Here is a 72,089-nt window from a genome sequence, read left to right as displayed (position 1 = left end):
GGCAAACAGGGTGTGGCAACTGACATCACCAGAGGTAGGCACGAGTATGCCCTGGTTTTGAGCTACAATATATATGGATGGGGTTGGAAATAGGAATATTGGTGGTGGATCATTTAATTCAGATGTACATTTTAGAATTTAGGTTAAGTAGCTGGTTACAATAAAGATAAAGAGTAAGTTAATGCATTCAAAGTGCAGTGATAACTAATTGCAGTTTTATGTCAAGAAAGCTCTTTCATAAACTATAAACTACTGATATTAGAGCTGCTGAAGTGGAGTATTTTCGAAAAGGTGCTTACTTTTTCCTCTGATGAAATGTAACGCAGTCTCCGCACATTGGATTGTGAGCCAACGGCTCTTGATTCTTTTGGAGGGTGGGGAATGTGGAAGACCTACAAAGAGAATACAGTACATTACTGGTTTACGCACTATGAATCACAGCATAAACAACCGCCTTACGGTTACAATTTTGTATTAGTTTCCATTGACGTTTTGCTATAATGATCTTTTGAACATGGCAAGCCAATTCCGAACGCAATCATAATGTGAAGGACCTTGGAGATGGCATTAAGGAGGTTCTTCAAACATTGATTAAGGTAATGAGTAATTAACAGTCAATTTTTGGAACAGTCCACAGGAGTATTTCGGTGTCCCCTTTCTTTTGGCTTTCTGGGTTTAGCTTTCTGCCGCCTTAGATTGCAAGAGGGATTATTTTTTTAGGAAAGGAAAACTATAAAAACAAGTTTTCACTTGGTACAATCAGCGCATTACTAAAAACATAACTTTTGAAAGCACCGTAAACTTTTTTAAACAAAATATGTTTGCAAATGTTGCAACAGCCGGGGCCGTAAGCTATCTTATAATGTGTACAATCATATTTTAAACTCACAACTAACAGCTCACTGTGCTTTCTGTCACAGACTTCGACCTCTTGGCTCTATTAATACATGTCAATACTTCCACCACGATTCAAATCAATGACCGCCAGGATAGGCCCACATACATCTGAAGTGATCGCATTAATTAACCAACCGAACTGTCCTAAAATGCATGAAAAATGCATTTCACACAGATAATATTTGAGTTGATTTAATTTTTAATTTAAGGCGAGTGATTTATTTTAAGTAATAACTTTAGGTCTCTGAGCTCGCCGCCATACTCGGTGGCCACACCCACACAGTATTCTGGATCACAGTTTTCATACTTTTACACGCCTCGATCTCTGCAAGCAGCCACTGAATTATATTTAAAATAGATACCGATCCTATTCTGTATTTTCCGAGAATCTACGCATTACTCAAACTTACTCCTGCGGTCCGTCCGTCCATCCCGAGGTCCATCCGACTCCTCTCCTCGCGAGCAACCTGGCTTGCGACCAAGCGTGCCAAGAGCTGAGAGGCTTGTGCCTGAAAGACAGTCAAGTCACCGCGGATAACCACCAGCGCAGGGGCGCGTCTCCCCGAGACGTCACTGAGGCCTACGTTGTGACGTACCGAAGACGGAAAGCAGCAGTCATCTTTTGTGTCGCATGGACTTGGTCAGGGTGCGTGGTTCATTGAAACCCTTCGGGCTCCTCGTGTACCGTGTTTAAACTTTGTTTTAATGTGCTGGAAGAGTATAAGAAACACTCGTGGCCCAAAAACTTTACTCCGAGGCCCATTTTTACGTTTCATTATTTAATAATTGTTTAGAACGTTTTCATAAGTATCTATACTTTTTAAGCGGTGTATTGAGCAGGTGCAGAAAGTATATTTTGGAAGTGACTTTATTTTTTGTCTTATCAGTTTGTGTCTTGCTGTGACCCTTTCAGTGTCAGTTGAGCCCGAACGACACTATCTTTAGCTGTTGCGTTTATTACGTTTTCGTAGTTGCGAATCCTCCTGAAATGCAGGAACTACTTTAAATGGACAGGTAGCACTGTCCGGTACTTCGTCTCTGGTCTTCTTTAACCTAACTGGCAGAGTACCTACATTTATCAGCAGGGGCTCCGAAACTTTTATTGGAAGAGTACCGGCATTCCTAGTGGTAAATACAGGCCGGTACAAGGACAGTCCTAGAACTACTGGGGCCCCGGGCGAAGGGGGGCTTGGGGGAGGGAGCTTACCGAAGGGAGGTCCCCTCCCCCGGGCAGTTTGGGAGGGCTGCGAGGGGTTACGCAGCAAGCTAGAACCTTCTGGAATTGGGCTGGCCTAGTAGGTTTTGCCAGCCCAATTATAAATTCCGGTGTCCCCGCCTCCTAGCCACCATTTTAGGTTTGGTGACCTGGTGGCTAGGAGGACAGTTAGCGTTTTTTGTGTCTGCTGATTAATTAGAGAGTTTTTGTGTAGTTTCATTAGTGTTTATTGCTGCCGTTTAAATTGCTGTAATGGAGGACTATCTGTTAGAGCGCGCAGTCCACCCGGGTCACCGAGGTTACCAATTTCTTACACGCACTGGGCCCTGGCGTGCAAATTCAATACAATAATGACATTTGGGTGAACCGGGTGATGATTACTTTTTCTTCTCTTCCTGCACGCTTCTATGAGCAATTAAGGTTTGGTTTCTCACCTCTGCTTACCATGTACCCGACTTACCACAGGCACATTATTTATGACAGATCTGGAGCTATCAGGGAAATAGTAGACAGGGGCCTAGAAAAAATACTCTTTATAAATCAGTACATACTTATCCACAATTTTCTGTAAAATGACCACAGACACCTGATGATGTTAAAAGTTTTATATAGAAGTTCAAAGAAAATATGCCAAGGCAATAAGTGATATGCAGAGTAATACGTCAATCATTAAGATCAAAACCACTAGGTAACTATGAATTAAAACTAGGACCATTTGAGTATATGGGAAGACTAAAAGGAAGGAATTTAGAACAGAGCTAGTCACTGCAACTTTATACTAGGACATAGGATATGGATGGGACCTAAAACATGTACTTAACCTACGTTCTTTTAGACTATTCTTGCAAAGTTCACCGCAATCATACTAAAGGAAAGGGAAAAATTGGAACAAACTAATAAATTCGACGGTTCAGCAAAGTTCTAAAGGAAGGGAGAGATGTGGAACAAATCTAATAAGCAAAACATATATAGTTTGGCATTTCAGAAATCAATATCAAAGTCAAGATTATTCCCTTAAGAAAGAGAAAAAGATATGAGTCTAAGTGAGAGAAGACTATGGAAAAACGCAAACCCACAGTTCATATTTACCTAATTAGGAGTGAGAACTAACCCTGGCCACGGGTCAGTTTGGAAAAGACGGGGACAAGGACCCTCAAGGATTTGGAATCCCAGAATGCGAGTAGACACAGCCCAAGGACAGTCAGGACAGGATACCCCTCAGGTTTTGGGTCAAGACTGGGCCTCCCAGGGTACGACAACACCTACAGCTTCGGACAGCAACGCCTGCGTTACCCCTCTCCTGCAAGTAATCCGCCAGCAACCCCGATTGGGTTTTCGAATTTCCCAGCAAAGTGCTTCGCCAGCACTTAGGATTATTTCCACCCCTTAGGAGTTTGTGGAAAGTATGGACAGAGTGCTCCGCAGCACTCTAGATTGAGCACCTATAGAGTTCGTAGGGTCAGTGACAGGTCTGCTACTCGGACAAGTCGGACAATTTTCCTGAGCTAAACTAGGGTAGTTATACTGTTTTGGGGTCTCTCAGACCACCCACTAATGTTGCAAGTGACAATTTCCCACATTATGATTGGTCAGGAGAGGTGGTGCGGTCATTACCACCTCCTAGAATTCGACTTTCCCATCCTAAATATTAAAATTTTCCTACCCGCCCCTTGGGTTCACGTTCCCATGCATAAGCATACAGCAGTACAGTAAAGTTCATAATAGGTAGCAACAGTATTGCTTCTTCCAAGGTGAGATTTGTTCTTCCCAGAGAGTTTCTCAGGCGCATTGTGCTTCAGGAGCCAGCTGGCTTGTTTCAGCTTCTGCGCAGTGGAGTTTTTCCCTGGTCACATGTCGGAGCCCAGCAGAGCCTCAAGTATGGCTCCACTCCCGAATTTCCCAGCCCCAGAGACGCGGTACATGAAAAGTAAGCGAGAACAAATTAAAATCACATATAAAATGATCACACTGTATACCATGATGAAATTCTAAACATCCCTTACTTTATAATAACTATAGCATTACTGTTTAGTGCGAAAAGACAGATAGGCTGAAGCAGCTGTAGCAAGCACAGAGCGTGGTGAAAGACAAGCGGCCATGTTTGCAGCAGTGCGCATGTGCAATAGATTCCCTCCAGAATGCGAGTGCGTCACATCACATGGGTATGACCGACGCATGCGCAGACCGAATTTCAGCGAAGCAGCCGTTTCTTTAGTGCAAGCTTCGTTAGTATGGGAAAGACATACAAGCAAGCATCCTGGGGACACCCCCGTGTTTGGAAAAACGCTTAATAAATGACGAACAACTGGATTAATATGATTATACATTTAGGCGAGGTTCTTGTATGTGAGCAAGGCGCTTTACGTGCGAATCCTTGCTCCATCAATCGAGTTTTGGAGGCGATGAGGCTTCTGTCCGAAGCAGGTCGCATGGATTTGTTGGTGGGAGGGGGGCCGGCGCGCCCTCAGCGCCAGGCCTCCGCTGGCGTGTCGGCCGCGGTTATGGCGTGCTCCTCTCCGAAGAAGAGATGCTCTGGGCAGGTGAGAGGGGCCGGTCCAGTACGAGGAAACCGGCCCCTCCTGTGCATGCGCGAGTGGCGGTTGGGGAGGGGGGAGCTCCGGCGGTGTCTGGCGCTCCCTTGGTGTGCGCGGCTGAGGCGCGACCGGCCCTTGCTGTGCGAGCACGAGCGACGGTTGGGGCGGGGGGAGCTCCGGCGGTAGCTGGCATTACTGCAGGGCGGGCGGGTGAAGCGGGAGGCTCGCTGCTTGTCTCTTCGGCGGTTCGGGCGGGCAGTGGTGCTCATGTGGAAGCGTTAGCTTCAGATGTTCCATCAGCGGGTAGGCGGGGGAGGGGGGGCGGAGAGGGAGCAAGAAGCGATCCGCGTCGGACCCACTGCTTGAGCGTCGGTTGGAGCCTGAGGAGGTGGTGCCTGCGCGAGGAGCGCGCAGGGGGTCTGTGCAATTTGGCGATGCACAGGAGGCATAACAGGAGCACGTTGGGCCCAGTTTGGTTACTTCAGAGCTGGTTGTGGCTGAGACTCAGCTTACATTGGATGCAGGCACTCGGGTATTATTAACCCCTTCAAGACATGTAGTGCCTGGACAACGTGTTGTAGGCATGATGGTTTTAGACAGGTCTGTATCAGGTGGGGTGGAGGGCTCTGGGGGTTTGGAGCCTCATGTTGGCCAGGTATTGTCTTCTCATGTTGTTGGTGCTGGTCAGGTGGAGGTGGAGGGTAATGTGGGCAGCCCGTTATTGTTTTCTACTCCTGGTTCTTCTGTGGATGCTGCATTGTCTGTGGGGGGGGGGGGGGGTTCCAGGGGAGAGGGAGAGTGGGCTCAAATGGGGGAGGGGGGTTCGGTTTCGGGTATTGTTTGGGGGCAGGAGGCTTCTCGGCCAGGGGGTTCTGGGTCTTTTGGGTTCATGGAGGTGGATGACCGTTTTCAGAGGGATGGTAGGGGTGGGCCACAGGTGGGTCATAGTGTTTTTTCTTGTGATGTCAATGTTGCAGGTCATGTACATGGTGCGGGGAGTTCGGGGCTTGGAGGGGCAGTTGTGGGTACTTCTGCAGGGGTTTGGCGACCTGTTGTAAGGAGTGCAGGGAGTGTTGGTTTCACTGGCACAACGTCGGAGCATGACAGGGGTTTCAGGCAAGTAAGTGGTGGGCCTGTACAAGGGCCTAGGGATGCTGTTCCATATTGGTCGGAGGGTGCAGGAGGCCCCTCTTTCATGTTTGGTTCTCCAGGGTGGGTGCATTTTGGTGCGGCAGGTTTGGCGGAGCGTGGTTTGCAGAAGGATGGTGAGGGTCACGATTGGCGTACAGGGGTTCCTCTTCGGGCTTCTTCTTCAGCGGTGGCGGTTGATAATCTGGATTGTAGTGAGGATGAAGAGGTGATAGGCGACTCTCCGGTCAGGGGGGTGCCTTTGAGGGGTAGTACTAGAGGGCGTTCTTTGGATAGGTTTCAGGAGAAGGTTGTTGGTTTCGATTTGCAGGGGACAGGGTCTGCGTCAGGTTTTGTATTTAGGGATCCTAGCACACCAGTCCAAACTTTTTCTTTTCAGGACAGGGATAGGTGCGGCGGTCCAGACTTGGCAGGGCGTGGTCCAGTCCAATTTCGCCGAGGTGAAGTGAGGAGAATGCCTAGCGCGGCCCTCTCTGTTCCACCGAGGGAACCCGCCGCGGTCAGCACATGAGGGTGCGGCGTGACCCCGCTGGCCCCAACGAGTAGCAGGTCTAGGTGTCCCACCTTACCGGCGGCTATGGAGCCACAGAGTCAGCGCAAGGGGAGTTACAGGCGGGTACAGTCTGCTCCACCTCCTGGAGGTTCTTCACAACAATTAAAATGTAATATTGTTGATGCCGGGTTAGGTAAGACCCGTAGTGTGGTGTTTCCTATTGAACTTGATTCGGTGGTCCTGGATTATGATGAAGATAGTCCCGAGGAAGGAGAGTTGCGAGAGGTGGAGGGGGGAACACTCTCATGTGTCTGGTAGTGTTTTTCAGGCTCAAGCGGTGCAAAGACAAGTAAAGGAGAGAAGAGAGCACGGCCCGTCGGTCAGGGTGCCTCGAAGAAAGGATACATTGGTTTCAGCTCCACGGGCAGAGCCTGCGAGAATGGTCTCTTTGTTACTAGGTGAGCAGTTAGCTGCACAGGCCAAACCTACTATGGTGTCTGTGGGCACAGGAGGGGAAGGGACTGTTGGGGTCGGTGAAGGGAGGTTGCTGAAAGGACGTTACGTTAAAGACACTGCTGTGGGCACTGACAATGTTTTAGAAGTCACAGGTAAAGTGGAGAGTGGTACTAGCACTGAAGCTCCAAGTGGGTTAAAAGAGCCATTGGCCAGCAAGGAATTGAAAATCAAAAAGTTGCCTTATATGGGGGTCACAAAGCCTTTGGGTGCCCATTTGATGTTGGCTACAAAAGAACGTATTTGGAAGGAAGAGTATGTTGAAATTCTTAAGCTGCTACACCGGGAAGTCCGGTCCAAAGAAGGGTCGAAAGAAGAAGAGTTTGAGTTGGCAAAACGTCCTAGAGTTCCGTTAACGATTGAAAATTGGACGGCTGCATTCCTTATTTATGCGAGTGTGTATTGTGAAAAGTTGCCAGAGCGCAGCATGTCTCTTTGTAAGTACATGGATGTTATACGCAAGGCACAGCTTACTGGGGGGGGGGGGGGGGGGTATGCTTGGTCCCAGTATGATGAGGAGTTCAGGGCCAGGATGGCTTGGGATTCGGAAGCCAAGTGGGGGGAACTGGACACTGATTTATGGCAGCCTACTATGGGATCTGCATCGGGGGGTAAGACGATTTTTACAGCCAGTGGTCTCCCCTTAATTTACTGGCCCTTTCAGGGCAAGCCCACCCGGGGAGGGGTGGGGAATAGCTCAAATACACAGTCTGGAATGGGCACATGCTGGGAATTCAACAAAGGGTCCTGTAGTAGAGAGTATTGTAAGTTCAGACACGAATGCTCTGGTTGTGGCAGGCGACACCCATTATCTAGATGCTGGGATAACAAGCCAGCAGGAGGTCAACAGGGGAAACAGTCAGGTGCAAGTGGTTCGGGGACGTCCCAACAGTTTTCAGGGGGTAGGGGATCCAGAGGTACTCAGGGTGTTGGGCCCAAGGGCTCATACGCCGGTTAAGTTGGAAAAGTTGCGCCTTGCACTTCAGGATTATGATGATGAAGGTGTGAAACAAAAATTGCTGGACGGTTTTGAATTTGGATTCCAGTTGGGTTACCTGGGCTCCAGACAAAGGAGATGGTCTGCTAATCTGAAATCAGCGTCTGAGTATGGCGCAGTAGTGCAAGACAAATTAAATAAAGGAGTGCATGAAGGAAGGATGGCTGGCCCTTTTCCTGATTGGCCGATCCTTAATTTGATAATATCACCTATTGGAGTGGTCCCTAAGAAAGATCCGGGACAATTTAGGCTTATTCAACACTTGTCATGGCCGGAAGGGTCGTCTGTAAATGATTTTATTGATCCAGATGCTATTTCAGTCTCTTATTCCTAAGTTGACGTGGCCATCTCACTTGTTGTCACCGCGGGCGCAGCTGCTGAGATGGCCAAGTGTGATATAAAGTCTGCTTTTCGGCTGCTGCCTGTCCATCCTGATGACTGGTGTCTATTAGGTATACAATTTTCAGGAAAATGGTATGTGGACAAGGCTTTGCCGATGGGTTGCTCAATTTCATGCGCTCTTTTTGAGTGTTTCAGTACTTTTTTACAATGGTACTTTACTCATCAGTCTGGTCACTCACTGGTAACGCACTACCTAGATGACTTTTTCTTTGTCGGGTCCCCGGGCTCCACGGAGTGCCAGTCTGCTCTGGACACTTTCCAAGGGCTCATGGAGGATCTTGGAGTTCCTTTGGCTCCCGAGAAAACTATGGGTCCTGCCACTGTTTTGTCCTTTTTGGGAATTGAAATTGATTCTGTGGCAATGCGGGCTCGCTTGCCTGAGGATAAAAAAGTGAAGATGCTGGAGTTGCTGGAAATCATGTTGTCAAAACGGAAAGTGTTGGTGAGAGATATTCAGGTGTTGTTAGGTCATCTCAATTTTGCATGTAGGGTCGTGAGAGCAGGAAGGACTTTTTGTCGCAGATTGGGCAGGGCTCTTGCAGGTCAACATTTGCCTCACCATCGTGTTCGCTTGTCTGCTGGTGTCAAGGAAGATTTGAGAATGTGGACATTTTTTCTCTCTTCTTTTAATGGTGTTCCTTTGGTTCGGGATGTTGACTTCCAGTGGGATGTGCAAATGTTTTCGGATGCAGCTCACAGTGATGGATTTGGTCTGTATTGGAATGGAAGATGGTGTGCAGAACGTTGGCCGGATGAGTGGTTGAATGGTGGTCGCAGCATTACCTTTTTGGAGCTTTTCCCTTTGCTGGTGGCTTTGACCCTGTGGGGGGAGGTCTTGGCACACAAGAAAGTGCTTTTTCGTGTGGACAACATGGCTGTGGTGGAGATTGTTAATCAAAAGTCTGCCAGGGATGAACAGGTATTGAAGCTCATGAGAGTTTTCGTGCTGGGCTGTTTGAAACACGACATTCACTTTCGTGCTTTGCACATTCCTGGTGTGGACAATGACATTGTGGATGCTCTGTCTCGTTCACAGTGGGGGAGATTGCGTGGACTGGCGAGGGAGGCAGACGGATCACCAACCCCGATGCCGATTCATCTGTGGCACGTAGGCAACGTCGGGTCTTACAACTGGTGGTAGGTTCTTTGTCTGTGTCTACGCTTTCTGCTTATTCTCTGGCTTGGAGGGAGTTTCTGGAGTCCGGCGCTTGCAGGCGTGAGGAGGTTTAGCGTCGTTCTGAGGATGTGGTGAATTTCATTTTAGATCTTATGGATAAAGTTCTGACCAGGGTAACCATTGCAGGTAAATTGGCAGGGATAGCTTTCATGGGTAAGTTGGTATGGGGTTATTCTCCTTCAGCGGGGGAGATTGCCAGGAGAATGCTTGAGGGCTGGGCTAGAGAACAAGGGCACACCAGTAGATTTAGGGCTCCTTTATCTTGGCAGATTCTGGCTCGGCTGATAACTATTCTGCCTTCGGTTTGTACAGATGACTTTGAGTCATGCTTATTCTCCATGTTAATGGCATTTATGGTTTTTGGAGCTTTTAGGGTTTCGGAGTTGTTGGGCTCAAAATGTAAGTGTGGCCTTTTTTGGCGTGATGTGTTTTGTTCTGATGGGGGGGTGCATATTTGGTTAGCTAGCTCCAAAACTGATCAGAAGAAGAAGGGGAAAGGAGTGTGGTTACAAGCGCGCTCTCCGAGGATTACTTGCCCTTTACTGTTGGCTCGGCGCTGGCGTTCTTTATCCGGGGGTGGTGATGATGCTCTTGTTTTCCAGCATATTGATAGCACTCCTGTTACAGCATACCAATTTCGCATGGTTTTGCGCAAGGCGTTACACCACTTGGGCCTGGATGGGAACTTATATGGTACACATTCTTTCCGGATTGGTGCTGCAACTGAAGCTTTTAATAGAGGTTGGACACAAAGGGATATCATGAGGTTGGGGCGTTGGTCTTCAAACTGCTTTCAGGGCTACGTGAGAAGCAAAGCGGAGGAGGCGCATGCGTCATCTTCTTTTCCATGAGCTTTAACTCTTTTTTCTTTTATAGGATCTGTAGCTGGGCCCCGTTCTCCAGTGGTGACAGTCTGGATAGTTGGGCATTCCTTCGTGAAATGGGCCCGGGTCCAGGCGGCGCAGAGTTACTTCGGAGAGCTTCTGGGTTTTAATGCTCGCATGTTCAACTTGGTTTGGAAGGGGAAAGGTGGTATGCTCTGGAGAGAGTTAATTCCATGTCTCAACAACAGTATGGTGGGCGGGCTATGTCCTGACATTCTGGTGATTCATTTGGGGGAGAACGATCTCTGCACCACTAAGGGTGTTGTATTGTTGTGAGCTATCAAGAAAGATTTGAGTCTTATCAAGGAGTTTTGGGCTGGTTGCCATGTTTTCTGGACTGAGCTAGTTCCGCGTAGGGTTTGGAGAGGAGCGGTAAATCCCAGAGCTGTTGACAGAGCCAGGAAAAAAGTAAATTCTGAGGTTTCTAGATGTTGCCGTTGTCTTGGTTTCAGCAGGATTTCTCATAGAGAGATTCGATTTGAGACAGTGGAATTTTTCAGGGACGATGGTGTTCACCTTTCCAGAGTGGGGATGGACCTCTATTTGTTAGAGTTGCGCGAAGTTTTGACACGTTCACTGGCAATGCAGCGTTGAACTTTGTTCGATTATGCTTCTATTTTCCTGGCTGGGGGGCAGAAAGGGGGGTGGTGTAGTTTCCTCCCCCCCTACCTTTCTGGGTGGCGGGTTTTTGTTGTTTCGGTGCGGTTTATTGTAAAGTTTTGGTGAGTATTGGTCTGATTCATTGATTGATAGGTAAAGGGGAAGTTGGTCATTGCTTGACCGTTCAGGTTTTGGGGGGTATTGACAGGGGTGAAGGGTCAGGCAGGGTTTTTGGTTATCGAGGGCCTGGCTTTCATTATGTGATTGGGGTGTTGATGACGTAATGGGTTAAGCGATGACGTAATGATTTAAATGATGACGTAATGCTTATAATGTTATTGTAATATTTTAATGCTGTATTGTTGGGTGGGGGAGAGGTCATAGAATTTTAGGGGAGGGGGTGGGGGCGGGGTTTGTAGTTATTTATTTATTTAGTGAGGTATAGTTTTGTAAGGCGTTGCCAGGGTTTTATATATTGTAATGTGCACCTGTTTCCTAATAAAGCGGCCTTTTTCACACTCATACATTTCTAGTCTACTTTTCTCCCACCCCTCGCCCTCCCTCCCAAGGGGGGCTTGGGGGAGGGAGCTGACCGAAGGGAGGTCTCCTCTCCCGGGCAGTTTGGGAAGGCTGCGAGAGGTTACGCAGCAAGCTAGAGCCTTCTGGAATTGGGCTAGCCTAGTAGGTTTTGCCAGCCCAATTATAAATTCAGGTGTCCCCGCCTCCTAGCCACCATTTTAGGTTTGGTGACCTCCATTGGCTACCCATCCAGGGAAGGATTATATTTAAAACCCTGTGCTTGGCGCATAAGTCCATCCATAATGCTGGCCCGTCCATTCTTGATCCCCTGTTTCGTCGCCATCTATCAGTGAGATCTCTGAGATCTAACCAGCGGAACTTGCTGGTAGCCCCCAGGGTGAAGTTGGCTCGGATGGGTGGCCGGCGGCTCTCTGTTCACGCAGCCAAAGAATGGAACAAACTCCCAGATGACATCAGGCACGAGCCTAACCATCTTGCTTTCAGGAAGCGATTAAAGACACTCTTGTTCTAATAGTGTCTTTCTATGTCCTCTGGTCTCACAGCGCTGGGATGCTCGAGAGTAGCCATGCGCTATACAAGAGGGTATTCATTCATTCATTCATTCATGGTGGCTAGGAGGACAGTTAGCGTTTTTTGTCCCTCCCTCCCTCCCCTTAATCTTCTTTTTTACTTGGGGTTTTTTCCACCCTTCTCATTTTTATGTAGGGATTTTATATTTCTTTATTTTTTATATAGTCCTTCCTTTGGTGATCCAAAGGCTGTTTTCTTGTTAATAGGTGTACAAGGGGTTTTATGATTTGTATTGTCGCTAGGAACAGGTGCTGTGCGGGGTTTTTGTTGTTTCGGTGCGGTTTATTGTAAAGTTTTGGTGAGTATTGGTCTGATTCATTGATTGACAGGTAAAGGGGAAGTTGGTCATTGCTTGACCGTTCAGGTTTGGGGGGAATTGACAGGGGTGAATGGTCAGGCAGGGTTTTTGGTTATCGAGGGACTGGCTTTCATTATGTGATTGGGGTGTTGATGACGTAATGATTTAAATGATGACGTAATGCTTTATTGATGATGTTATGTTTATAATGTTATTGTAATGTTTTAATGCTGTATTGTTGGGTGGGGGAGGGGTCATAGAATTTTAGGGGAGGGGGTGGGGGCGGGGTTTGTAGTTATTTATTTATTTAGTGAGGTATAGTTTTGTAAGGCGTTGCCAGGGTTTTATATATTGTAATGTGCACCTGTTTCCTAATAAAGCGGCCTTTTTCACACTCAAACATTTTTGGTCTACTTTTCTCCCACCCCTCGCCCTCCCTCCCAAAGGGAAGATGTGAGACCTTTCTAATTTGTATGAAACATCATAAAAAGTGACATCATAGAAATTCACATAGAAGGACTATTGATCTTATTTGGTATCACTGAAGAGACCTAACATTGATATCAGTAACATGGATGTTAAGTCATGGAATCCAATTTTTTTTTAATAAAGTATTTATTCAGGATAAAGGAACATCGATACAGCAAGTCTCCTTCGTGCTTCTCTCCTCTGGCTAACTGCAGCTCTCAATGCCAGGTTGGCAGGGAGAGTAACCGAAGGATAGAACATACACGTGAATAAAAACATTATGTACAAAACATTCCTCCCGGTTCTGCACGAGGTAAACCAAACTTAAAGAAACACAACACTTCTTCCTCCTAAACACTAATACATACAATAACATAAATACCTAAACAAATTAATGTACTAAAGACCTAAACAGAAAATAGATTCAGTTTGACTGTTCATCACAAACAAAATCTTTTAACCACTTGGGTTTAATGCGAGTGCGCACAGAACAATCATTTCCTATTGTGACCGCAGATGAACTATGTACATCTTTGTGAGTTTTGTTAGTTTCTACCGGATTTTCTACATCAACCACTCATCTAGTAGTCCCAACTTCAACACTCAAATTAGCCATGCTGCTCTTCGCAAAGGAAGATTCAACAGCAGGACATTCATTAGTGTCAGAAGTAGAAGACTCTGTAGTAGGACAATCAGCATTCGCGGTGATATCATTAACAATTAACTCAGACATCTTAGAGTCATCGGTGCGGATAAGATCATCATCTATAATGAAATACTGAGAAGCTTTTCTTGATAATCCCTGACCTTCAGCTTTCTTTTACAAATGAATATCGCTTTTAAGAATGGCAATGCGTTTCAAATTCCATACTTTTCTATCTCTCAGATGTACAGCATTGCGAAAATTCAAAGTTAAGAAAATTGACTTTCCCCTTTTTTTACTTTCCACAGTTTTTTTACTTTAACCCAGGATCTCACTTTAATTTCACAAAATGTTACATTGTGTTTGAGGTCATAAGTTTCTTTGTTTTTAAGATGCTTATTCTCAATTCTAGATCTCAAAACATCAATGGGAATACCTGGTTTCTGAATATTAAACAACCATTCAGGATTGCAATTGGTGCGAACAGGTCTACCTCTCATAGCTTCAAAAGGTGATACACCTAAAACATCATGTGGAGAAGTTCTATACAAACAAACAGTTTTGAATAATTGTGACTCCCAATCACAATTATTGGAAATGGCAAATTGAATAGCATTTTTTAACACACTGTTGAAGCGTTCAATCATGCCGCTTCCACTTTGATTGTACAGGGATGTGGTACAGTGCCTTATTCCCACCTTATCAAAATAGTCTTTTGTAATTTTTTAGGTAAACTGAACACCATTATCACTAACTAATAGGGCAGGAAGTCCCTCACCAATAAAGATGCAATCAAGAAATGTAATGATAATTTCTGAACTCACTTTTTCTACAATTTTCAAAACAGGCCACCTTGAGAACAGATCGATGATGGCTAACACATACTTATTTTGAGAACCAATGGGTCCCATAATATCAATCGCTACAGTATGCCATGGGGATCTTGGAATTATAGGATCTGCCATAGGAGGTTTGATAGTTATGAGAGTCTTGTCTGAGTTGGCACACCAGACACAATTTCTGATAAACCTCTCAATGAATAAATCCATTCCTGGCCACCAATGCCATTGTTTTATTCTCTGCTTGGTCTCAACTATACCACCATGACCTTCATGACACATTTTAACAATAGTTTCTCTTAATTTTGTCAAAGGATTTTTTTTTAATCATTTCTCATGATACTCCCATTAGATATGGAAAGTTCATTACGTACTTCCCACAATTGTTTAAAATCTTCTGGCAAACTTCCTTTCGGTGGCCAACCATTGGTAATGAAGACCATCATTTTCTTAATGGTATTGTCTTCCTCACACAATTTCTTCCATTCATATTTATCAAGCTTAGGTAAGCCTTGATCATGGATCAGTGCTACTTGAATGTTTTCCCATTCATGATTAGAACTGTCTGTAAGGTTAGTTGGCATACGCGATAAAAAATCAGCAACTACGTTCTCCTTTCCTGGTACATAGATAATTTTGTAGATGTAATCTTGTAGTCTTAAAGACATTCTAGCGATTCTGGGGGATGCATTGAACAACCCCTCCGTAGTTAGTAACCTTACCAAGGGTTTAGGATCTGTTCTAAGAATACATGGTTTGCCCAAAACAAATGCTCTGAAATGTTCAAGTGACCAAATGCATGCCAAAGTTTATTTTTCAATCACTGAAAACTTCTCTTCAGTGGGTGAAAGGGCACGGGAGGCATAAGCAATAATGAATTCCTTCCCATCTTTGTTTACCTGAGAAAGAACACCACCTAATCCTTTGTTACTAGCATCTATAGTAATGCAATTTTCATGTTCGGGGTCAAATGCGCTCAAGGCAGGTGCTTCAGAAATTGCTTTCTTAATGTTATCAAATTCTACGCTACACTCAATTGACCAATCAAAACTGGTTTTGATCTTGAGCAACTGATGAATGTTGAAATTTTTACTCAAAAAATGTTGTACAAATTTTGAGCAAAACTCAACTAACCCAGCAAAAGACCTCACTTCATCCTTGGTTTTGGGATGTGGAGCATTCAACACAGATTCTACTAGGGCAGGTTTAGTAGGAATTCCCTCTTCACTGATGACATGACCCAAATATGTAATGGACGTCACTGCGAATTTACATTTTGTGTGTTCAACAGTTAAACCCTTTTGTTCTAAAACATTCAAAACTTCCTTGAGGGTATTATCATGGTCCAGCTTCTCCTTTCCAAAAATTAGGATATCATTCTGAAAACAGCGTACCTTATCAAACTTACTGAAAAGTTGATGCATAAACCTCTGAAAGATAGCCGCTGCAAATGGTAAGCGTTTGTACTGGAAACAACCTGAAGGAGTTATGAATGCTGTCAATGGTTTACTATCATCAGTGAGAGAAATCTGATGGTAAGCGGCGGATACATCTATAGTAGAAAAACAATTAGGATCTTTGATTAAACTTAACATTTCTGAGATTTTCGGTAACAGAAACTTATCCACCACTATATTGTTGTTTAAATGTCTCAGGTCAATGCATAGCCTCAACTTACCGTTGCTATGACGTGCAGTGACAATCAGAGAAATCCATTGTGAAGATTCAATTGGTTCAATAATATCTGCGTTGACAAGTTTTTCAAGTTCAGAATCTACTTCTTTCCTTAACAGAATAGGTATGTTTCTGACCTTATGAATTTTAATAGAAGCATCAGGTTTCAACACTATACGATGTTCAAAATCATTCAACTACCAATTTCCTTGCTGAACACCTTAGGAAAGAAATTCAAAATATATTTGCAAAAATCAGTATTGTCATCCACAAGCATGACAGGATCATCACTATTGGGGTTTAGTATAATACCGAGATTACCTTGATCTCTCCACCCCAATACTGAAGGGCCTTTTTTACACACATATAGCTTACCAAACGATTCCCTTCCCTTGAATCTAAAGAGTAAGGAACGATATCCAACCATATCAATTTTCTCCCCTAAAAATCCCTCAGGGTGGATATCAGGAGTTAATAACTCACTACCTAATTTGCTTACAAATTTGCTCTTCCAGACTTCTTCATTCACAATAGTGTTTGGGGATCCAGAGTTCGCATATATCTGTAGATTTACACCACCTAAAGACAATAAGCATAGTGGTTTCTTTTTGTTGTCCCCTTTTTTATCAATGAAGTTTAAAAGAAATAACTCCCTTGAGTCATAATCACAATTGCTCGTAACTTCAGCATCTGTGATTGTATGAGAAGAACGTTTTCTGACTAAATGATCTACTTCATCTGAACTAGTATTTTCATCATCAACACACTTCACTTTTGCAGACTTTTTTCTATGACACACTTTAGAGAAATGCCCAACAATTTTACAATTAGAGCACCTTTGTTTCAGAGCAGGACAAAACTTGCTAGAGGCTAAATGTGAAGTACTGCCACAACAATAGCATTTTAAATTTTCATTTTTTTAGATGAATCATATTTTGACGATTTAGAATTACATTTCTTATTCCTGTCAACTGTTTTGTCCTTAATGTTGCTAACAGTAGCATCATTCTTAACATCTACTTTTTTGTTATTCTTTAAGGCTGCTGCACTGCGGCTGGAAAGTTCTGCTTTTCTCACAAGTGCTAGGATGTCCTTCAATTCAGAGTCACCATTTATCCATAAACGACCTTGAATGGATGAATCCCTAGCATGCATAACTACTTGGTCTCTTATAAATTGATCTTCTAAAATGGTCTAATTTGCAGTCGTCAGCAATATGTCTAAGAGCTGAAACGTAATCGTCAATAGTCTCATCAGCTTCCTGCTTTCTATGAAATAATTTATATTGTGTTATCCCAATACAAACTTTTGGTGAAAAATGGTTGTCAAAGTCTTTCAAAATAACAAAAAATTCTTTAGTATCTCCACTTACAGTTCCTTTCTGCATACGATCATATGCTTTTAGTCCTGCAGGACCAATGGAATATAAGAAAAGCGTTTTCTTTCTATCAGCTGACATTTTATTATCCAAATCAATGGCTTTGATGAAGTTTAAAAAATAAGCCTTCCATTCTAAACATTTTATGGGAGGTTCAACCCCGGACGACCAAATGGCTGCGGAGGGTGAATGGTGAAGTTTTATTGATTTGCCATAGTGCAGTATTAATGGTAAAATATAAATTAACAACTGAAACAAAGAAAGAAAGAAATAGTTGCAAAAAAAACTGTAATAATCAATAAATTGAAACTGTACCATTGAAAATGGTTGTTTCTCAAAGCATGGAAGAAGACATTCTGCTTGAAATGCGGTTTTAAATCATCAAAAAGAGTTAATAAATCGTTAAAATGAAAATATCTCTTCTTACAAGCTCTCTGGTGTTTTTGAAGTAAATCCAAGATGGCGGCACGTTTTTGCCCATGAACGTGACCTCTGACGCTCACGTAATGAGGTAACACGCTTCTGCGCACATAGAGGAGGGTTCAGGAGTGTTTGGCCACCGCGATAATTCTAGCAGCTCGCGTCACCCAGCGTATTTGAAAGATGCAGAGAAAGCAAGTAAGAAAAATAATTTAAATTTCCCAATTTTAGTCGGAAAATCTTACCGCATGGGTGGCGCTGCAGAAGAAAGTCACCTTGAGCATTGAAAATTAGTCTCAAGAAGAAATAATTAAACAAAGTCCAATAGAAAACAAAATCGCTAAACAGATTAAAATAAATCCGTGTGTTCTTGACTCGATGTTCCAACCGTCGCCAAATTTGTTAAGTCATGGAATCCAATTTTGATTGTCAGTCAGTCAAACAAGCTTTATTCGACATAGTCATAAAAGCGTTACATATAAAAATTTAAATAAAAATGGAATTAAAATTTATACAAAGTTTAAAACAAATAATTCATTATAATAAAAATGACCAATTTAAAATACATCAAGTATTCATGTATAAAGTGCATTTTCAAAAACCAACCCCTTTACATTTTTTGCTTCTGATAATCCAGGCCCATCCTAGGTATTTCGCCACAGCTATATATATGTTACAGGGCTTGGGTTTGTACAGATAATTCTAATAGCCACAGTTCCGCTCTGAGTGCCTAATAGTTTAGCCATAGGTCGCAGCCAGACTCTGCGCGGGACAGAGTAGGCCGGGCACACAATAAGTAAGTGGCTAACTGTTGCTTTGAAATCTGGGCAAAATGGACAAGAGCTACTTCCACCGTTTGACCATTTGGATGTGAAAGATCTGATAGGTATACTACCAATTCTCAGTTGAAAATAAAGCTTTCTATCCAATGGCTTCGTTATGTCGTCCCAGAATGTCTCGAAATGAGTTTCATCCTTGAACTCCATAAACACCCCTGTTAGTGAAAGTGGGGGAACGCTCCTAAAAAGTTTCGAAGATCTCATCTCCCAGTACAAGCCCTTGATGACCTTTTTTGATGGAAATACAGCATTGATTGGGTCTTCCCATGTTTCCGCCAGACCCAGCTCTCTGAGAACCGCTCTAATTCCAGAGAGCCAATTTTGATTGAATAAAGTATTTATTCAGAATAAAGGAACATCGATACAGCAGGTCTCCTTCGTGCTTCTCTCCTCTAGCTAACCGAAGCTCTCAATGCCAGGTTGTCAGGGAGAGTAATCGAAGGATAGAACATACACTTGAATAAAAACATTATGCACAAAACATTCCTCGCGGTGCTGCACGAGGTAAACCAAACTTAAAGAAACACAACAATGGACAAAAAGATAAATATATAAATTAAATAAGTCCATATAGTTCTAAACTGTATGAAATGGATTACATTTGTCACATTGGATGGACAAGCTAGGTGCAGGTCTGACAAAGATGGATATTTTTTACTTAATGTTAACCTATTGTTTCCAGATGAGTGCATAATAAAAATTCAAGCTCTGTCTCGTGCAGGGGAGAGTTCCGATCAGTGGGGCAGTATGGTGTTCAGTGGGGGAGAGGATGTGGCACTATGGTCAGAGCTATTGCATTTGGAACTGGGGAACCAGGTTCAGCCTTCTTGACCAGTACCTCAGACTACTCTCCTAAAGGAGCACATTCCCATGCTAGACCTTAGAAGGTCCTGCAATACCTTAGAAGCCCTGGTGTCTTAGCACTAGCAGGTGGACTCTAGCGATGGGAAGTGTGGGTCAACCTTGAAGGCCTGACCATCACATTCCATGATTCCATACTGAAGTTCACCTCCAGTCTTTTGGACAGCCTTACGAAGCAGCATACCCTAGAGCAACAGTGACTCTGTCACTGGGGTCATAGGACTCTTGAGCAGGGAAGCTCTAGGGCGGTGTGAACAGTGCCACTGCACCAGGTACTAACTTTGGTCGGGGGCATGAGAGCTTGCAAGTGGATTATGTTTTTAAAAGCACTTGCTGCCTCCTTCCTGGCCTCCAGCAATTTTCAGCAACAATAAAAATGTCACGATAACTCCATTTATTAATGTTCTTCCTAGGGAGAGATTGAGTTTTGGCAAAGGGAAGTTTTGACTCGTAAAAAGGTAGCGCAGAGGGTTAATGTGCCGGCTGCAAAGAAAATGTATCATGCAGATCACAAAGTGCACACATAATTTAAATAGGTCAGTGGGTTACTGCTTTTGACAGTGTTACTTGCAGTTTATAGGTCAAAATCCTATCACAGAACAGTGAGCTATCATGCAAACTGCAGGGTATAAATTAGAGCGCTATGGTTTTTCTCCAAAGTCTTTGATTATCCTAACGTTGCAAAAAGGGTTCATTTGGATAGAAAAAAATTCTGGTTATTAAAGAAAACCGCCAACTATGGTGTTACATTCTAAATTCAGAGTTTGTGTTTCTCCAGACCAATCACTATTAACCTATAATGCTTACTAGAATGATTGTCCAGGAATGGTGCACTTCCCCACCCAGGGAGAGCAATGTTCTTCAGAGAAAGACAAGAAAACAAAAGTAGTGCTTCATTGACAAACTCTGTAAAGTGGTGCTAATGTGTTTTGGGTGTAAATAAAATCAATCTGGCCCCTTTTCGACCCACTCTGTCTTGCTTTAGTTATTTTTTACATTTTGAACCTTTTATTTCTCTCCATCCCGAGGCTGCAGTTTAGAAGTGAAAAATGTAAGAAAAAGTCATCCTTTACAGCAAAAGTGTTTTTATTTTATATCCATTTCACAGGGGAACAAATAAAGTAAAGGAAAGAGGGTGTAATGGAAACAAGACCCAGGGAAGGGGCCCCCACACCAGGACCTTGCAGCTTGCTCTAGTACTTAGAGGCCCAGGGAAAGGGGGACCCCTCCTCTGGGCCTCAAAGCAGTAACGAGGCATTTCGTAAAACAATACCCTACCCGGGCAGTTCTACATATATTTTAAATGCACATTCCCATAAAAAAAAATGGGTGATGCAAAAGTTAACAAAAGCCAGTTGATCTGGCTGCTCCCCCCCCCCCCCTCCTCACCTGTGTCTGGCTGGTCCTGGAAACAAAGGGGTCTTCTGTTGCATAGAAAGAAAATGCAGAAAGGGAATGGCCGGTACTTAACAAAGGTGCTGCCCCGCCCCTTACACTGTGAGCCAACATAATTGCTGGCCCGGTTGCTGTACCTTCCCCACTCTGTTTATCTCTTCCCCCCACCCCTGCTCCCCCAGAAATGCCACTACACCCTGATCAGCAAAGTCAAGACATCTGCATTTGTATTGTGATTGTGTGGGGCAGGGGGCCATGGAGGAGCTGGTGGGCTAACTGTGAAAGCGTGGCATTTCACAGTGAAGCGGGCCCCCTGTTTTATAGCTGAGCGCGAGGCCATGGGCATCTGCCAACACTGCCCATGCCTAGCGCCAGCTCTGATCTGGGATAGTGAGCGTCAGCATTTCTATGTTTCCATTTCAAGCACTGGCTAGGGAGTTCTATCGCTGAGCCATTAGAAAGCTGAATCAGCGACCTCCAAGAGAAGCACAGCCGAAAAGGGGAAGAGTGGGAAGGTAATGTGCGGAAGAGAGCAGACTACAGTTAGGATGTGATCCAGCGCTCCTATAGAAAAATTGTCTCACAAACGCTACCTACACCTCAATACTCACCATTATTAATAAAACACTCAAACAGGCCCATAACACCAACGAGACAATTATTGAGCAACTGAATCATGTGATTTGATTTATACTCTATACACATTATATTTACACTAATATATACAACTGCAGTTTATTTTTCATTATCATGATATAAAACGATTTTTCATTTAAATCAAACCACTATGGTTGATGGATCAACTAATGGAAACTAGACCATGAATAAACAAGACCAGCTTGTCTTTTCGAATCTAATTTTTATTAACTTTATTCTCATAAAAGAAAAGCATTTTAATGTAATAATTCTTTATTTCATAAGCTAATAAGAAAGCAGCATTTTAATAGGAAAACAGAATTATAAATGAATTAGAACCAACATTTCAATAGCGAGCTCAGGAACATGAATTAAATAACAAAGAAATGTATTTCCTTTACCTAAATCTATTTCCCTGTCTGCCTCAAATATCACCTAGAAGGGAAAAAACAAAGTCTGCTGTCCTTACGTATGCCAAAAGTCCGACAGCATGTCGCCTTCACAGGATTCGGATAGTAAGAGTTTTTTCCATAATCGCAATGTCAGACTTTATACCTTTTTCACTAGCTTATCTTTCTAGGTTTTACATTTTTTCTTGAAAATCTCATTCCTCATTGGCTGTTCCAAGTCAGTCCACCATTAGGTCATTTGACTCTTGACCATATTCGAGCTTTATACAAGCCCTATTGTCCTTTTGATTCAACCGCGTTCTGCTTTTTTTATTTTGTTACATTTTCTTCCCTTCCGAAGACAACTTCCTAACCTTGGCAAACATCTCATAACTCTGTCCTTGGCTAGGCTCCGTGGACACTTTCACCATGTCAAAGAAATGTTCTTTTTGTTTAGGCCTTGTAGGAAAATCCTTCATAGCTGCGCATGTGCGAAATGTCACTCTGGACAAGCTTTTCTTATCTGCAGCTCTGTCCGCCAAATTTCTGAACCACTTTTCAGCCTCACTTTGGAACTATTATTTAAACAAACACAAGACAATAATTAATTAAAGAATTGAGACTAATTCTGTTACCCTCCCCTTTGCTAATTAACAGGTTTAATTATGTTACCTAGCTTAGCACACAAAACAGCATCATATTTACGTATCCTTTTCGAATCAGGAACTCCTAGAGCTTTTATCACAAAAGACACAAAAAAGCACATAAAATAAGCACATGCCATTATTTAAAACTGTCGCATTTAATATTGACAAGGACAATAGACAAGGTTAGTTCATTAATTTTCTTTGCAAATGCAACACAAAGCATGTTAATCCTGCCTGTAAACCCATGATGAATGTATCTTTAAACTAAGTTAATTAATGATTTCACCACAAACTTATTAATATTATTACTCATATTAGGAGAGGTTAACTTCGCAAGTCTGAACAAAATGTTGTTCTTCATCTTGCTCCATCAACTCCCTCATCTGGTGATTTCAAAATCACCAAACAATACCCCAATTTTACGAATTTATAAATTTTAAACCATAGAACATGTTTTGGACTTTCTTAATATTAGTACTTCTAAACCTTAGATTCATCTTCTGATCTTCTGCAAGTCTCATATTGAGCTTTTCAAAACTCTTCTAATTCTATTTCCTTTTCCTTTTCATCTCTCAGTTTATAAATTCTCTTTCTTTCTGTCACATATTTTCTTCTCTTGTGTAACATGCAACTAATTTTTAACAAAAGTATCACTAAAACTATTATTACTAAAGGGAAAACTATTTTGCCTATAATTGAAGTACCAATCTCTTGAAACCAGTGTTTAATTGCCGCAAATCTTTTACTTAAACATTCTGAAAAACTCTAATCTTCTAAGTGTTCTATTTCTGAATGTAGTTCTGTAATATTTCTAATATATGTCTCTATGTTCTGGCTCTTGTCAGGTATGTACGTGCAACAGTGTTGAACATGTAAGATCCCACAAACTCCTCCCTCCTTTGCCAGCAGGATGTCTAGCGCAAGACGGTCCTGCAATACCATGGTTCTCATGGCAACAAGTTCAGTATTCACTAATTGAAAACCACTTGCAGTGTCTGTTGACAATCTGTCAACAATTGTGGACAATTTTCTGATTGTACCTGCATTCAGGGTAATTCCCACCATTGGTATTAACGCACCAAATATGTCTCCCAAAATTTCTGAAAAAATTTCTCTTTTAAATCTGTTCACATGGCTGCTAATTTCAAATGAACCATCTGCATTTCTATCTACATGAACATTTTTTGGAAAAACTAAACCTAAATAACATGTCCCGTACCAGTGATCGGGATGGCTGTAATAGGCTTTATTCCCACAGACAAAATAAATTCCAGGAAAAATTGGATCTTTGCCTCCTTTAAATCCCCAACCCCCTATAATCTGATAAGTATCTTCACATTGACTTGCTCCGACAAAATAATTGTCATATAGGGTGTTATCTCTTCCTATACAAAATTTCCCACTAACAGGTTTATCTATATGAATCGCAACATTTACATTTCTACCATTGAGTTTTTCATCCTCAAACTGCCACAACTTTGATTCAGCCTGTTTCGTCATCTCATTACGCTTATAAATTGCCCTTCTCTCTTCCGTCATATTTAAGAATGTTTTCTCCTCTGTTCTCAATTTACATGTTAAATTATTTCTTTAAGCATATTCATATGTAAGTTTGTTAGTCGTCAGGAAAAATTCCCTCATCTGTTTAGCAGGTCTCAATTTATTCAGGTTATCTACAACTTTTGGATTAGCAAAAATTTCATCAAAGTCTGAATAATAATATTCCAGACGACCAGTTTTATAAAAATAAACTTGTTATTACACTACAGGTTATTCCATAAGTAAGAGGAAGCATGTTATATTTGACTTCTTCAGACACAGAAGTAGGTAATTTTACGCAAACATAACAATCTTTTGCATTCACCACTTTAACATATTCAGATAAAAGTCTTGAGAATGTATTACTAGAAAAATCTCCAATAGATCTATCTTGGTGAATCTCTGGTTTATGTACAATAATTCTATTAGTATCAGTTTTCTCAGATTTAACCACAACTTTACTTGTCATGTTAGCTTTATACGTTTCTTTATCTACACCAAAAGGAAAGATAACAGCTAGAATTAACCAGACTAAAATAATCAACATTACGCATATTGAAGACAATTTGCAACATCTTTTGAGAATTGAGCATCTCGAATTTTCATTAGTATAAGAATAAGGCATCTTTTACTCTTTAGAATAACAGCTAAATAAAAAATAAAAATTGAAAAATTACTAAATATATATACCCCTCACTCTTTTTTATTTTTTTTATTTTTTATAACCCTAACAACTTTTCTTCGACCTTATGTCATACATCAGATGTGTTTTTCAGCTAACACAATTTCTTCGACCTTGTGGCTCCTAACACAATTTCTTCAACCTTGTGTCAATTAATCAATGAGTTCAATCATTGTCACTTGCATCATCAAAATCTTCCTGGCTGCTATTAACTTCAACTACTGGTGGGATAATTATGTAAGCCCACTCTGGCGATTTATATTTCTGGTTTGGTTTTAATGTTCTCTTTGCTCTACTGCTTATGACTTCTATATTCTTTCCTTCTCTTTTTTTTCCTATTCAAGTCTTCTTCTTTTTGACTTGAAATCTCATTAACCTGCTCTTTTGCTCTATTCACTAATTTAAATATTATACTTCCAATTTCTTTTGGCCAATTATCTCCTTTTCTTGTTAGCTTCTTTTTTGGTTCTTTCAGATTATATTCTACTCTCCAAGCTCTTTTTCTCATTTTCTTCAATTTGGATTCACCTTCACTGTCATCTGTTTCATTTTCTGTGTTTTCAGCTGATTCATAATGATCAATTTTTTTGAGTCAGATTCTTCATCAGATTCAGGTACTTCTTTACTCGGCAGTTTCACTTTGTTAGGAAAATCATTCTTATAGCTGGTACTTGGAATTTCTTCTTCAATTATTTCCAGTCCACCAGTTTCAGAATTACTGTTCCTTCTTCCAAAGTTTCTACTCTGCTTTTCAATACTCTTCTGATCTTGACTTTGACTCACTTCTTGATCAATTTCTTTTTCTGCTTCTTGATCTAGCAGATTTTCATTTTCTTCTTCAGAATCTTGTATTACAACTTCATCATTCTCTTCATTCAATGCTTCATTCGCATTTGAATCTTCCAGATGTCGACTATCTTGTCGATGTTCAGGACCTGGATTTTCATCAGGCTCTTCTTCTGAATCTGAAGCAGCTGTTGTATCACCGTCTTCGTCAGGATTCTCAGGTTCTGGGACTCGAATGGTATGACTCGCATGAATCCACCTTTTTAATCCCCTACACTTTACTGCATTCGTTGTGACCAAAATCACCTGTCTTGCCTTTTACCACCTTGGTACTAGGCAATTTCTTCTTCGATGAACTTTTGTTCTCACCCAGTCTCCTGGTAACAGATCATGAGCTTGTTCTTTCTCTTTTGCGAGCACTTCAGTTCCTACTTGATGTAACACAGAAGTCACCAAGTCTGATAGATTTTTGCAGTAATCTAAAATGACTATCATTTATGCTTAGTAATTTGTCTACAGGAACAAATGCTTGCCTCATGACCCTGCCCATTATTATTTCATGAGGGCTCAAACCTGTTTTCTTATCTGGAATGCTTCTCAAACTCATCAATACAAGTGGTAGTGCATCTGTCCACTTCATTCCTTTTGCTAAACACATTTTTCCAATTCTATTTTTTATTGTACCATTCACTTGTTCAACAACACCGGCGGCCTCTGGCCTGTATGCACAATGTAGTTTCTGCTTAATGCCCCAATGCTTCACAAATCAGTTTCAACAATCTGTTTTCAAAATGTGTGCCGCGATCTGTCTCGACCGACACTGGGAAACTATACCTAGGTATGAATTCTCTTAGCAGCAGTTTTGCAACAGTGATTGAATCATTATAGCGAGTCGAAAAGCTTCCACCCATCTTGAAAACAAACAAACAATCACCAAGACGTATCTTATTTTATTGTGAGGTGGCATGTCAATAAAGTCAAGCTGTATTCTGGTAAAAGCGTTACAAAAAGGGGGGTTGAACCCATGCAGTCACGGGGACCTGGGCGCTATGTGGTACATATATAAGAGGGGTCCCCGCAAGGAAGGTGTATTGTAATACACTCCTAGTTACTTGCGACATCGTATCGCTCTACACCAGCATCCCCCAACAAGATGCCTTGGAAGTAATGAGAGAGGCCCTAGACAAAAGAACTGCGCCGGTTCAGGTTCCTACAGATTATATAATTGAGTTACTGAAGATTGCTATGATGCACAACTTCTTTATCTTTCAGGAAGGATTTTTTTTGCAGACTAAGGGGGTAGCGATGGGAGCTACCTTCGCTCCAAACCTGGCAATAATATATATGGACCATTTTGAACATCAGCACATTTTCCCAGCGACCAATCCCTTTAAGGCCAATCTGCCCCTATGGGTCAGATATATTGACGACGTCCTTTGCATCTGGTAGGGAAATGCAGATCAACTTAAAGTTTTCCACGATTGGCTCAACTCCCTGAACCCTCATATCCAGTTCACGATGGAATCCAGTAATGAAACTATACCCTTTCTAGACATCTCCATCTACGTGGAAGCAGATCACTTACAAACAACGTTGTTCAGGAAGCCCACAGAACGCAATTCACTATTGCAATATCAGAGTCATCACCCGAGAGGTCTCAAGGATAACCTGCCGGTCGGACAATTCCTCCGAATAAGGAGGAATTGCTCCACAAGAGCCAACTACCTCAAGGAGTCCGAGATCCTGAGTGAGCGCCTTATCTCACGAGGATATCCATCACGGATGGTGAAACGAGCCAGAAAACGGGCGTGGTATAACCCACGCGACTCCCTACTTAACCCAGAGAATTTGCCACGTACTTCGGCTGACCGCGTCATCTGTGTCACGACTTTTTCGACACGCAGCAATGACATCAAAAAAATCATTTATCAAAACTGGCCTTTGGTCGCGGATGTCATTGAACAGACGGAACTGCCTCTTCATTCATTCAAGAGAGGTAAAAACATAAGGGACATGGTGGTCCATTCATATCTGGAGTCAGCAAGCCAACCGACTCTAACATCCCTCTGGAACCTGCCCCCTGTAGTTGGCCATCACAGGTGTGGGACATGCACTGCCTGCGACACGACTATCCAGACTAAAACCTTTGTTCACAGGGGAAGAACTTACAATTTAAAACACTACACGAATTGCAATTCCACTGGAGTCATTTACATCATTCGGTGCCCATGTAGCCAGTTATACGTGGGACAAACCCAACAGAAAATCAAATCTAGGATTTCATCTCACTGTAGCAGATTAAGATGCAAAGTGGCAGGTGCGCCATTGGTAGACCACTGGCTGACAGCAGGACACGCTGTAACAGACCTACGATGGTTTGTCATTGAAAAAGTATCCCTGGGTAGAAGAGGTGGTAATCTTCCCACAATATTGAACACACGTGAGTCCAAATGGATGTCCCTTTTGGACTCCATTAAGAATGGCTTGAATGAGCAGGACAGTAGTATAGCACAATTGGCAGCACTTGGTTAAACTTTCATCCTTAAGTGTTCATCAATTACCAACAATACTCGTTACACTCTCATGTTGTAGAAGTGCACGAGTCTGCTGTGATGATTTGGTGGCAAGTGTAATATGTTTTCCGCTTACGACCTTTTGTGATGAGAGTCGCGCGGATTTGTTACACCATCCTAATCTATGATGCTTAGTCACATAATTCTTAGTAATTATTGTCTTTTAATGCCTTACGTACTGGTTTACATCCTCCTGCGTGAGAGTTACACCAGTGATCTCATTTTATGTGATTCTCAAAATGAATTTTTTCAAATACATTTGTTCTATTTACCACGGTGTGCATTCACGGAAGTACCCGCCCTAGCAATTCACACAAGAAATTTACTTTGGCTATACTATATGCTACTCAGATGCCCATTTTGGCAACCACGAGTAACTCTTCCATTTAACTATTCTGGTACATCAGCTAGCTCCGCTCCAAACTCCGCGCTGCAGACGCTGCGGAGTTCGCGGTACGACCAGTGTAGACGGCGCTGCCCGCTCGTTTCTCTGTAAGTAATCTTTGAGTCCGCTGTGACTTTCTTCAAATTCTAGTCCCGTACTTTAGGTAAACAATCACCTCTGTTTATCGTAGGACCACCAGAACACACAGGCGCACGAATTCATTTCCCGCTTCGAGCTAGATCTGTGAACCTCTCACTCTGCGTTCTCAACGCTACGGAGTTTGCTGAATGACCTACGTAGATGGCGTTGTCCGCTCATTTACCTGTAAGTATCTGTCAGCTCGCAGCGAGTATCTCATACTAGGAGATTCACTCGTCCCGTATATTTGGTAAACAATTCTCCTCCCTTTGGTTTACCACAGGAGACAATTTACAAAAGCAGACATTTTGTTTTCCCGCATTGTGCCAGACCCGTGGATCCCTTGAAGGTTCGATTTTCAACGATCCAGAGGTATAGTCTGTAATCCCCATATGGCTAGAGTCTCAATTTACACTGTTTGACTAACTTCTTTAATAAATATCCAAGCGTTGGCTTTCAAATGTTGGTAACCATGTTTGGCCAGCATTGTTGTTGATCCTTAAACCAATCGTCTCTACCACTGTAGGGTGTAAGTGCAGTCACATTAGTACTTACAGCCTTTTGATTCTTTTGAATCTGACCGATTGTTTGCCTCCTCTCCAGTTGAGGTTTCCACCTTATTAGATTGACCACGACTTCCAGCGTGGCGTGCCTTTCCATGTACAGAGCCCGGCTGGGCCGTACTCCATGGTAATTTTGTCTTTAATTAATTAAAAAATCTTTTGTCTAAATGTTAGATAGGATGATAATCTTCGTCCCTACCATGTACTAAAGTTTAATTACCGTACATTTTCTCATACAGAATTGCCCCATCCCCCTCTCCCTGTGTGACGTCCTGATGAAGACCCCGTCAAAGGACTTTAATTAGCCTGCAGATAGGGGTCGAAAAGTCGACTGTTTTCTTTTCGTTGGATTTCCGGCACAGCCCCGATTCATCTAATATTCAGATGTGACCGTTGAATGTTATCTAGTGAACTTGCCAAAAATGTTGCCTTGTACTTGGGCATTTGTACTATAATTGTTTTTATAATGTCTTCAACCTTGTAATACATTTGTTACTCTTTGATACTGTGTTACTTTTCCTTGTTCTAACACTCCTTTGAGCACTACTCTCCCTCCCTTCCTCCTCTCCTTCCCCCCTTGGGGCTTGCAATTACAATCTTATGTGATTATATACTGCCACTGGCAATCACGTAGTGTTGGGTAATAAATCACAATACCAATCGAAAAATTGCTCTATTACTATTCTTTGCTTTATTGTTTTCTAAAATATTTCCAGTGTATGTATTTTACAATACACCTTCCTTGCGGGTATTCTGGTAAAAGGACCTCCCTCCCGTCCTATGGTTCCCATGCTTACATATGTTTTTCTGTTTGGATTGATCTGCTGGCAAATCAGACATCTCTGACGAAATGATTCTGCAATTATTCTGCATTTTGGATTGTACCATGTTTTTCTAAATAGCCTAATCATGGAATCTCTGCCATTATGTCCTTGACCATGGTACATGCGTGCCATGTCTGACATCATGCTGTCTGGCATCACTGGTCTGTCATCTTTGTAAACCCAAATCTCATCCTCTTCTCTCTGCCTACATCTTGCTTTCAGCCATGTGTCTTTTTCCTCATCACTTGCCTCATCTTGCAACTGTTTAACTCCCTGCCAAGTATCAACTACAGATATTAGCATAAGCGAGTTCAAAACATGTTCATTTTCTTTTTAACTGCTGCATCATTTCTTGCGCAGAATTTTGCAATTTCATCAGCATATGAATTTCCTTTTGTTATGTAATCCATTCCTCTTTGAAGCGCTGTACATTTAACTACTGCAATTTTTTCTGGTAATTGAATCCCGTTGATCAATCTTTTAATCAATTTAGCATTCCTTATTGGCGATCCTGCAGAAGTTAAATAACCTCTTTCAGACCAGAGCTGGCCATAGTAATGAACTACGCCATACCCATACTGACTATCAGTCACTATGGTAACCTTTTGTCCTTTTCCTAATTCACATGCTCGAATCAAAGCAATTAATTCTGCTACTTGAGCTGAACGAATTCCTTTGAGACTTGAAGCTTCAATCACATCTGCAACCGTGCATACTGAATATGCTGAGCGCAACACACCTTCGTCTGATCTCAGGCATGAACAAACAAAACCAAATCTGACTCAGGTAACGGAACATCCTTGATATCCTGCCTTGGTTTTGTGCAATATTCCAATACATCCAAACATTCATGATCAACAATTTCACCCCTGATTTCTGTTTCAGAAACATCAGGTAACAATGTGGAAGGATTCAGATTTACACATCTTGCAATCGAGACGTTCTCTGATCCAAGAATTACTTTTTCATATTTTGTCAATCTATTGCTTGTCAAATGTTGAGTTTTGCTTCTGGTAAGGAGAATTTCAACAGAGTGAGGCACATATACCTTCACTGGAAATCCCATAATTATTCCTTCACTTTCTTCCAAACTTACACTGGTTGCAGCTACTGCTTTTAAGCAACCTGGTAATGCTTTTGCAACAGGATCAAGGACGGCTGAGAAATATGCAATTGGTTTTCCCAGTCTTCCATGTCTTTGAATTATAACTGATAATGCATAACCTTCTCTTTCACTGCAATACAGCTCAAACTCTTTTTCGTAATCTGGCATTCCCATTGCTGGAGCTTCACACAAACTTCTTTTTAGTTGTTCAAAAGCTTCCAATTCAGTTTTTGTTAAATTAATCGGGTCTTTTATGTCTGCTTTTGTCAGTCTCTGCAAAGGCTTTGCAATTACAGAAAATCCACTAATCCATTGGCGACAATAACCTACCATGCCTAAAAACATTCTGACCTGTCTCTGTGTTTTTGGAGGTTGCATTGCTTGAATCATTTTTATTCTTTCTGTGGTTACCTGTCTGGTACCTTTTGCAATTCTGTGACCACGATATTTTACTTCTTGTTTACAAAACTGTAATTTCGCAGGAGAAAATTTGTGTCCTTCATCTGCCAAATGATTTAAGAGAGTAATGGTATCTGTTACCCAATTATCTCTTGTCTTTGCAGCAACAAGGAGATCATCAATATACTGCACTAATGTAGATCTTCCAGGTAAATCTAAATTTTCCAAGGATTTCTTTAGCAACTGATTAAAAATAAATGGACTTTCGGTGTATCCTTAAGGGATTCTACACCATGCTAGAATACGATCTTGGAATCTGAACGCAAAAATTTGTTGGCTTTCTGGATACAATGGAACAGTAAAGAATGCATTGCATAAATCAATAACTGTATACCATTCTGCATCATTCGGAATCTGATATATAATTACCTTTGGGTTTGGTACAACTGGACAACAAGGAACAACAATTCTGTTTACTTTTCTCAGGTCCTGAACAATTCTGAAAGTTCCGTTTGGCTTTTTAATTCCCATAATCGGTGAATTACATGGACTGCTTTCAATTTCTTTTAGAACATCTTGTTTAATGAATTTATCAATCACAGGAATCACTCCTTGAATCACTTCTGCTTTCATTTTATACTGTGGAATATTTGGATAATCTACTCCTTGTTTTACTGTAATTTGCACTGGGTCTACATTTTTCATTACACCCATTTCATCTTCTGTGAAATCCCAAATTTTAACATTCATTGTCTCCTTTAATTCTTCAGGCAAATTATTTTTTATCAAAGACAGGAAATAATCTGCTTTCTTCTGCCTCAACCATTGATATTCTTAATTTGTCAAAACCATTTTCTATTCTGGAGTTTGTAGCTCAATACTATCCGGTGAGCAATATATTGCGGAATTCATCTTGCACAGTATATCCCTACCTAACAGATTTACAGGACTGCTGTCACAAACTATAAATCTATGCATGTCTTTAAATTTACCTATTTCAACTTCGACTGGTTTAGTTACATCTGTTTTAATCTGTTGATTAGCTACACCAACTACTTGGATCTTCTCTCCAGAGAGAGGTAGGTTTTCTATTTCCACTGATCTAACGGTAGAACGGGTAGCACCTGTATCCACTAGAAAAGTAATTTCCACATCATTCACTTTACCATTCACAAATGGCCCGGATTGATCTACCTCAAGAGTGGCTCCAAGCACACACTCTTCCTCCTCTCTCAGGCACCGTCAGAAGTAATCATCAAAATCACACCTTCCATCTTCTTTCAACAAGAATTGTTGTGATAGATTTGACACATTCACTCTTGGTGATCTGTTCACCTGTTCACCTCCGCTGAATCCTGATTCTGTACTGTATCTCTGCAAATTTACACAGTTTGGAAGTGGCGGTTGTGGTAACTGTTGTGGCAACTGACTTTGCTGAATCACTACCTGTCACTGTAGCTGTTGCTGCTGATTTATCTCATTCTGCATCTGTGGATTTAATGATTGATTTTTAACAAAATTTCTGGGCGGATTCTTACATTCGCGCTTCCAGTGTCCAATTTGGCCGCAATTAAAACATGGGAGTTTCTGTTTTAACTCCTCCATATTTCCCATTAACTTTGGCTTATTATAATTACCTTTAAATTTACCTTGATTCTGTTCAACATTTTTATTTCCCAAAGTTGCTATCTGTTGCTCAGCCACTTTCACTTGTGCCCACATTGCTTTTTCTTTTAGTTTATTTTGTTTAGCATCTATCTCATCACTACAGTATTTTGCTTTTCTCAAAATATCATCAACTGTTTGTGATTGCCACCCAACTATTCCAGTTCTTATTATTTCACTAATTTCAGGTCTCAAGCCATATACAAATCTGTATATAAAATGGCTCATGTCTTTCTCACTCAGATGCTCATAACCACTGTATTGTTTAAATACCAGCAGTAATCTTTCATAGAATGAATGCACTCATTCTTTCCGTTCTTGGGCTGTTCTGTCAATTTTAACCCAATCTATTTCTTTAGGGGGAATCTTGTTTTTCAAAAATACAATTACTTAGTCATACATCTTCATTACATCTGGTGAAGGAGCACCTGTTACCTTGTCTCGAATAGGTTCTTCTCTAGGCCAATCTATAGAAATTTTACATTCTGTCCAAATATCTGATGGGACAATCATGTCAAATAATCCATCAAGATCAACCCACAAAACTTTTGAAACCTTCACAAACCTTTCTACCTGTCGGTACCATTCTACAGGTTTTTCTCTCAAGCGAGGGAAATCTTTTTGTAAACAGTAAAATATCCTGTCTTGGCCATGGGACATGCACAAAACCACCACCTGCTATTTCTCTCATTGGAAATTCATTTACCAATTTATCTTTTTCTTTTACGAGAAAATTTAAACTGTTCTATCTTCATCTCTTTTCTTTGTCCATTTTGCTCTCCATTTACTTAATTCACCCCATTTTCTAAAGATTGCAATTACATCTTTTATATGTGTAATCCTTCCTGAATTATTCATGTTTTCAATGTCTTTATCAGAAAATTCCACCCTGTAGCTTTTCTGTAAATTTTTCTGTTTACTCAAATCAACTTCAAACTCAGCAGCTATTTCTTCTAAGTGATCGTATCTGTTTTTCGTTTTCCATGTGATGCGTTTGCAAATAAATAATAATTCATCATCCCGATATGCCTTTAAAGTGTCAGTTCCAATTGTTCCAATAATTAATTCTTCCAGATCTGTTTTCAATTTTCCGACATCAAGTGTTAGGGGTGGTCGAATTTGACCCCATTCATGAGTGTTCAACGTAGATTCCTCAGGGTCGCGTAGAATGCTCCTTTATTGTTCTGTGCCCTTGAGCTCTTTTGTGACATTCCCTAAATCTCTGACAAACCCTTTTGCAATGGTATTTGGTGACGCTCCCTAACTGACAGAAAAGGAAGTTTCACCCGCGAATCCATGCTTGGCTTACTGTTCTGTTAGTGACCACGCCCCCTCTACTCAGCGTCCTGCTCCGTGAGGTTCCTGTAGCTTTTCGAGATCCTGTTATGCTTTATTGATCCCGTTTGTGCGCCCCCGAAATGTTCCTGTGGTATCGTCCTTGAGTTACGGTATTTCCTTCCCTTGCCCGGTTCCTGCCTGTTGTCAATTCCTCCCGCTCCTTCCCGCTACCTGCTCCTTCCCGGCACGCCCTTCCCCGGTGCCTTCTCTCCCTTCACTCCCTTCCGCATTGCTTCTCAGATTTCCTTCGCTCCTTGATTCCTCAGTATTGTTATTGCTCGGAGATCATTTCTGTCTTCCGTGCAGATTGATCAACGGGGTTTGTTTGTTTGTTTGTGTTACGCGCTCCGCTCAGTATTCAAGATACACCCGCTCTGCCCCTTCCATCATCCCCGATTTGGACGCGGTGTGTATTTTCGTGTGAATTGTTTGTATAGTGTATTATCTGTTCCTCACTCCGCTCTGTATTAAGTTTAAGAGCAGGAAAGTGAGTATTGTCTTAGTTGTGTGTTATTGGTTCCCTACTCCGCTCTGTCTTAAGTTTAGGAGTTGGAAGTGGGGAGTGTCTGTGTAGTGTGTTCTTTGTTTCTCACTCCGCTCTGTATTAAGTTTAAGAGCTGGAAGTGGGAATTTCTGTGTCACTTTGTCTTTAGCTCAATAAGTGGCACAAGCTTGTCATCAGCTGCTCTCGTTGCCACCCAGTCTTGCTCTGTCTTCAGTTTATGAGCCAGACTGGAATTGTCCTCTTGTGTATCTACTGCCTCGAAGGTACCCTTGCTGGTAGTCACTCAAGTTCCCTTAGTACCTCCTGGTACTCGCCTTGACTGCCAGATTTAAAGCCCTGACACTCACTTGGTGAGGTAAGTGGAATACTATGTTGAACACTTATGTATCAGTCCTGTAAAGTGTTGGTGAGGTTAGTATTGTTGTACTTTTATTTCCAGCCATCTCCTGCCATCGAGACTGCAGCTACATCTTCCTTGCTGGGGGAGAGTGGTATACTCCCTGGGAAAATTCCCCCCACACTTTTTGGTAGCAGCTGACTTTGAGCGAGTTTTCTCTTCTCGCTTGGGTTGTTGGTGTCTAGAAGTGTGTGGGACATTTCATCTTTGCTTCCGTGGATGAACAGCCTCCTCTACCGAGGAGGATCCTTGACATCAAGTAATTTACCATCTGGGGTTAAATTTATCTTATTAATACTTTTCTCTGGCGATTCTGAATCAGAGTCTGCACCAATTGGGGTTTTACATGTTAAGCTTTGATTAAGTGTTAAGTCAGGCATCCTCATTCTTTCTCGATGTAATTCAGTTAAATCTGAACAAAAATGTTTCAGTAACTTTTTGTATTTCCATATTTACGGGAACAGATAAAGCTGAATGTTTAATTTCTTTTTGATCAAATATAGGAAGAACAGGTCCAATTGTTACAGGCACTGTTACTACTTCCATGCTTTTAGTTAACGGCTGTATTAATTCATTTGCTGAACGAATATATTCTGAAGTATCTGGTGTTGGTAATTCTTTACACCTGTCTGCTCTGAATCCGTTATTTGGGGTTTCACTTCTTGGGGTTTCATTTCTCGTGGTTACATTTCTTGGGGTTTCATTTCTTTGATCTGAAGTTTCAGTAACATTACTATTTACTGGTGATATATTTGAATTAAGTCCTGTTTCTGCTCTTTCTGGAGTTTTATTATTAGTCAAAATCGTTTCAGGGGAAGTTTCATCAATAATTTCTCTAGGTGGGGCACTTGGAGGAGTAGTCCATGTACAAACTGGTTGAAAAGGTGAAGTTTTTTTAGTATACATGTCTTCTAAAACCGCATCTTCTGAATCACTCTCTTCTCTAGTATTATTTTTCTTTTGGGAACGCTTTTTTCCAGATGTCTCATTAATTAGTCTCACTGGGTATAAGCCATCACACATATCTGCACTTCTCCATCAACGCATTCTATCATGATGTGTTTCTCTGGCTATTCTTTTTGGAATGCCTCTATTTTCTCGATCTAATTCACGCATCTCATCTTCCCATTCAACTAAAGCTTCAAATTGTGTAGGTCTGGGTTTCGGTACAAGATTTACCATTCTTTCTCTTAAATTTCTCAAAACCGCTACGTTAAATGATCCATCTCCTGGCCATGCTAAAACACCATCATTCTCAGTATATTTCATCCAATTCTCAATCCAGAGACAAGTATGGTAACCATATTCACCTAACATATAAGCTGCAGGCGTTTTATACTTATGAATTAATTTTCCGCATTGCGTTGCAATTTTCTTGTCAGTTTTAAATTTATTTTTCAACTTTTGAAACCACATAAGTTTTTTTTTCTCTCTCTGGAAATAATAATCCATGTTTTTAAACAATTTCCTCAACTTCGAAAAAGATCGTAACAAGGAAGTTGTATTTCCGCAACACCAACCAATCCGTGTGCGAAACTCTGTAATAAGCCAATCAGGTTAAGCTATCGCACTATTCTGCTCAACCAATAGAATAACTGCTTCTCACAACTAGCCAATCAGCTGTAAGCTTGCCTTGTCACGTGAACCAATCTGTGCGTGAATACTGTGACGTATGTTAGCCAATCACAGCACGGCACTAGTGACGTATGCTAACGCTGCAGCTTCTGTCTCTCCCTTCGCTCTTCACACTGACACCTCCTTTACAAAAAAAATTCTACAGCTCCATATTTACAAAACTTTCGAATGAAATTCAGTTAATAACGCCACAAATAACAAACCATCTGTCTGTTTCGCTAAAATAAGGTAATAGTTTTCTCATGCATTCAAGTATTCTTTTCGCGTGAAATAGACGACGCTATTTTCACAGAATATATAAATTCGCCGATAAAGTAAGTAAGTAGCCTTACCCTACCCTTCTAACAAGTAATAACGAACTCATTTCTCTCCGAATGCACATACAGAGATTTTTACACCTCCTTAGAAAAATTCAGAGTTTCACTCGATCGAGTATTACAAACTCATTTACGCACTTTCATACGGAATCCCTAACCATGCATACATGAATCTTTTAGTAGGGCTTTAACCCACCAATAAAAATCCTCACTCGCCAGTAAGAGAGACGACGCTTTTCTTACCCTTCACTCAAGCTTGGATAAATTTTACTACTCTTTTCACAGTGAGTTTTAAAGCAGGACAGAAGTAGTCCCTATTCTCGAAAGCTCCGATTTCATAGACAATCCTCACTATTACATTCTACCTTACACACCTAGAATTTCCCTAAACTTGTGTTGTACATCCACAACACTAGTGATATACGACAATACCACTATTTTGAAACAGAACAAATGCACTGTGTAACCTCACTTGTCACACTACTCTTATGGCGGCACAACTAGGAGTTTTCACACTACTGGAAAAAACCTTTCGACTACATAGAACAACTGAACAAACTTAACATGTTTTAGACATGTATCCTATGTAATTACCATGTTCCATGTCAGTTACCATAGTAACCATAACTCTGCTACCAAGGAATTGATCCAGTGCTCCTATAGAAAAATTGTCTCACAAACGCTACCTACACCTCAATACTCACCATTATTTATAAAACACTCAAACAGGCGCCTAACACCAACGAGACAATTATTGAGCAACTGAATCATGTGATTTGATTTATACTCTATACACATTATATTTACACTAATATATACAACTGCAGTTTATTTTTCATTATCATGATATAAAACGATTTTTCATTTAAATCAAACCACTATGGTTGATGGATCAACTAATGGAAACTAGACCATCAATAAACAAGACCAGCTTGTCTTTTCAAATCTAATTTTTATTAACTTTATTTTCATAAAAGAAAAGCATTTTTATTTCATAAGCAAATAAGAAAGCAGCATTTTAATAGGAAAACAGAATTAGAAATGAATTAGAACCAACATTTCAATAGCGAGCTCAGGAACATGAATTAATAACAATAACATTTATTTCTTTTCCCTAAATCTATTTCCCTGTCTGCCTCACATATCACCTAGAAGGGAAAAAACAAAGTCTGCTGTCCTTAAGTGCGCCAAAAGTCCGACAGCATGTCGCCTTCACAGGATTCGGAAAGTAAGAGTTTTTTCCATAATCGCAATGTCAGACTTTATACCTTTTTCACTAGCTTATCTTTCTACGTTTTACATTTTTTCTTGAAAATCTCATTCCTCGTTGGCTGTTCCAAGTCAGTCCACCATTAGGTCATTTGACTCTTGACCATATTCGAGCTTTATACAAGCCCTATTGTCCTTTTGATTCAAACCGTGTTCTGCTTCCTTTATTTTGTTACATTTTCTTCCCTTCCGAAGACAACTTCCTAACCTTGGCAAACATCTCATAACTCTGTCCTTGGCTAAGCTCCGTGGACACGTTCACCATGTCAAAGAAATGTTCTTTTTGTTTAGGCCTTGTAGGAAAATCCTTCACAGCTGCGCATGTGCGAAATGTCACTCTGGACAAGCTTTTCGTATCTGCAGCTCTGTCAGCCATATTTCTGAACCACAGTTCAGGCCTCACTTTGGAAACTATTATTTAAACAAACACAAGACAATAATTATTTAAAGAATTGAGACCCATTCTGTTACCCTCCCCTTTGCTAATTAACAGGTTAATTATGTTACCTAGCTTAGCACACAACGCAGAATCATAATTACGTATCCTTTTCGAATCAGGAACTCTTAGAGCTTTTATCACAAAAGACACAACAAAAGCACATAAAATAAGCACATGCCATTATTTAAAACTGCTGCATTTAATATTGACAAAGACAATAGACAAGGTTAGTTCATTAATTTTCTTTGCAAATGCAACACAAAGCATGTTAATCCCGCGTGTAAACCCATGATGAATGTATCTTTAAACTAAGTTGATTAATGATTTCACCACAAACTTATTAATATTATTACTCATATTAGGAGAGGTTAACTTCGCAAGTCTGAACAAAATTTTGTTCTTCATCTTGCTCCATCAGATGGAAGGCTGGAATCAGATTTTAAATGATTTATCCCTACATAATTTAGGATAAGATTTCAGCCTCCCCTTCCAACTGAAGTTAGTCTGCACTGTTCCTCAGATTACCTCAGCGCCGAGGGTGCAATGGCAGATGCAGTGTGCTTTGAAGCTGGAACCTTTAGAAAATCTGCTTACATGCCAGCCCTCCCAATTCAGGCGGGAGATAATCCATTTCAAGGCTAGTCTCCTCCCAATGCCTGCATGCAGAAACCCGAATCATGATCTGCTGGCATATAGCGCAAAATTGAAACATTGATGCCTGTCACGCACCCTCACATCTACCCCTCCAAGATTACCTTTTACGTAAGAGGTTAACAATTTGACCTTAATTCTTGGAGGGGGAGATTAGAGTGTTTGACAGGCCTTGACATTTTGTTTTAGTCAGTTTTACATATCGTATTCAAAAACAGAGTGTAAAACTCTGTTTTTGTTTGTTATGTTATTAAACTGGCAAAAAGAAAATGCTGATTGTCACCATACATACCAATAGACCTGATGCAGGCAGATTGCCTCTGCTTCAATATGTGTCAATGGGGAAACTAAGTTCTTCTAACTATTTTTTTCTTAAATCTCCCCCTTGCCTACCCTAAAAGTTTGACAAATGGCAGCCGCTGAAGAGTTTTAAGATGGGGAAAACTGCAAAGCAAGGAGGTAGTCCCAGGATGAGGCAAACGGCTGTGTGGGAGAGGAAAACAGGAAGTTTGAGACATAGTTTCACTATCTGAGCTAGGAGACAATAGGGTCTTGAGCCCCAGTTTTACTTGCAAAGGTGCAGAGAAGTTGAGTGATTTTGCAAAAGAGAAGGTAAAAGGAGGAAACCGCACAGCTTTGACCTGTAATGGAGAGTCAAAAAGAGAGAACCAATCCTTGGCTGAAATGAAATGTACAGGAGAGGAGCTCAGTTCGGAGTGCCACAAAAAAAGATGACCAGATGGAGGTGGAGACACCTATGGTCAGAAAACAGAACAGCTTGCAGCAGTTGTTATTAATCCAGCTAGCTCTGCTGTTAAATCGGAACAAAATCTTTCCTGAGTTCAGTTAAGGTTGTTAATTGAAGGGTGCAATGATTTCAATATTATTGAAACCAAAGGTGAGAATCAAGGAGAGAAGAGAGGTCATGCAAATATTAGAGGGTGGGGCAAAGTGGAAAGCCTAGGGGGACACTGCAAGTGTTAAGAAGAAGAAGAAGAGGAAAAGACCATCAACCTTCGCCTGAATTTCTACCACCATGCCAAACACCTACCCTCCGTCTTCCTCTCACTCGCCCATATTTACCAAAGCAACACGAAGGACGCTCGTTCTCATACCTCAGGACATAAATCTGGAACAGCCTCCCTCTACTCCCTCTTCAGCTACGGACCTCCACCTCTCTCGTGGACTTCTGGAGAGCACTTATGACCTGGTTGTTCGTCTGAGTTGCCTAAAACATCATGACCCTCAAGAGCACAGATACCGTCTCGGATGATTAGCCACGCCATATAAATCCACTTGATTGATTGATTGATGGGAGGGAGGATTGGCTGTCTGGGTTCTACGAGAAAGACAGGAGCCAGGCATGAGCATAATTATGAATGGCAGTAGTGGAGAGTTAAGTCATATATATATATATATACTTTTCTTTATTCGGTTTTACAAAATAGAAAACCATAAAAGCAACATCACAGATACAATACATAATTTTACACATCGTTAAAACAATATAAAAGAGAGAAACTCGTTACACTTCATTTTGAGGACAGTTAACCATAGAATCGTTTAGAGGTCAAACTATGCTATCTAACACATGACATTCTAAAATTCAACCATTGCACAGATGACAAAAACTTATCATAAAACTGTTCCATGTTTAAAAATACATTTCAGGAAATTGACGATGAGGTTACAGGTATATGCACAATCTAAAAACTGAAGTCGCAGCATAGCTGGGCAACATCGTCTGATACCCCACGATTTCAGCAGAGGTATCCGTCCGCCGTCCCAGAGGAGGAGGGACCATCCGCAGGGGCAGCGGCGGTCCCTCCGTGCTAATTAGGATGTGACCGCCACCCTGGCGGTCACATCCTGTATTTTTAACATTGCGGCCGGTGCTGCTTGAAGCAGCACACGCCGCAATGTTAAAAAAACATGTTTACCTTTGCATGCACGAAGCTGCAGGCACCGCGTGGTGCCTGCCACTTCGTGCACACAAAGGCAGGAGGGTACCATACGTCCTCCCCATGTGCACCCCCACCCCCCCTTCACCCCTGGGGGCCTGCAACGGGCCCCCGAAGACAACACCGTATGCCTTTCCACGGCGGAAATGCCGCAGTGGTAAGGCATATGACCGCATCTATCCTAAAATGGCTGGCGGTGTCTGATAGACACCGCCAGCCATGTTAGAGCTTTCCCGCTGCATTCGGAAGGCGACAGCGGCGGAAAAGCGGCGGACGGAAAATAGATCCCCCAGCCATCCTAATCTGGCGGGTGGTCTTTTTCCAGTCCGCAGCGGATAATCCGCATCCTCCTGGCCTGCGGTGGCTTCCGCCGGCCCGGAGGATGCTGATTATCCGCAATCATAATCGGCCCCTAAGTGTGTTTAGAATTATTTTCTTGTTTGAAATCGGGTAAAATACAAGCTCCTGAGTAGGAGGAAAAGTCTGTAAAAAGGGCAATTTTGGTCACAGTGAGGTCTTACAAAGTGGTTATTCAGCATGAGGCATGATACAGTTGACATTTTAAATTATTGTTTGTTCAGTCCCCAAATATCAATTTTTTGATGAAAAATGACCCTGGACTTCAGAAATTTTCTCCTAATGGTCCGTAATAGTGTTTTTTTGATTGTTTAATCTTTTGACTGTATATGACTGTTGAATGTGAATTCTCACTTTTGGAACTAAAACAAGTGGTTTTTTACTAATTTTCGTGTTCAAAATCATGCAAAATACAAGCTTCTGAGTAGGAGGAAAAGTCTATATTAATGTCTGTTTTTTTCAGTGAGGCCTTAAAAAGAGGTTATTCAACATGAGGCGCTATACAATTGACAATTTTTTTTTTGAACCTTTATTCATGTTGCATGTAGTTACAGGTATGGGCCTACAACCACCCCGGCAGGCCGCTAAGCAGAAGTAAAGCAAGCATTATGCGTGGTTAAAGCAGTGTGGCCCCCAGGGGAAAGGATAACAGTACACAGCTTATATTCATACACAACAGCTGAAAATCAGGATTCGAGAGGTTCATTTTTCAAATAAGAAACTAAGAAGGTGTCTCACAATCGTACACAGTCTCGCAACAATATGCAAATCAGGATATCGGCAATCAGCAATGAAACGAAGGAGTCATCGGGGGAGGCAGAATACACAAAGCAGGAGAAAGGTGGGCACAGCCCCATCGGATAACAAACCTAACCCCGCCCCTCAAACCAAACATATTGCAAAGAGCATGCGCAACGACGACACCAAAAAAGGAAAGAAAGACTAAAGGGCCATAGAAACAAAGAACAAACAAACACCCATCCCACTACCCCCACCCTGCACACCCGCAGAAGGTCATGGCCAACCCCCCCAGCCGCGTGCCTGTCGCCCTAATGGAAACCCGAATTATAGAAAGAAAAGGAGAAAAGCGAAGAAAATAAGCGGAGGGGGGCCCTCATCATGTCGCCCAGCCCCGCCCTTCACCCCTACACCACGGAAATCCCAGAATGGAAGCAATACTATACTGGAGAATAACCAACCACTAGTATAAACACGATACAATATCAATTGAACATACCCACTGCACCGTAGTACAATAATAGCACCAATAGACATGACCCACATCATCCCTGACCCTGTCTAGCAGTAACACAGCCAGAAGTCCTCTCGTTGATCAATTTAGAACACAATCCTAAAAGTCCGTACAGTACAAGTGGGTCCGGATGGGACGCAACCATGGAAGAGTTCGATAATCCAAGCCCATCAAAGTGTAGACAGTCAAGAACAAATGATATCAACATCGGTCCCGGAAGATTCCCAAAGCTCACAGGCAACAACGCCAACCAGGAGAGGAAAGGCACACAATCCAGCCATCGCTGCGACCCGACCATTCCATTCCAAAAAGAGAAACAGCACTCCATCTCCAGCTGCCGGCCAGGCAAATGTCCCAAGGTGACATCCAAATAAGCAATTGAGTCGGCCCGCACAGGAGCACGGACCTCAGGCGGTCCCCAGTGCCCACGTGAAGCCGAAGTTTCCTCCAGTGGGTCAGCAGCAAGTTCACCGGCAGTCCCGTGGAGTCGGGGCGTGGCCGCCAAGGACGGCGAAACCGCGATGGCGTCCATTCTTCCGTCCAAGTCTCGGGCATGGCAAAGCATAGTTTCATGCAAAACAGCTAGAGCAGCTATCACATCCCGGGAAATGAACTCCTTTGTATGATGCATGCATCTCAGCCCCACCTGCAGATCAGCCATCCGATCCGGACTCGGATCATAGAGAAATGCGTCCGCCGCCATCTTGATCCAGCCAGCCCCGTCCCTCTTCACCACACTCAGGGACTAGGTCTCACCATGAGGGGTCCACGGAACGTGCTTCCAGGGCAAGCAAACTGTGGGCGAGGCCCCAGAAAGGAGAGCCACCAAAAGGCCAAAGTCCCGGCCGGGAGCCGCCCGCCTATATCGGGGGTAGACCTTGGTTATGCCCAGGCAACACAATTTAGGGATGGGGGGGCAAGAGTCAAGCGCCCCCTCCGGTCCAATGTCTCCCCACTGCTCCTCCAGAGTCGCCAACAAGCGGACCGGGTCTTCACCGCCAGAAGCGGTCTTTCACGTCAACGGCACCCAACGGCAGGCTCCTCGTCGCCATCAATGGCCGTCGACGCTACAGGCGTGGCCGAAGACCCCGCCGAGTCAACGCCCCGGTCTCGTAGCCGCTTAGGCCACGGAGCAGACGGGGACTATTCAGAGGATCGGCTGCACACCGGAGCTCCGGGAACACGCGGTAGGTGTTCGTAGTTCTTCTCCTATCAAAATATGTCCTCTCAGATCAGGATAAGCGCCAGGATAGTCGTGTGGGGTGAAAGGGCTCACGGAGCCGAGCGACTATGCGGCCATTTCGAATGCCTGCTTGGCTCCTCCCCTACAATTGACATTTTTAATTATTGTTTGTACAGTCCAAAAAAATCAATTTTCTTATGAAAAACGATGACTCTTAGAAACTTTCTCCAAATGGTGAGTTGTGGTTTTTGTTGTGAATGCTTATTCCTTTTTCTATAAATGACTGTTTCTTGTGAATTACCACTTTTGAAACTAAAATAAGTCTGTTTAGAGCCATTTTAATGCTCGAAATCCCACAAAAAATACAAGCTTTTGAGTAGGAGAAAAAGTTAAAAAAATGGCATTGTTGGTCACTGTGAGGCCTTGAAAAGTGGTTATTCAAAACGAAGCCCGATACAGTTGACATTTTGAATCATTTTTTTGTACAGTCCAAAAGATCCATTTTCTGTTGAAAAAACTATGACCCCGGACATTAGGAACTTTCTCCCAATGGACAGTGATGGTGATTTTTTCATTGTTCAATCTTTTGACTGTAGTTTACTGTTGTATGTAAATCTTCACCTTTGGAAGTAAAATATGTGTGTATAAAGCCATTTTCATGATGAAATGCAGGCAAAATACAAGCTCCTGAGTAGGAGGAAAAGTCAATAAAAATTGCAATTTTGGTCAGTATGAGGCCTTAAAAAGTGATTATTCAACATGAGGCGTGATACAGTTGACATTTTGAATCATATTTTTGTACAGTAGAAAAAATTAATTTCCTGATGTAAAACTATGACCCCGGACCATAGGAACTTTCTCCAATTGGTCAGTATTGGTGATTTTTTTCATGTTTAATCTTTTGACTGTAATTGACTGTTGGATGTGAATCTTCACTTTTTGAACTAAAACAAGTGTGTTTAGAGCAGAGGTCTTCAAACTTTTGTAGATTGAGCGCCCCCAGTGGATTTGTTTGAGATGTTGGGCCCCCCAACCACCTGACAGAAATTTCTGGAATCTGGTTCACTACATAATCGACTGCCACATGCATATCACGGGCCATATTCGGCAAATAATATTTAACACAATAAGAGTGTTTAGTAAACTGCAGGTTTGTGAATGGGTGTGGTGAAACGACGGGTTTATTACACAGCACAAAACACAATTTTCCAATATAAAATGTGCGCAAATCCTTTTTACTAGGATGCTTTTTTTTACACATGACCTAGATTAGTAATAACACCACCAACATAAATGTGTGGACCCGTTTTGATCTAAAATTGCATGAAACAAAACATTTCTCTACAAATAGTAATAGACTCTCTCACATCAATCACATTAAAAAGAAATGAAACAAAACAGTATTTACAAGAATCAGTTTAGGAATTATTCCAGGCCATCAGGGCAAAAGCAGAGCTGCCTCTATCAAGGGAACCCCTGAAAGGCTGGATTGCAGTGCATGTAAATATGTCCTTTTGTAATTTAGGACGAAAACCTTGATGGGGTACGGCATGCCCATACTTGTGTACAGGAGCTCAACTAGACCCGACCTTCGGTGGGGCTAACTCTCCCATCCAGGGCTGGCCCTAGCACTGGTCGCACATAGTGCAACGGTCTGTTTTGGTACCCCTCCCCATTTCATCCTTCTCCATGAATTTCCTCACTACCACTCACCAACAATGCACCCCATCTCTCTATAGCACCTTTCTGGCAAACATTTCTTTTTTTTTTATAGCGCTACTCATAGTTTACACAAACTCAGTTCCCTGATCTTCATGGACCATATTCTTTGTAGCAGGCACATTAAACCTCTGCGTTGTGTGGGTGTCAGGAGTTCCCATGTGAGTGCACGTTGGGCGTTGCGACGGTGTAGGAGTAGGGCAGGAGGAGTGACTGCAGGGTGAGAGAGGTGACCATATGAATTTGGGTGTGGATGTAAGTGCAGAGTGGGACAAATGAATGTATGGTTAGTGATGGTCTTGAGTGAGTATGCACATTGAGCAGTAAGGGGGACATGTGAGTGAAGTGTTTCATGAGTGCAGGGTGAGTAGTGTGCTCGTGTGACTGCAGGGTGAGGTACAGGGTGAACAGCACAAGTGCAGTGTGAGTGCAGAGTGATCACTGTGAGTTCAGGGTGAGCGTGTGATGAGTGTGAGTGCCTGGTGATCAGTGTGAGTGCATTGTGATCATTGTGAGTGCAGAGTGATTAGTGTGAGTGCAGGGTGAGCAGGTGAATGGTGTGAGCACATGGTGATCAGAGTGAGTGCCTGGTGATCTGAGAGAGTGCATGGTGATCATTGTGAGTGCATTGTGATCATTGTGAGTGCAGAGTGAATTCAGGGTGAGTGCAGGGTGAGCGGGTGAATGGTGTGAGTGCATGGTGATCAGTGTGAGTACAATATGATCACTGTGAGTGCAGGGTGAATGGTTTGAGTGCATGGTGATCATTGTGAGTGCATGGTGATCACTGTGAGTGCCGGGTGAGCGGGTGAATGGTGTGAGTGCATGGTGATCATTGAGAAGTGTGGCTCAATGGTTAGAGCGGCAGAACCTGATGCAGTAGTCTGACCAGGACCAGGGTTCAATTCCCGCCTCGGCAGTTCTTGGGCTCAATTTCCTCGGACCTGATAACTCTCGCCTCGGTGCCTATTCTGATCATGAGCCCCACTCTGCACCTCTGGGCAATAGCATGCTTAATCTCTACAACGGCCCCAACAACGCTGAGGATGCCTTACTTCACCTTGGGGGTGCCCAAGAGTGGGCTCCTCACAGGGAAAGGCCAGGAAGGGTTCCTCGGCGGTATTCGTACAAGCGCCGAGATGCCTCCGGGTAGTCGTGCGCTATATAAGTGCGTAATTATCGTTATCATTACTATCATTATCATTGTGAGTGCATGGTGATCACTGTGAGTGCAGGGTGAGCTGGTGAATGATGTGAGTGCATGGTGATCAGTGTGAGTGCATTGTGATCGCTGTGAGTGCAGAGTGAATGGTGTGAGTGCATGGTGATCATTGTGAGTGCATGGGGATCACTGTGAGTGCCAGGTGAACGGGTGAATGGTGTGAGTGCATGGTGATCAGTGTGAGTGCATTGTGATCGCTGTGAGTGCAGGGTGAATGGTGTGAGTGCATGGTGATCAGTGTGAGTGTGTTGAGATCGCTGTGAGTGCAGGGTGAGAGGGTGAATGGTGTGAGTGCATGGTGATCAGTGTGAGTGCATTGTGATCCCTGTGAGTGCAGGGTGAGCATGAAAGTAAAGGGCGAGAATGAGGAGTGAGTTGTCTGAATGCAGTGTGAATTCCCAGACACTTAAACTAACTCAGCAGGTTATTGACAGCAGCGTAGGGTTCCAGATATGTTGAACTATTGCTATTATGGCATTAACCAGGGATCAGGGTGGAGGAAATAAATGTGCTGATCGTGCAACAAACTTCCAGTTTTATGGTTAGGGTTGTCAGCTCATTATTTTGATGGCCCAGTTGGTACAAAAATAAGCAGTCACCTAAAGCTGTATTGTCAGCACTTGTCTGTGCAAACTTTGAACAGCAAATATAAATAGTAGCACTTTTAATTGAGTTCTTGGGCTGCCTGAATGGTCCATGACTGATAACAAAATGAAACAAAGACAGAAAAGTCACATTACAAATGTATACATATTTATAAGCATATTTGCTGTCAAGACAAGCAATTTGCAGGCTGTTTAAAAAATACATGGCTGGCTGGCATTTTTCTTTTGGTAACTTGAAGCCCTGTGGGCGTTGTGCGCCTGCCAGCCTGTGTAAATTTAAAAGAAACTTTGTCTCCTTTCTGCTGAGAGCTTCCTCCCGGGATGGGGTTAAACTGGCAGAGCTGAAATGCTTCAGCTGCTTTGGGAGGTAGAATGTCTCCTTTGCTAAAACTGAAAGCCCAGACCATCATTTCAGCTGCAGTGGGAGACTAGGAGTCTCCTCTACTATGAAACACAAAGGAACAGTACTGTATGTTCGTTTGCTTTCGTTTTTATCAGAGGAGACACTGCCTCCCACTGCAGCCCAAGTATTTCAGCTCTACTAATTAACCCCCACCTGGGAAGATTAACTGTTAGCTCATTACGGGACAAAAGCGCAAGTTGTGCCTTATCTATTTCCCCTCCCTTCCCTCCTTCCTCCCACCCCCCTCCAGCCCTCAGTTACCGGAGCTCGTCAATAAACATATTCCCATTTGAAAGGGGTGAAGACTTGCACGCCTCAGGGACAGTAAAAGACTCTGAAAGGGAAGAGGGGGCGCGCTCCACAGATTGAAGAACTCTGGTTTAGAGTCATTTTCATGCTCAAAACAAGGCAAAACACAAGCTTCTGAGTAGGAGGAAAAAAATGTCAATTTTGTTTAGTGTGATGCCTTAAAAAGAGGTTATTCATCATGAGGTGAGATGCAATAGACATGTTAAATTAATGTTTGAACAGTCGCAAAAAAGCAATTTTTTAATGAAAAAAGATGACCTTAGGAACATTCTCCAAATGGTCAGTAATGCTGATTTTTTTAATGTTTAAACTAGTGACTGAAAATGACTGTTGAATGTGAATCCTCAATTTTGGAACTAAAATAAGTGTGTTTAGAGTCATTTTCATGCTCGAAATTGGGCAAAATACAAAAGGAAAAGTCTATAAAAATGGCAATTTTGGTCACCGTGAGGCCTTAAATAGTGGGTATTCAACATGAGGCGCAATACAATTGACATTTGAAATTATTATTTGTACAGTCCAAAAAAAAACAATTTTCTGATGAAAAACGACGACCCTGGACTTTAAGAATTTTCTACAAGTGGCCAGTAATGGTTAATTTTTGAATGTTTAATCTTTTTACTGTAAATGACTGTCATATGTGAACCATCTACGTTGGAACTAAATAAGTGTGTTTAGAGTCATTTCATATTCGAAAAAATGGCAATTTTGGTCATTGTGAGGCCTTAAAAAGTGGTTATTCATATTAAACATGAGGTACGATAAAATTGACATTTTGAACAATTTTTTGTACAGTCCTACAAACACATTCTTTAATAAAAAAAATGATGACCCCGGACCTTAGCAACTTTCTCCAGGTGGACAGTAGTGGTGAATTTTTGAATGTTTAATCTTATGACCGTGAATGATAGTTGGATGTGAATAATCACTTTTGGAGCTAAAATGAGTGTGTTTAGAGTAATTTTCTTGTTCGAAATCAGGCAAAATATAAGTTTCAAGTTAGGAGGAAAAGTCAATAGAAATAGCAATTTTGGTCTCTAAGAGGTTTTGAAAAATGGTTATTCAACATGAGGTGCGATACAATTGACACTTTTAATCATTTTTTCGACGGTACAAACATTTATGATCAGAAATGATGACCCCGGACCTTAGGAACTTTCTCCAAATGGTCAGTAAGGGTGATTTTTTGAATGTTTGATCTTTTGAATGTAAATGATAGTTGGATGGGAATCATCACTTTTGGAACGGAAATGAGAGTTTTTAGAATCATTTTCATGCTTGAATTCAGGCAAAATACAATCTTCGGAGTAGGGGGAAAAGTCTATAAAAATGGCAAGTTTGGTCACTGGGAGGCCTTAAAAAGAGGGTATTCAACATGTGGCACGATACAATTGACTTTTTGAATAATGTTTTCTACAGTACAAAAAAACGTTTTCTGATGGAGCTTAGGAACTTTCGGCAAATGGTCAGTAATGGTGATTTTTTAAATGTTTATTATTTTTTCTGTAAATGACTTGCTTATGAATTATCTATTTGGAACTGAAATAAGTGTGTTTAGATTCATTTTCATGTTCGAGATTGTGCAAAATACAGGTTCCTGAGTAGGTGGAAAAGTTTATTAAAATTGCAATTTTGGTCATTGTGAGGCCTTAATAAGTAGTTATTGTGGACATGGCTGAACTGCTCTTAAGATGGCCCCGAATCTCCGATTGGTGTCGGAGACACTTCTCTGCTACAGGCGGTGGCATGTGCCACAAATGCTTCTACATTAGTTGAATAGGTGGACGAACGCGGGGATCAAAGGTATTTCTCCCTGTTTGGATATTTTTATGGTTTAAATCTTTTATTGAGTTTTCAAAACAGGAAACACAAACAGACCTCGCTTCCCCAGCAGTTGAAATAATGCCGTAAACTTCCTGTATGACACAAATGAAAGCGCACAATAGTGAGCATAACGACAATGCAAGCTTAGAAGCATCCTCGTGACGGGAAGTGTTGTCCAACAACCCCCCCCCCCACCTCCCCCTTGTCCACAAGTAAAAGAAAGGGGAAGAAGGGATCCAATAGGCCAATGCACAGGGATCGTGAATCGATCCTCAGCTCTTTACCTTGCGATTGCGCGTCGGAGCCTTCTGTTCCTTGATCGGGGTGTCTGCTAGTCGCAGCAGGCGCAGGTAGCGTGTACAGCTCAGTTCCCTGAACTCCCCGTGAGCAAAGTAAAAAAGGGCCGCCAGAGATCTGCAAACTCCTCACCCCTCCCCGCCTTGCCATGGACAACTTCTCCATACCCAGTATCATCCACAGCCTATGGAGCCAACCTGTGTGTGGGGGGGGGGGTTGTGTGGTCCTACAATGTGCCAGGATGTTTTGCATGGCTGCCCCCAGAGCAATCGCTATGGGCCTTCCCCTCCTAAATTTCAAGGGGTACATTAAAGCATTAGGGAGTCCTAGCAAGATGTAAGCGGGAAATCTAGGAAGTTGGGTATCAAGATGGGAGTCTATGTCGTCCAGAATCGTACTCCAATAGGACTGCAAACGATCACAGCTCCGGAGTAAGTGCTCCAGTGTGCCCAACCCCCCACACCCTCTGCAGCAGCGGTCACTAATGCGGGGGTCCCAGAGGTGTAGGCGTTGTGGTGTATGGTACCAGTATGTGGCCACTTTAGTCAAGGTTTCGTGAGGCCCATGTGGTAAGCAGAGTGCCTGGCCCTATGATATATGCCGCCCCATTCTTTGTGTGTGAGTGGCCTTTCCAGGTCCCGCTCCCATCTGGTCCTGCCCACGTTGTATGTATAGGTGGATGTGAGGAGGAGATGTTGGTACAGGTCAGAAATCAATTTCTTATCGGAAGAATACCGTTTAGATTGAACAGGATGCCCCAGGGCTCTGCAGGGAGAACGTCTCCAGGCTCCAGGGATCCAGTCCCGGGGAAAAGTCGGGGTTAGCGAAGAGCGGGGTCATTGGGGAGGGAAAGGACATAAGCTCGTGGCAGACAGCAACTCGGTCCCACACTTCCAAGACGGTGCTCGTAATCTGCGAGGCTTAGAGGTTGGGGGGGCGGTGGCACCTGGGGAGAAAGGAAACCGACTGAAGGGGCCGGCCCGCAACTGCTTGATCCTGAAAAAGCCAGTTTTTGCCCGATTCCAACTGGTGCCATTCCACCAGGGTGTAAAATTGCATCGCTTGATAATATAAAAGGAGGTCAGGGACCCCAACTCCGCTGTGAGCGGGCGGGAGTACCGCAACCGCATGCTTGAAGCGTGGACGGCGACCATTCCAGATAAATCGCGCCAGGTCGGACTGCGTCCGTTGAAGCGGACCCGCTGGCGGGTGCAGTGGCAGAGTCTGGAAAACACATAAAGGATTTGGGGCAGCAGGACCATCTTTGTAGCTGCTATCCTCCCCAGCCAGGAGAGAGAATGGCACTTCCATCTCTGGAGTTCGTCGCTGAGGCGCGAGCGGAGCCTGGTATAGTTCGCCACCACATTGGCCGGAATGGTTGGACCCAGCAGAACTCCCAAGTAGGGGATCGTGGTGCTCGACCATTGCATGTCAAATTCGCCTTGTACCTCGATGAGTGTCTCCGGTGAAAGAGAGACATTAAGAGCCTCCGATTTTTCCACGTTTATCTTGAACCCCGAAGCCACCGCAAAGGTATGGAGTTCGATAAAGAGCGCTCGGAGCGATTGCATCAGCTCAGTGAGGGAGAGTAATATGTCATCCGCGTAGAGGCTGATCTTGTGCACGTCTCCGCCAAAGGGGATGCCCCTGATAAGGTTATGTTGTCTGACCTGTTGCGCTAAAGGCTCCATATATAGAGCGAAAAGGATAGGGAAGAGGGGGCACCCCTGCCTGGTCCCCCTACCGATCTGAAAGCACGGGAAAGTGTGCCTGTTAACACCGACGGTGGCGTTGGGCCGGCTATAGCAATTCAGTATACGATTGCGGAGCACTTCCCCCACCCCAAAATGCTGTAGCCCCTGTTCCAGGTAGGGCCAGTGCACCCTATCAAAGGCCTTTTCAGCGTCAATGGTAAGTAGCATGCAATCCGGTATTGTTCGCGACCCAGCCTCGATCAGGTGGAGGACCCGTCTGGTGTTGTCACTGGTTTGCCACTGGGGTATGAAACCCGCCTGGTCAGGTTCCACCAGCTGTTGCATATATGGTGCCAACCTGCTAGCCAGGATGCCTGTGTACAATTTGAGGTCCAGCTTTAAAAGGGATATCGGCCTATAAGAACTACAACGTGTGGGGTCCCGGCCTGGCTTTGGTATAACTGTTATCGCCGCTTCCAGGAGGTCCGCCGGGATCGCACCAGGCTGATCAAAGGTGTTAAAGAGGTCTCGCAAAAGAGGGGCCACCTGGGGACAAAACGTTTTATAAAAGGCCACAGAGTAACCATCTGGGCCCGGGGATTACCCTAGTTTAAGGCGAGATATCGCCAAAATCACCTCCTCTAGGCCAATGGGCCGGTCTAGAAACTCCGCCTGCGCTGCATTCAGGGACGGGCGGTGCGAGCCTCATAGGTATGTGAGTCCAGCCTGCAGGTCGAGCGGGTCACCCCTATATAGAGTTTCATAAAATTCCCCAAAGCCTGCGGCTATGTCCGTGCCGTCGGCCACGAGGTCTCCCCGTCTGGTTTGTATGGATCGTATGCCCTTGTCAGAAGTGTACCTGAATTCCTGCGGTTCTCCGTGGGAGCAGATGACTTAAAGGGAGGACCCAGCCAAATAGTTCCCAACTCCCTCACCTCCCTGGGCCCGGATCTCTCCGAGACCAGGAACGAAAGGGAAAGGGGAAGTGGATAGACAAACAAGAGAGACGTCCACACAGGTGTCTTCTGATTCTTCAGTACTGCAAGTCACACCTAAAACATTAAGAACAACATTAATACCGTTCCAATAACTACTGGCCTTCTCTAGCACTAAACTCCCTCGGGACTGGACTCCTACCTTGTGCTTGTGTGGAATTAGCTGCTCTCTTAGATTGTCCAGTATTACTCTCAAATGCTGAAGATATTTAAGTACAACAGTTCGGTGTCTGGGGCTACTCCTCTGGTTGATGAAGAAGATATGGTGGTACACAGCAGTATTAATTATATACATACAATTGAATACCCCTATCTACTGAGCAATAGAACGCTGTCTCGAGTGTTGATTGAGGAGATGAGAAAACCCTCGACTACCAAATGTTCCAAAAGTAGACACTTCTTAAATTGACGAAGTTCCAGGACAGTGCTGGTATAACCTTTACTAGTAACTGGTCTCTCAGGAATTCTCAGTAAAGGCTTTGGGCAACACGCAAATTAAGTCTTTGCAATAGTCTCTCAAGATGATATCACAGGCTTAAACTCTCAAATTGATACACAATGGATACCTCCTACTTGTGGTTCAGACGAGATACTGGATACTCTCCGCAAAGACGACCCTCTGGATTCCGCTCAACAAACAGAAGCGAGAAGATCTTCTGACTGGGTAAACAGGATACCGGCTAGAACTCAGCTCCAGAATCAGAAGTGACGGGGAAATGGAATAGGCGCAGGAGCACCTCAGAATACGGAATCCGTCACTGAATACAATGAGACTGAAGGTCTCAAAAGACGGAAAAGGAGGGGGTAAGGGTTGGTCGTAAACCCCGCACTAACTGGTAGGGTCAAAACTCAGAATATTACGGGAATTGGACGAGCCTCAGAAAAGAGCGTCCGTCCGCCAGAAAATGACAGTTGAAGTGCGCAGTGCTGAAAGAGCGAGCGCACGAAATGGACGACAGTCAGCTGGAAGCTAGAACGCTGACCTCCGGAACATAATGGCTCAACCAGGAACCAACCAACCTAAGCAGCCCTCAGTTGAGCTACTCGCTGACGCCAACTCCACAAGGATAGAGTAGGTAACGGACCAGTTCGGAACCTGACAGTACCCCCCACTAAAGCCCCCTCTCTAGGCTTCTGCGGATGGGTCTTGTGGAATTCTGCACTGTAATTAGACCTGAAGCACACCTTCTTTTGTCTTGTGGAATTCTGCCACCAATCGGGGTGCGTGAACATTAGAGCTAGGCTCCCAAGAGCGGTCCTCTGGGCCATAACCCTTCCAATCAACTAAGTAGTACAGTCTGTTCCGTCTTAATTTGGAGTCCAGAATTCTCTTCACCTCAAACTCTTCTGCTGATTCTACTTGAACTGCCGAGGGAGGCGAATCACATCTCAAATCTGGTGGGTTTTGCTTGATCAAGCATACATGGAAGGTAGGATGGATTTTCATGGACTTAGGAAGTGCTATTCTCACACTAACTGGATTGACCATGCAATCAACTGGGAATGGGCCTACATACCTAGGTTGAAACTTTCGATTCCCCACTAGCTTCATGTGACGGGTGGAAATCCAAACCAAATCCCCAGCCTTAAAAATTGGACTTTCCCTCCGTTTTTTGTCAGCTTGTTTCTTATATCCAGATTTGGCCTTGGAGAGATTGAGAGAAGCAGACTGATAGATTTTCTGAAAATTCTGAATCATCTCCTCAGCGGCTGGGACCTCAAGTTCTTCTTTGCCAACCAACATGTTGGGATGTCTGCCTGAGTTCAGAAAGAATGGAGTGTAACCTGTTGCTGAATGTACTGAGTTGTTATAATCAAACTCAGCTGTGCTTAAGTAGGAAGGCCACTCTCCCTCCTGATCCATCAAATACAAACGGAGATACTGCTCCAAGTCCTGGTTCACTCTCTCCGTCTGCCCATCAGTCTCAGGATGGAAACTGGTGGACAGATGCGAGTCCACCCCCAGACCTTTCAGAAATGACCTCCAAAATCTAGAAATGAACTGGGAGCCCCGATCAGAAATAACCACCTTAGGAATTCCATGTAACCTGACTATATGCTGTACAAACAAGGTGGCCAATTGTGGAGCAGTAGGTAAAGACTTTAAAGGGACAAAGTGACTCATTTTAGAGAATTGATCTACCACCACCCAAATCACAGAATAACCTTGACTAGATGGCAATTCTACTATGAAATCCATGGAAATGGTGTGCCAAGGGGACGGGGCCAAGGGCAAAGGCATGAGGAGGCCCTGTGGAGACTGTCTAGAACTTTTCCCCTTAACACACTGCTCACAAGTGGCTACGTGCTGTCTCACCTGAGTTTCCAATCCAGGCCAAGAATATTTTCTCTTCACCAGTTCCAAAGTCTTAATGCTTCCTTTGTGTCCAGCCATAGGATGATCATGACAAAGCTGAATAACTTCCTTCTGCAATTTGTCTCCAGGCACGAATATCTTTCCTTGATGATACGGCATCTGATCCCTGACTTCACGATTCTGGCCTGCTTCCACCCAATTGCTGTATTGTTCACCACAAAATTCCTCTCGGATTCGATGTCCCAGTTCATCCTCCACAACCGTTGCCGCAACCTTTTCTTGAGGAATGATATACCCTTTTTGAATCTCCTCAACCTCACCTTCAGAGCTGAGCCGAGACAAGGCGTCAGCTTTCCCATTTGCAGAACCTGGTTTATAGGTCAATACAAAATCATAATCTGCGAAGAAAAGAGACCACCGCAACTGGCGAGGTGTGAGGGTGCGGGCGAGCGGATTTCAAAAATTGCAGATTTCGGGGGCGTGGCTAGCAGCCTAAGATGGTGGCAGCTTAGAGGGCGAGCTCCGCGGTTGAAGCGGCCTCTGGACAGATCCGACCAGCAATCCGTTACAGAATTTCACCCTGCGGGCAGGGACTGAGGCCCGGGGCCGGGCGGCACGCCCGACAGCAACCAGATTGAAAATCCGACTGCAGGAAGTGCAGTTAGCCGCATAGCCCGCTCAGGCCATAAAACGAAACTGGAGCCGGGGACCTGCCTGGCGTGAAAGGGCCGACAGGAAGTGCAGCGGACTGGGCGAGGAGAGCCGGAAGCGGTCGCTTACAAAGAAGCACCAGGTACGAGGGGGGCTCGCAGCCCAGCGCGACCGCCGGCGCCTCTGTGGCCTGTGAGCGAGAGACTGGCTGACGCGGACTGCTGCCCGGTGAGTGCGGGGAACGATCTGCACGGAGGCGGCCGGACCTGTATCCTCTGGGCCTGAAATCGCCATCCTGACTCCCGATCACCGGAGGGACCGGGGCACAAATCTGCGAGGGTGCCGAGGAGGACATCGCGGCACCCTGTCTAACATACCGGGATCAGGAACTGACATCGCTCGGGCCGCGGGGGGCCTGGCGCGAGGGGCGCCTACTTCTTGAGAAGGGACGCGGGGGCGGCCATTGACGCGCCGGAGCACGATCACACCGCAGAGGCAGCCGCACAACCACTGTCCTGCGTACCAGCTCCGATCACCCTGGGAACCCGTACCACGTCCTCGGTGTACGAGGTTCTACACTTGGCGGCTGGGTCGCGGCGCACCTGGACCCCCGACACTACAGGGAAGGGTCCTGCTCCGCTATTAGGAATCGCGGTGTCCCCTTTGACTCTACAGATCGGTAGGCGCTCCCCTGTGTACGGCTGGAACATACCCGGCTGGGACCTGGAGATATCGGGGGCTACATCAAACATCCAGAAGCCACCAGTGGATCGGTTCAGGGGCTCACCAAAGGCATCGGTCACACGCACCACCCTGGCAAGGGATATCTCCACTCCTTAAGTGACGCGGGTCTACGGGCCCGGCGGACCACGCGACAACACAGCCTCACCTGCTAGTCCCACCGGCGGACCAAGAGACGGGGACGAAGACAATAACTCCCTCGGCCATTAGATAGGCCCAACCACGCCCAGGGACTACTGACGCGACGGCGGGCCTCCACCGGGGCTTCTTCTGGAGGGACCTAGCTCCCTGAGAACTCTGTTCACAGCGACCACTGTAGTGCAATAACAGCTGCCATGGTGGGCAAAGGACCGAAGGGAGGCAACGCACAGTCACGACTCGAGAGGTACTCATATGACAAAATGACCTCTTCCCCACCAAACGCTAAAGCGCAGGCAAGCAAGACGACTGATCCGGCGGGAGGTAAAAAAGCAACCCTGGAGGACGTGATGCGAGCCCTGACGCAAGTACAGGCCACGGTGGGATCGATCTCGGCAGAAATAACACTGATAAGAGCCGACTTCCACAAGATGTCGGAAAAAGTTTCCTCGATGGAGGTGGTGACTAAATCTTTAGTTGAGGATGTCTCGGAGCTCCAGATTAGTGTTGACCGAATCTCGAAAGAAAATAAAGACCTGCGTGCAAAGCTGGACGAGCAAGAAGGGCGCTCGAGGCGGAATAACATCCGCATTATAGGGGTTCCGGAGTCGGAGGACACGAGAGCGATGGACCTCTATGTGGAAAAACTGATCGAACAAGAACTCAAACCCAAGGGTCTATCCGCCTTTTTCTCAGTGGAAAGAGCACATCGAGTCCCGGGAGGACGTCCGAAGCAAGGCGTAGCACCGCGACCGATCATTGCACGACTCTTCAATTTTAGAGACAGGGATGCGATCTTGCAAGCGGCGAGAAATTCACTCCCAGTTAGAATTCAGAATTCTACCTTGGCGTTCTTTCCAGACTACACGGCAGAGGTCGCACGTAGGAGGAGGACATTCTTTGAAGTCAAGAAGGAACTGAGGGCGAGAGAACTTCCCTATGCTATGCTCTTCCCAGCCAAGTTGAGAGTAGTGGCGGACAACAAAACCTGGTTCTTCGACACTCCGGAGGCTGCACAAGACTGGCTAGAAGGATGGAGACAGACGGGCCTGCCTCGCCGTTCCACACGACCAAACAAGTATCGCACTAATGGATCCCGTTCAGGCTCCCAAGCATCCGGAGGAGACGTGGATCCACACTCCCCGCTGAGCGAGGCCCACGAAACTGAGAACAACGACGAACAGTGACTTCCCGGGCTTACTAGACTAGAATAAATGCAACGTTGGCCGGGCGGGCCGTCAAGGACACCGGGCGGAGGTCCTCCGTGGACATGGAGGGAGGCCGCCGACTCCGGAGAGTCCCTCACCCCAACGAGCAAGTACTGTGTTTGGGGTTTGGGTCAGGCACTCTGCTAAGTTGGGGGGGTGGGCAGTTCTGGGTCCGTCTAGCAGGGGGGCAGGGAGGGGGGGAGTTGGGAGCGGGGGGGTTTGGTTTTTTCGAATTGTTTTACAGGTGTAGATTGGAACCGCGAGGCACACACACAGAGTATGGCGAGCTCATGTCGAGGTATTGGATCGCATTTCCTATGGTACATAGATTCTCTCAACCACAGAAACAATGGCACACAGTACACGGAATGACATGGGGAGGGGGGAACCTGGGACAGGGCCAATGGCACCTCTGCAACTTATGTCCTGGAACGTGAGAGGTCTGGGGGACAAGGTTAAACGAGGTTTGGTGCTACACGGTATTAAAAGGTTCAACCCGGCCCTGGTCCTATTACAGGAGACACACCTCACAGGCACAGCCACACAAGCTCTAGATAGGAAAGGTTACCGTATGATCGCCCATTCGGAATTCACGAGAGGGTCCCGTGGGACAGGAATACTAATGCACCGATCCTCCAGGTTCATATTCCAATCCACGAAAGTAGACACGCAAGGACGCTTCGCAGCGGCACTTGGACAATGGGAAGGGAGACAGCTGAATGTAGTTTTGGTGTACATTCCACCGGCACTGCACACAATAGTTCTCCCAGAACTGGGGAAATTTCTGTTGGAACTCCCAGAAGGAGACCTCATAGTAGGGGGGGATTTTAATGCAGTGGCGCACAACACACTAGATAGGTTTCCGACACGAACACAGGCTCCAGGGTCCTCCCGGCTGAATGACTTCCTGGAAGCGCAAGGCCTGATAGACCTTTGGAGGCGCCTACACCCAACTGACCAACACTACACTTACCACTCAGCGGTCCATGACAGTCTGTCGCGGATCGACTATTTCCTTACACCCGGGCACGGGCTGCTCACTGTCGATGACGTACAGATTAAACCGAGGGGTGTCTCAGACCATTCCCCACTGACGCTGACTCTTTCCAACCCGGAACGGTCCCAAAAGCGCATATACCCGATATTTCCGGGTTACCTTAGGGTCCCACAGGTGACCAAAGCTCTTAAAACAGCGACAAAATGTTACCTTACGGAGAACAGAGGCTCGGTCTCATCCCCATCGATCCTATGGGAAGCCTACAAAACGGTTCTCCGAGGTCAAGCCATTTCCACTATAACGAGATATAAGCGCACCCAGAAAATGGAACTGCCAGACCTAGAGGACAGACTCGCCAGGGCGAATGAGGTTCATATGACTGACCCGACCGGAGACACGCTACACGCACTACGGTTGTGTCAGCAACGTCATACTGATCTTCTGCGCCATAGAGTGGTTGAAAACATAGCGGCCACAACGAATAGGATATACGATGTGGGGGACAAGGCGAGCAAGCTCCTAGCCTGGTTAGAGAAAAAACGGGAGGGGCAGAGGACTATCTTACAATTGAAAGACTCTACGGGGGCAATGCACACCCGCCCCGCCCAGATAGTCGAACTCCTGGCTGATCACTTCCGGGCGGTATATACCTCTGAAATAGAGGTTACACGGGAAATGGCGGAGATGGCGCTCGTGGGAGTGCCCACCCGCACCCTGTTGCAGGACAATGTTGAAGACCTAGAATCAGACCTGACGGCTGAGGAGTTACAATCTGCTATCGCAGCACTACATCCAGGAAAAGCCTTGGGCCCCAACGGAATTCCGATTGAATGGTACAAAACCATGTCGGAAACGCTTACGACACCGCTACTCAACATGTACGTAGACAGCTTAGACCGGGGACACCTGCCACCTGATCAGTGCATGGCTACCATTGTGGCGATCCCGAAACCTGGCAAGCCCCCTGAGGAATGCGGCTCCTATCGGCCGATTTCCCTCCTCAATGCCGAAAGCAAAATCTTGGCGAAATTATTAGCCAACAGACTGTTGCCTCACCTTAGTCACCTCATTCATCCAGACCAATCGGGATTTATGCCGCACAGAAGTACGGCTCTGAATCTCAGGCACCTGCATGGTGTTATGGCAAGGGCTCCGTTATTGACAACCGACGCAGCAATCCTCTCATTGGACGCCAAAATGGCGTTTGACTTGGTGGAGTGGCGGTACCTCTTCGCAGTCCTACAACATATGGGCTTCGGCCCAAAATTCATAGCGTGGATTCGGCTACTGTATAAGAATTCTATGGCGCGAGTGACAGCAAACGGACACATCTCGAGAGTCATTTCGTTGGCAAGGGGCACGAGACAAGGCTGCCCGCTCTCACCGCTACTGTTCGCCCTGGTATTGGAGCCCTTGGCAACTATCATTAGGACCACGCCGCTACTGCGGGGCATAACCTGGGGTGATGGCTGGGAGGACAGAGTGTCATTATATGCTGACGATATGCTAATATACCTAGCGGACCCGGCAGAGGGGATTCCAGTGTTATTGGCATTGTGTGAGCGGCAGGGAATTGCCTCAGGATACAAGATTAATTGGATGAAATCGGTGCTTTACATGCTGCATGGGACCCCGCCACGTCTGGAGGTGGACTGCCCCTTGGTGGTAGAGGCCGTTTCCTTTAGATACTTAGGGATTCAGATCACACGTGACCACGTGACCTTTCAGGATATGAACCTAAGGCCACTGCTCGACAGATTGAAAGCGGACGTTCGCCACTGGAAGACACTCCCGCTGACGTTGTTGGGCAGAGCGGCGCTTTTCAAAATGATGGCACTGCCTCGGTTCCTCTATGTTTTGGAAAATACGCCGGCACTGGTCCCGCCTTCCTTTTTCAAACAGATAGCAGGGCAACTGTCAGGCCTGTTGTGGGGAGATAGACCGGCGAGGGTAGCGCAAGTGAAAATGATTAGAGACTGGTACAGTGGGGGGATTGCACTCCCAAACCTGGAATTGTACTATTGGGCAGCGCACCTCAAGGTGATTAACCAATGGGTGCATGCACCGCAGGAGGACCCGGCGTACTTAGCGGACAGGCGGCAGCTTGGCACTAATACACTTTTGGCCCCGCTTTACCACAAAGGCCTGACGGCAAAATTGATCGGCCCGACTAAGCACACTGTAACACTGTGGCATAAAGCTCAATCTCGTCTGAAGTGGGGGGGGGGTGATCACACAGCTCACACCCTTGTGGGATTCTAAGTCACTGGGAAACTTGAGACGTAGTAAAGTATTTGACCACTGGGACAATATAGGGATCTCCACGGTGGGTGATATGTGGACCAGGGATGGGGTGGTTCCGTTCGACACTCTGAGAGAGCAGTATGAGTTGAGCACTACTGAGACATACCGATACATACAGATTAGACATGCGTTGCTGGCCGTACTGGCACCGGGTACTAAGGTCCCGGAATCGGCTCCTTTAGAGGACCGACTACTCACTGACTACTTGGAGGCTAGCGCTACGTCCCTCACATATCGTAAATTAGTAAACAACCTGCCTGACCCATTACAGAAATTGAAAGAGAAATGGGAGGATGATGTTGGTGACCTGGATGAAGCAAGCTGGAATGCCGCAATGGCGTCGCCTAGAGAAGCGGGAATTTCAGCAAAATTCCGACTGATACAATTCAAGATACTACACCGAGTGTACTACACACGCACCACCCTACACAAATTCCAAAGGGCAGATCACCCGTATTGTTTAAGAAACGGTGGGGAGGAGGGAACGCTGTTCCATACACTGTGGTCCTGTCCAAATATAATAGATTACTGGAAGCGAGTGACACGCACGGTCGCCCAGACGCTGCAGCTCCCGGTCACTCCTGACCCTAGAATTTGTCTGTTAAATGTATGGGGCCCGACCAACTTGACACCACACGGGCGGCAGTGGGTGGTTATTGGGATGATGCTAGCAAAGCGAGATATAGCGCAAAAGTGGGGGGCGTCAGAGACACCGACTTTGGCACAATGGTGCAGAAACATGGACATGCTCATGATGATGGAGCGGGCGGTATATCAGCAGAGGGCTAATCCACGTAAATGGAATAAAATATGGTTGCATGGAACGAATACAGGGGGGAGCCTTGTGAACCTCTACCGGAAGAAGAGGATGTAGATAGTTCAGAGGAGGATGATGATATGGAGTAAAAGTGGGAAGTGCGGGAGGGGCAGGGGTACGTGGAAACGGGCTGATTTAGGTTCTCCCATGCCCTTCTGGCGTAGATGATGGTAAGATTACCTGTGGGTGGTGGGATCTGGCCGCTGTACTGACACAACTAGAAAGATGATGTGTATTTAACATGCTTCTGAAAGACCAATCTATAAACCTGAATGTTGTTTGTTGAGTTATAAAAGAAAACGTTGCGATTCTGATAGAATGTGGCGGAATGTTGACGCCGCATATCTTAATACTTGCGCTGCTGATGATGTTACCTTGATGCAACAATAAAAACAAATTAAAAAAAAAAAATTGCAGATTTCGATGGTCGGTAAAAACGGTAATCACATGTCTAGCACCCAGTAAATAATGTCTCCAGACCTGAAAAGCATCTTTTACCGCCAACAATTCCTTGTCTGCAATGGAATAATTAATTTCAGCCGAAGACAATTTCCGAGAATGATAAGCCACGGGGTGCAACTGGCCAGTCTGCTTATGGCGTTGAGAAAGAATTCCCCCTATGGCTAGATTGGATGCATCTGCTTCAAGGAAGAAGAGTTCTTTCAAATCCGGGTGTTGTAGAACAGGTGCTGATACAAAGGCTTCCTTTAAGGTTTGGAAGGCATCTTCTGATTCTTGTCCACAAACAAATCGCTCATTCTTCTTCAAAAGCCAAGTGATGGGACTAACCTTCTCCGAGAAATTCTGGATGAACCTTCGATAAAAATTGGCGAATCCCAAAAAGCTTTGTACTTCCTTCACCGATCTTGAAGCAGGCCAAGATCTAATCGCTTGAAGTTTGGAATCATCCATGTAAACTCCCTTTGGAGACAAAATAAATCCCAAAAATTCCACCTTCGAAGAATGGAAAACACATTTTTCCAATTTGACGAACAGTTGATGTTCCAGCAAGCGCTCCAAGATCACTCGAACATGCCCAACATAATCCTCCAAACTGTTCGAAAAAATGAGAATATCATCTATATAGACCACCGCAAAGCGGTCCAAAAATTCTCGGAGGACATCGTTAACAAAATGCTGAAAGGCAGCTGGGGCGTTGCATAGTCCAAATGGCATGACTTGATATTCAAATAACCCCAGCCGTGTTCGGAAGGCCGTCTTCCATTCCTCACCCTCAGCCATGCGCACAAGATGATAAGCACCTCTGAGATCGCGTTTGGTGTAAATGCACGCATCTTTCACTTGATCTAACAGTTCAGAGATTAATGGTAACGGATAGCGATTTTTCTTGGTCACCAGATTCAGGGCCCTATAATCTATGCAAGTCCGCAAAGATCCGTCCTTTTTCGGGATGAAAAGGAGAGGGGAAGACACTGATGACTGAGAGGGTCGAATGAAACCACTAGCCAAGTTTTGCTCAATGTAATCTTTCAGGTGCTTATTTTCTGGTTCCGATAGGGCGTAGATTCGGCTACAAGGCAAGGTTGCTCCTGGCTCCAATTCTATTCGGCAATCATAATCCCTGTGAGGAGGTAGTTTCTTGGCTTCTTGTTCACTAAACACTTCAGCTAAATCTCGATATTCGTGTGGAATCTCGGGGACTTCTGAATTGAATTTAAAATATTTCTATAGCGCGACATTCACCAGACGGTTTCTTGGCGCTTCTACTGCGCAAATCATCTGAACTTGCTCTGCCAAGCTGGAAGACAAAGTGGCCTGTGCTTCTTCTTTCCGCTCATGAAAGCAATGCTCCTTACAGAAGGTTGAATTCATCTCCACTGTGGGTTTAGTCCAATCAATTTGAGGATTGTGATCCGTTAACCAGGGCAGTCCCAATATCATCTGGAATTGAGGAGCATCAATTAAATTGAAACTAATATAGCTCCGATGTTCTCCAGGACCTTGCACCAACATGGACTCTGTATCAAAAACAATAGGACCAGAAGATAAGTTGGTGCCATTCACTGCTCGAACAGACTCCGGTCTGGGTTTCTTCTCGAATTGGATTCCCAAAGATTTTGCAAATTGAATATCACAGAAATTTCCTGTGGCACCAGAATCCAACATTATGGCAACCTCTTCTTCCAAAGAAAATTTTACAGGAAATTATCAAATGCGGTGCTGCAACCTGTAGAGTGTTCACTAAGTGTAGAGGTTTGGGAGTTGACTCAGAAGGCGCTCCCACCAGAGCAACTCCGTCTACTGGTGGAGCCTGTCTTTTACCCATTGCCGTGATTTAGATCTTTTAGTACAATCTTTTACGAAATGACCAGACTGACCACAATACATGCAAAATTTTCCCGCTTGACGTTTTTCTCTTTCTTCCTTGGAAAGAGGTCCTCGAACTGTGCCAATCTGCATAGGTTCTTTGCCAATGCTCCCTTCGGAACTCTTAGCTGGTTCAGATTTCGCCCGATCAAAACGAGGCACAAATGGTTTTAAATCTTTTCTCTTTTCACTTCTTCTTTCGGATAGGCGCTGATCAATTTGGAACACTAGATCTATGTGTTCAGATAGTTCAGTAGGTCGTCTTGGAATTTGCGAGAGCCCATCTTTCAGTTCATCCTTCAATCCTCTACAGAAGATGGCGGCTCTCTTTTCGGATGGCCAGTTGGTCTCCACGATCAGTTTATTGAACTGAGCTAGATAAGCCACCAATTCTCGATTTCCCTGTTTCAAATCCAATAATTCATTATCGGTGGCTTGTGAAATGGTTCTTCGATCAAAGATTCTGAGAAATTCAGCCTTGAAGTCTTCAAATTTATAAAGAACTGGATCATTTGCTGTAACCAAAGGCATGGACCAAGCTGCGGCATCACCACTCAGGTAAGAGAGCACGAAAGCCACCTTGGACTGATCCTCCTTAAACAATATGGGCTTGCAAAGGAAATGCAGGGAGCACTGCGTCATGAAAATTTGGGCCTTATTTGGATCCCCCTGAAATCTTTCCGGAGCTGCCAAAGGAATGGTGGGAGACATGGCATGCACTACTTGGGTAGTAAGGGAAGAGGAAGTAGTAGGGGAAGAATCAAAGACAGGTGTTTTTTGACCCCCAAAGTTAGGACTGGGACTCTCAGATAATTGATCTAACCTTTGTCGCAGATAACTGGCCTCTTGGTTGGACTTCCTAACCTCTTCTCTAGTTTCGCTAAGCTGTTTCTGTAACCCTTCCAAAATCGACGCTAGCGCCTTCACATCAAATCCTTCAGCCATCTTGCTCAGACGGAGGAATTTTAGGGCACTTCAATCTGTCAGAAGTGTACCTGAATTCCTGTGGTTCTCCGTGGGAGCAGACGACTTGAAGGGAGGACCCCGCCGAATAGTTCCCAACTCCCTCACCTCCCTGGGCCCGGATCTCTCCGAGACCAGGAACGAAAGGGAAAGGGGAAGTGGATAGACAAACAAGAGAGACGTCCACACAGGTGTCTTCTGATTCTTCAGTACTGCAAGTCACACCTAAAACATTAAGAACAACATTAATACTGTTCCAATAACTACTGGCCTTCTCTAGCACTAAACTCCCTCGGGACTGGACTCCTACCTTGTGCTTGTGTGGAATTAGCTGCTCTCTTAGATTGTCCAGTATTACTCTCAAATGCTGAAGATATTTAAGTACAACAGTTCGGTGTCTGGGGCTACTCCTCTGGTTGATGAAGAAGATATGGTGGTACACAGCAGTATTAATTATATGCATACAATTGAATACCCCTATCTACTGAGCAATAGAACGCTGTCTCGAGTGTTGATTGAGGAGATGAGAAAACCCTCGACTACCAAATGTTCCAAAAGTAGACACTTCTTAAATTGACGAAGTTCCAGGACAGTGCTGGTATAACCTTTACTAGTAACTGGTCTCTCAGGAATTCTCAGTAAAGGCTTTGGGCAACACGCAAATTAAGTCTTTGCAATAGTCTCTCAAGATGATATCACAGGCTTAAACTCTCAAATTGATACACAATGGATACCTCCTACTTGTGGTTCAGACGAGATACTGGATACTCTCCGCAAAGACGACCCTCTGGATTCCGCTCAACAAACAGAAGCGAGAAGATCTTCTGACTGGGTAAACAGGATACCGGCTAGAACTCAGCTCCAGAATCAGAAGTGACGGGGAAATGGAATAGGCGCAGGAGCACCTCAGAATACGGAATCCATCACTGAATACAATGAGACTGAAGGTCTCAAAAGACGGAAAAGGAGGGGGTAAGGGTTGGTCGTAAACCCCGCACTAACTGGTAGGGTCAAAACTCAGAATATTACGGGAATTGGACAAGCCTCAGAAAAGAGCGTCCGTCCGCCAGAAAATGACAGTTGAAGTGCGCAGTGCTGAAAGAGCGAGCGCACGAAATGGACAACAGTCAGCTGGAAGCTAGAACGCTGACCTCCGGAACATAACGGCTCAACCAGGAACCAACCAACCTAAGCAGCCCTCAGTTGAGCTACTCGCTGACGCCAACTCCACAAGGATAGAGTAGGTAACGGACCAGAAAGCATGGGATATCTTGGTCTCCTAGACTGATTTTGACTTGCTTCAGTTCGGAACCTGACAGCCCTGCCTTTGGCGCTGTTCTCGCAGCTTGCTCGCCAAAAGTTTCCCGCATTGGTCACCTCCACTATAATACACGTGTCTGAGGTGCAGAGCTTCATACTCCGCAGTGTACTGATCTAGGGCGGCCAACATTTTTTTTTCCGTGCAAAGTTGGCGCCATGCCCGAGCTGCCCCTGTGCGTTGGTGCATCTGCTCCAATTCCGCTACGCGTTGGGTTATTTCAGCTCTCTTCTGAGTGCGGTCTCTGTTGTTGGCTGTAGCGATGGAGATGAATTCTGCACGCAGGACCGCTTTGAGCGCCGCCCACTGTGTGGCTTTAGAGGTGTCGGCGTTGGCGTTGTGGTTCAAGAACTGGGCGATAGCCGTTTTAATCCGCTCTACTATAGTAGGGGCCTGGAGCAGGGCATCTCGAAGGCGCCACTGACGGAGTGGGGCAGGAGCAGCTGGAAAGAGGAAGGTGGCCAGTACCGGGGAGTGGTCCGACAGGGAGACTGGAAGAATGTCAACATCCTTCACTCGGGGCAACAGTTGTGAGGAGCACAGAAAGTAATCGAGCCTTGCGTAGGATTTATGAGCCGCGGAGTAGTAGGTGTATGCCATGGAGTGTGGGTGGAAATGTCGCCATAGGTCGGTGAGGCCTAAGTCTGCAAGATATGCATGTCCTGCCCTGGAAAGGGATCCCATCTGCCCTGAGCGCTGGCAGAAGCGATCCGCAGTGTTATGGAAAAACAAGTTGAGGTCACCACCTAGCAATAAATGTGGGTTAGTGTTAGCCGTGGCCGCTACCAAAGCTGTGTGTAGGAATTTCTCCTGACCCTCGTTAGGTGCATATATGGAGCCCACTAAAATTGTCTGTCCAGCGATCAGAAAGCGATGTACCAGCAACCTGCCCTTGATCTCTACCTCCCTCTGCAAGACTTGACCGGTAAAGGATTTGGACACTAGAATCGCCACTCCCGCCACCTTCTTCGGTGGGGACAAGAAAAACTGCAAGGGGAAGGCTTGGGACTTAAGTCTATGGTGATCTTTCAATAGCAAATGCGTCTCCTGTAGGAGGCAGATATCTGCTGTGGAGTGTTCCAAGAGGGAGAGTATCGCCTGGCGCTTGATTGGGTTGTTAAGTCCCCTCACATTAAGAGAGAGGATCTTTAGTTGGCAGGACAACATGGGTGATCAATAGGACATGCATGGCACTGAGCAAGGCGCGAGAATGGAAAACGAAACACAAAAATAGATGTACAAGGGGGACCCCTCCCTTCCCTAAAAAAGAACAGCCCCCCCCCGGTCATACGCCCCCTCCCCCGCTCGTTCCCCCCCGCCCCAACTCAATGTCCTCGGAAAAAGGTATTGTCCCAGACCTGTTCAATCGTCGCACAGGACTGTGGTAAAGTTCTCAATGGAACGTTCAGCCACGTCGCTGCCCGGTGCCCCTCCAACCACCCCACGGACACGTGCAATAACAAAGCTGGAGTGGTCTCCCCCAGTCGAGATCTTCAATCTGCGGACCCCGTCTCTCTGACTACTTCCTGAATGGCATTGTCCATCTCCTTTTTAATGGTCTGTGCATTTGGTTTCGAATTCAATGGCGATGACCGTCGCCGGGAAACTTGCTGCCAGCCATCTCCGAGTGGCTTTCGGGAAGCCTCAGGCAGCATGTTGTCCTCCTTCTGGTCGATGTACAGCAATGCACATGTCTCCTGGAGGGAGCGTAGCTGTCGTAGCGCGCCATCCCACTTAAAAATGAGGCGGAATGGGTGTCCCCATGAGTAGGGAACGCCTGCGTTCCTCAAGAAGTCCGTGGCAACTTTGAAGGTCTTGCGCTTCTGGAGCGTGATTGCTGACAGGTCCTGAAAGAGTGCAATCGGGTGGTCACAGAATCTCAGGGGTTGCTGCCTCCTGGCGTCTCGTAGGATATGTTCTTTAAGAGGGAAGTCGGGCAGGAAAGCTAAAATATCTGTGGGGGTCCAGACGCCCGGCGCGCCATTCCCACTCTGTGCGCTCTGTTAATTCGGATTTCAAAGTCCCCAATTTCTCTCGAAATAAGGCCTGCAAATAGCCCGTGATGTCTGTTCCCTCTTCCTTCAACGGCACTCCCTGGACCCTTATGTTGTTCTGTCGCGATCTGTTCTCCAGGTCCTCTGCGTGGGCCTGTAGGTCCACGTGCTGCTCCTTCAGCCTCAACACCTCCTGTTGCAGCTGCTCCATTTCTTCGCCGCAAGCCGTGTCCATTTCCTCGATGGCGGCCACTCGCTCCCCAGGCCGTCCACGTCTCTCCTGATCTCACGGACTTCCCCAGCTATTTCCTGTTTTAGGGTATGGAAATCCTATGGGAGAGAATTAAATAGGCTTTCAAGAAAGGATATGGTTATGGGTAGTTCACCCTCCGTGGAGTCAACGGTCTGTTTGGGCGCGCTCGGGGACCCCAGTTCTTTGTCTCCCTTAGGTTGACCTCTGCGGAGCATCTCTGGGAGAGTGCGCTCCCCCTTTTTGCGAAGGCCCGCTATCGGGCACTGTCTGTGAGATCACCGGTCATGCCTGACTCCAACGCTGTGCCGCGCCCCAAACGGGTTCTTGACGACCCCTAGGCCAGGGCGTTGTGTGTGGGGAGCCGCAGCCGCCCCGATGACTATCCCTGCTGAGGTAGCAGAGTGAGCTCTGTGCCGTTGACCCCTCCCTGCTCAGGGATCCGAGAGCCGACCTGTTGCTGTGAGGGGAGATGAGGTCGTGTCCACTAGTAGGTCCTCCATCACCGGGTGGGCAGTGAGGTCCCTCAGTCCCGCTGCTTCTCGGTGATTGCTTCCCCTGGCCCGAGACCCGGCCACGTGTGGTGCAGCACCCTCCACTGCTCCTCACCTTGCCTGACGGGGCCGTCCATGGCGGGTAGATATCCTGTGCTTCAGGGTACGGCGGGTCGTCCCCAAGGCTTCTCTGTCGGGCGGCCAGCTACGCTCCGTGCACGGAGTGTGCGTAGTGCCGCCTACTCCGCATTTTGCGGAGCGGGCGTAGCCAGGCGGCACTACACACGCTCCGCAGACGGAGCGTAGCTGGCCGCCACCCGCCTCCCTCCCGCCCTCCCTAAATACTTTCAATGGAAAGAGTAAAATAATTAAAACGCACTTACCTTGCCCGCCGCTGCCCGCCGCGTCTCCGGGGCTCGCTATCTGCATTCTTCCGTCTTGGACCGCCGCCACTGCCTCTTTCGCGTGTCTACCTCCTGTGGTAACCGGGTACTCTGTCTTGGGTGTCTGTGCCTGGGAGTGAGTCCCTTGATGGCCTCTGGGTACGCATCCAACATCCGCCGAAGATCTCGCCGGCCTGGACTCCCGACATGCTAGGCCTCAACCCCGGCCTCGATTTGGCGCTGCCCGCGCCGGGCACCGGGTGCTGCACAGCCGCCCGGTCGCGCTTCACTCCTGACCTCGGGCGCCGCTCCTCCGGGACCGCGGGGGCCCCGACCTCCACCGAGGTCATCGCAGGGGGCTGCGCAACAGTAGATGTCCCTCACCTTGCGATGTGGTCCGCTATCTGCCGCGCGGTCCTTGGGCCTCCCGTGTCAGCTCCCGGTCTCTGAAGGTGCCACCGAGTGCCGCTTGCTCCTCTCAGCCTGTTGGTTCTGCCGTCTCTCAGTCTGCCAGGAATTCACCACAGATTCCCCTCCCCAGCTATGCTTCAACGGGGGGGAGAAACGCTGGATATTCCTGTTTGGCTATTTTTAAGCCATTTACTGCTTTGTTGTTCCCCCTGCGTCGCACACCTCACGGTCGGTGGGCACGGCCACCATTTTGTCAATTTTTGAAGCACTTCAGAACTGGCTTGTGTGCCAGGTCGCGCTGAGATGCAGGTGGCTCCATGGGTAAAATGGCAGCATGGAAACCTATGAAACTTAACTTTATTGTTCATTTGTCACTGCTATAGTAACTGTTTACTGTGTGCTGGCATGCTGGCTATACAATACATTTATGGCATAGTATTTGTCAGCTGAAGCATTCTAGAGCTGTCATTTTGTCAGCAAGCTTTTGGAGGCTGCTTTTGGTTACTTGTTTGCCTGTTTCAACAGAGCATTTAAAAATAGAACTGACATACCAGTTGAGAGGTGGGTTGTTTGGCTAATTTTGAGGCCCTTTCTTTCATAATAATTTAGTTGGCTCAGCCTTCAACTATGTGGGCTATACTAAATATTTTTGAATGACACACATTCAGATATCTCCTTGTGAGTGGTCTTTAGGTTGTCTTTGTTGCTCTATTTTTTCACATTTTTACGGAGTCCTTTCCCACTTCTACTCTGAAGGCTTATACCTCACCTACAGTCATGGCCACTGCTCGTAGGAGTTTGGATGCCCCTTCCCAAAGACAGAAAAAAGGGTGTCAGGTGTTGAACAGCGGATTAATGAGGTGCAGGATGCAGCTGCTAAAGTTGACAGCATGACTAAAGAGATTGCTCTCTTAAAGCAGCAGACAGAAGATTTAGAAAACTGGAATAGGCGTAATAATCTCTGAATTGATGGTATTTCGAAGGGATCAGAGGGGTCGGACATGCTTGCCTTTCTTAGGGTACATACTACCAAGCTGGTGGGCCTTAAGGAAGGAATACATCTCAACAAACAGTGTGCTCACCATATTGACCCCAAACCTGTAAGTACTTCAAGTTCTGGCTGTCCTGAGGAACAGTTGTTCTCTTTCTAGAGTACACTGAGCTGCTGATGGTGTTATCAGCAGCCAAATAAAGAAAGCAAATGTTGTGGTCTGGTCAGTGGGTTTTTATTTCCCAGGATGTAGCACGCGTAATAGCTGCTTGTCGAAAGGAGTTCATATCCTTC

Source organism: Lissotriton vulgaris, chromosome 4_1 (genome assembly GCF_964263255.1).
Source record: "Lissotriton vulgaris chromosome 4_1, aLisVul1.2, whole genome shotgun sequence".
NCBI lineage: Eukaryota > Metazoa > Chordata > Amphibia > Caudata > Salamandridae > Lissotriton > Lissotriton vulgaris.
Note: the sequence above shows the minus strand (reverse complement) of the source record.